At 43.6% G+C, this 72,089-nt stretch overlaps 1 protein-coding gene and 1 pseudogene across 9 annotated transcripts; one reads left to right on the forward strand and one right to left on the reverse strand.

Moving 5' to 3' along the window:
* Positions 1-5,758: 5,758 nt before the first annotated feature.
* Positions 5,759-32,692, reverse strand: LOC101050020 (translin-like). Of its 9 annotated transcripts, none has more exons than XR_012517790.1 (6): positions 32,457-32,692; positions 30,956-31,049; positions 26,762-26,877; positions 25,419-25,498; positions 7,323-7,379; positions 5,759-7,028 (listed from the first exon to the last, which is right to left on the reverse strand). XR_012517790.1 is itself a non-coding variant. In XM_074399827.1 (4 exons), the coding sequence occupies exons 1-3, from the start codon at positions 32,520-32,522 to the stop codon at positions 26,795-26,797; spliced, it is 243 nt and encodes an 80-aa protein (XP_074255928.1). In that variant the 5' UTR covers positions 32,523-32,692; the 3' UTR covers positions 11,064-25,498; positions 26,762-26,794. The 9 variants fall into 9 exon arrangements, 6 of the variants coding, with proteins under 6 accessions (XP_074255928.1, XP_074255926.1, XP_074255927.1 ...); XR_012517789.1 differs by having other exon boundaries at positions 7,323-10,647; XR_005582313.2 differs by lacking the exons at positions 5,759-7,028; positions 7,323-7,379 and adding an exon at positions 10,654-11,056.
* On the forward strand, positions 9,497-11,160 carry LOC101031378 (inositol-3-phosphate synthase 1-like; annotated as a pseudogene).
* Positions 32,693-72,089: the final 39,397 nt, after the last annotated feature.

Here is a 72,089-nt window from a genome sequence, read left to right on the forward strand (position 1 = left end):
AATACTCATAGAAGGAGGAAAAAGTGAATCAATTACTACACTGTCTGTTATTTGCCTCAATTCCCAAGGATAAATATTAGTTTCCAAAGTGATGAGATTATATCCTGATGAAGGTGTTGACTTGGAGCTTGGCTACAAGGCATAAAACTTTTGAAACCCATCTTTTAAAACTATTTTAAAGAACAGGCTTAATGGCCACATCCTGTAGTTTCTCTTCACAGCATATGTATTAAGAAAGAGTAAAATGTCTTTAAATAAAATCAATCGTCAAATAACAAGGCTCTTGCTTTTGCTCGTCTGTTTCAAAGTGCCAGGTTGAGTGTGCTCACTGTATCTCTCTGTGAATGTTAACACCGGAAATCCAGGACGTTTAATTCAATTGAACATTTATTGAGTGCTTGCTATACTAAAGAGACATATTGTATCTAAAACAAAGTTTGCACCAAGTCCACTGAGAAAGCAGCCTCTCCTCCATGTTTCGTAAATTTTCAGATAATTGGTTCTACTCCTTTTCCCACCTTCTCTCCTCATCTCAGCCTAGGCTAAATTGGTTTGACATTTCAGATTATTTCTAAGACTCTCCCTCTTCTGTGTTTGCAACCATGAAAGAGATTTATCTAGTGTTAAACAAGCTTGTCTAGTTCAGAGTTTATTTCCCCTTTCATTCCAACATTTGGTAGGATTCAATTAGTAGAACTAACCATTTCAACATTACTTTAGAACTTCTAAAATTATTTTCTGAGCCATGCTGTTTTATTATTTTTGCTGAATCTAACCATAGTGATCCCCATGCCAGTAATGAGCAAAGAAAAATAGAAAAGCACAACTTCTACCATTTACTAATGGATCTGAAGCAAAGTATATTGATGGAGGCTAATGCTAATAAATAAATACATTTACTGATATGCTAACAACACAAAGAAGAATTCTGTAGCCAGGGAATAAACCATTTTACACCTGAATTAGGATATTAAAATTTTGGAAGGAAAACCTTCCCGTAAACTACAAAAAGTTCAGGGAAAGTTACAGTGAAAACAGAATTGTCAGGATCCACTGCGTGACTAACATGGCACATGGAGATTGGAAACATCTGAGGCCACGAGCTCTGCTCTCACATTTCTCCTTTTTAGCACTAGCACGAGCTGATAATATGTGTTGACAAGGCTTCCAACAAGATCCAGACGTGTGATCGCCATGGCTGTGGACAGTACTCTGCTCAAAGGTATGGGGTTGCACAAACAACCATCCAACCCTTTGGTCCCTAACCTCTTTTTTTTTTTTTTTAGACAGAGTCTCACTCTGTTACCAAGTCAGTCGCCCAGGTTGGAATGCAATGGCGCCATCTGAGCTCACTGCAACCTCTGCCTCCTGGATTCAAGTGATTCTTCTGCCTCAGCCTCCTGAGTACCTGGGATTACAGGTGCTCACCACCACACATGGCTAATTTTTGTATTTTAAGTATAGATGAGAGTTTCATGATGTTGGTCAGGCTGGTCTCAAACTCCTGACCTCATAATCTTCCAGCCTCAGCCTCCCAAAGTGCTGGGATTATAGGTATGAGTTACCGCACCTGGCCCCAACCTCTTTTCTTAGTGTCCTTGCCCAATGTTGGCTGCCTCAAGGGCTCACAATTCTGACAATATGAAAAACCAGAGATGTAACCAGTTACACCACTGTCTTTGGAGCTGCTTCTAAGAACTCGGCTTCAAGTATGGGCTGTGAATTGGGATCCGAACATGGAAGAAGGAAAAGAGCAGGGAGCAAACACAATGTTTTCCTTCTGAATGTCTTCACACATTGACTCATCTCACCTGCTTTTTCCAAAGGGAAATCAAACCTGACTATACCATTTAGAGATGAGGAACTTGAACTGAGGTGCCAAAAGGTTAAGGGACCTGCCAAGCACAGTTGGAGATGGTGAAGTCTGGACCTGAACTCAGGTTTTTGGTTTCTCTTCCCATCAAACCACGGTGTTACTGGCCCAGGCTCTGGAGGTTGAATATTAGAGGCTGATCCTAAGCAGGCGAATGAGCACCTCTATTTCTTCCAGACAATGAGGGTCACACTTGTGAGTTTTCAGTTATACCCAGCATCACCTTGGGGTGCCACATTGATGAAATAGCCATGTGTCCATTCATTTCCATGATCTCCATCCTAACTAGAGGGGAACTCTCACATATACAGATACTACTTACAAGGCAACCTCAAATACTGAAACAGGACTAAGGGAAGAAAAATATGAGAAAACGGCCCCTTAATAGCCAAAATTCAGACTCAGCTCATACTGTAAAGTGTACCCACTTAACCGATACAGTAACGTCTTGGCTCTTGTCTTGAGCCTGCTCAGTGTTGCTTTTTATATAACTGTTGGAATCCTGGTGAAGCTGGTTGTTCAGGTGGCAGCCTATTAGAAGGGAGGAGAGGCTGGTGAGAGCAGGCATAGTGACAGCAGCGTGAAGCAAGAGCTGAGGGGTTGCTAAGACAAACTCAAGACACATCACAATCTGGAATTGTTTGGTTTGGGCTCCATGCATGTTAATAAACCCAGGAGGTATCACTCGTTGTATTAAAATACCATATGTAGTAAGTGCGGTTTACAATCACTTTTCTAGATCACTGAGAGAACAATAAGACTAGGGCAACATGTGATACTTTTATAATAGGTTCCCATAAAAAGACAGCTGTTTTCAAAGTGAGCTTGAGGAAGTCAAGATCCAGGTACCTAGAAAATGGACTTACATGGACTGCCTCATTCCCCCCAAACGCTATTTAAGTAATAGTAGGTAATATATTTGTTTAAGGCTTACTATGTACCAAGCACCATTTTAAATGCTTTCATCTTTGTAACATGGTTATTGGTACCTGTGGGGAGGGAGGTTAAAATTGGGCTAAACAGAGTGAGAAACACTGGGACATCCCAACAAGTTCTGGCAGCTTCAATCTTTGGTAGCTGCTCTGGGATCAGTGGGCTGATACCATGTTCCTGGGCCATAAAGTTCCCCAGGGCAGCTCCTCGGCTCATTCTTATTTACATCCTAGAAGTCAGAGGCCTCACCAGGGTGTGGACGTCTTGTGCTCTTGTGCTCTGCTGGATCTGCTGTGTTTGCACCATTCACTGGAATGATTATGGGCCAGGAGAAACCTTATCAAAACAAAAATGCTATCAATAATGCTGTTCAAATATCTGGAAGAGATAAGAGAGGTGGAGTCTACACCTACAGTGCCTACTGGAGATGTTGATGCTTATTTGATTTATGCAGGTCTCATAAGTAGAGGTTTTGTTCTTCTTTCAAAATGATAAAACCTAGAACAGAAAGGATATAGAGTATACCCAACTAGCTGATGCATTTTAAAAAAACTTTTTAGGTTCAGGGCTACATGTGCCCGTTTGTTATACAGGTAAACTGTATGTCACAGGGGTTTGGTGTACAGATTATTTTGCCATCCAGGTAATAAGCATAGTAGCAGATAGATATTTTTTTTATGATCCTCTCCTGCTGATGAACTTTCAAGGACTTTTCACCACTTTCCTGAAAACTTCTGCTTCATGCACACACTTCATGAAACCCTACAGCTGATTGGAGTCATTCCTTCCTGTGGCCCCTGTGGTTTTGCTTCACGATCTATAAACAAAGCCACTTTCAGCAATGCTACCCATAGTGGATAGATACTTCTACCTAATCAAATCCCACAAATCATAACTGCTGGCATTTCTGCAAGACTTGAATGTGAAATATTTTTGAAAGCTTCTAAATTTTAGGTAAAATAGGGTCTCTTGGTACTCCAGATACTGGCTTTGTTGTTTAATTGCATCAAGGTATAAAATATACACATAAAAGTGCACAACACATCCATGTACAACTCCATGAACACCATAAAGTCAAAACGTCTGTGTAACCAGCACCCAGATCAAGAAAAAGAACATCACCAGCACCCCAGAGATCCCTTGTGCTACCGTTTAGACATTATTCCCAGCAAGGTAATCACTATCCCAAGTTCTAACACCATACGTAACTTCCTCCTGTTTCTAAAAATGGTATAAATAAAATTAAACAGCACACCTTCTTTTTATGTGGTTTCTTTCATTCCATGTCATGATCGTGTAATGTATGTTTTTATATCTACATTCTTTGGGATACATGATATTCCATTATATATTTTCCATTATATATTTTCATCTCTGTATCCATTCTTCCTTAGATGTATTTTGGGTAGTTTCCAGTTTTAGGTGATTATAAAATCGCTGCTATGAACCTTCTTATACCTTTTAATGAACATATATATGCACTCTATTAGGAGTGAGTCCAGAGGAGCCCCACTTCACCAAGGCTGTGGGAAGTATCTTGTGAGGGAACCCACATCCTTGAGGAGCTATACAGTGGTTGTCCTCTGTGGGCCCAATGTCACAAGAGAAACTTCTGCTATGGAACTGGGTCCTCTGAAGTGGCACTTAACAGTCAATGCCAAGGTCACCGAGAGCAGAAAGTAATCAGATTTGTCTAAACCTCAGAGATTTGTGACATTGGCTAGTAGTCACTGCGACCCTAGAACTGAATAGATGAGCAGCCAACTAAAGCCTTATTGGACTTGTATGAATGGAAATACTCTAGGTCTGTTGAATAAAATGCGGACTTCAGTCATCACAATAAGGGGTTGCAATCCCCAATAAATTCCCAGGCTTGAGTCGGTTCACAGTCCTAGAGCCTCTTAAATAAAAAGGAGGCTTAGTCCTTTTGAGTAAGGGTCCTGCCATGCCTCAAAGATTTATAATGTAAACCTTACTTCTAGCTATCCCCAAAGGGACCTGTAATGGTTTAGCAGGATGATAGCACATTGGGGAAGAAATTATTAGGCTCTTCAGAGATTATTGGACACTTGCTCAAAACTGACACTAACTCCTGGAGATCTAAAAGGCCACTGTGGTTGACCAGACTAGAGGCTTATAGTCAGGTGGTCAATGTAGCTTTTCAGCAGGGTCCAGCTTATACTAAGCCCAGTACATCCTCAAATCTACCAAGAGGTTATTTCCCCAGTTCCAGAATGCAAAATTGGAATAGACTTTCTTCTTTTTTCAGGTTGCCTTGCCAATTCTTGGTCATTGGCTTTTCCAAATAAATTAAAGAATCTGTTGGCTAATTTTCACCAAAAATCCTGACAGGGCTTTGACTGAATCTGCAGTAAACATACAGATTATTGATAACTGATATTTTTAAAGTAGTGAGTCCTCCAATCAATTAACATATCATATCCTCCATTTACTTAGGTCTTCCTTCACTGTTATATTAATGCTTGTTGTAGTTGTCTGTGTAGAAGTCTTGCACATCTTTTGATCAATATATATTCATAAACCCTACCTGATGGAGTTTTAGCTCTTCTGCAGTGGAGCCATCCGATAGAAATATAATACAAGTCATACAGATAATTTTAAATTTTCTAGTGGCCATATTAAAGAAGTAAAAAGAAACATGGTATTTTAATATTTTATTTAACTCAGGTTTTCAAAATATTATATCAATATGTAATTATTGAGATCTTTTACATTTTTAAATACCAAGTCTTCAAAATCCATTGTATACTTTACCATTAAAGCACATCTCAATTCAGATTAACTACCTTTCAAGTGCTGAATAATCACATGTGGCTAGTGGCACCATATTGGACAGCATAATTCTACAGTCTTATTTTTATGCCCACTTGACCGGTGTGCAGTGCCATTCGTGTATTAAAGTCTCCTATTATTGGTGAGTTTCTATCTGTGTCTCCTGCGTCTTGTGGTCTCTGCTTTATATAGATGACCTGTGTTATTTACTGCATGCATAGTTGTAACTGCTGTATCTTCATTGTGACTTGTGGCATTTACCCTCTGACATTCTCTTCCTTTGTCTTGTTTCAGTGTCTTTTGGCCTGAATTCCAGTCTCTGGTAACAGGACGACAGCCCTCGCTTTCTTACTGCTTGGCACATCTTTGTCCAGCTCTTCATTTCATCATTTTCAATTGCTGTGTTTTATTCCATACAACATAAAACTGGGGTTTGCTTTTTAACCCAACAGGACATTTTTCATATATGAGATAAGCCCATTCATATGACTCATATATTTGTACTCAATACCAACATTTTCTTTTATAATTATTGTATTATACTCTGCTTCTCTACTTGGGTCTTTGCCTTTTTAGTTCTTTTGATAGTTAGCAAGGTTTGTATTTTTGTTCCTGTTATTTCCATTTCTCTTCATTTTAAAAGTCCAATCATTTATTAGAATATGTCTTCAAGGTAACATTGTTCAGGGTTCACTTTTTTTTTTTTTTTTTTTTTGAGGGAGTCTCAGTCTATCACCCAGGCTGGAGTGCCGTGGCATGACTTTGGCTCACTGCAACCTCCACCTCCTGGGTTCAAGCGATTCTCCTACCTCAGCTTCTTGAGCAGCTGATGTTACAAGTGCCGGCCACCATGCCCAGCTAATTTTTTTGTACTTTTAGTAGAGACAGTGTTTCACCATGTCAGCCCGGCTGCTCTCAAACTCCTAACCTCATATGATTTGCCCGCCTTCACCTCTCAAAAGTGCTGGGATTGTGGGCATGAGCCACCATGCCCAGACTTAAGGAATCATTCACCTTTTCTAACTAGCTAGTATTTTCCCACTATTATTCTTCAACGTCTTTATTAATGTTTCCTTTGAATCTATTCTTCCTTTGGCATCCTGTAATTTAGTCTTCCTTTGTAATATCATTCTGTCATTTTCATCTCTTCCTCTCCTGAGTTCATTCAACTTTATTTCTTTATTTCTTTTTTGTATATTTGTTACTTTTGAATTACAAATCCAAGGTTACTGAAGCCCAGATAAATAATTATACATTTTTTCTTTTAGGATTTTGTGTCAAAATGTTTTACATTAAGCCAATTGAGAATAAAGGTCCTATGAAGAGGGGAGAGAAACTTGGAACTCTACTGCCCTTGCAGAAAGTTTCTCCTGGCATACGATCGCATGTGCGCATTCAAAACTGTGACTTGAGTGATCCTGCTGCATACCTATAAATGGAAGGCAAATGGTCAGATCTTCAGAATAAAAAATCATCTTCCTAAAAACCCGGATGCATAGCCTGCTCTTCAAGAAATTGGTGTTCACAAAGGATTAAAGCTTGAAGGGATGGATACTCTATTTTCCATGACATGATTACTATATGTTGCATGCCTGTATCAAAACGTGTCATGTACCTCATCAATATATATACCTAAATACCCACACAAATTTTTAATTAAAAAAAAGAATTTGAGTTTAAATAGAAACATGATAAATGCAAGAAAGAAAACATTTTAACTCACTGTCAGTCTGATGTTCAAGTGAACTGCTTTCTTCAAGCTCTTTGATCTTTCTGTCACCTAGGGAATATGGGTGGTTTTGTTTTTTAGATTTCTCAGTCCTGAAGATATAAGATAAATCAACAAGGAAACTTAAGCTGGACCAGGCTACATTTTTGACACCTTTAAAACTGGCGAACTTTCTGCTTGAAAATAAAAAGCCTATGGTATAAGAACAGCAAGTGGTTTACAATGCTAGATTCAGCACACATTTAATACATATTCAATGAATAAGTTGAGTGTAGGTAGTGGACTCTCAGCAATATCCTTTGGTTTATCATATTGGCTGGAGGGAGAGCTGCTTTCATGGGTAATACAGGATTTGCGGGTATTTCCAGCCACACTCGCCCACATGGTTATGAACGATGGCAGTCCAAGAAAACATTCCAGATTTCAATGGGGCTGCACTTCATTCTAGAAGGACTAGAATGAGAATGAGGCTTACCTTCATCTGAAGTGTCTCATGGAACTGGGCCTCCAACTTCATCTAGCCATATGCATATTACAGCTGCTGATTTCTACACATTCTTGTATTATATCTATGTTATTCTGTCTTAGTTATATCGACAACAGGTACTAAGAGGAAACAAGACCATACAAATGTCCAAGGGACCAGAAATAATCCTGGCTCCTTAGAGTTGAGCCAGTCAGTAAGAAAAAAGTTGAACTAATCATTTCAAAAACTTTCTTCATGAATTTCTGCTTAACTTTGTTTGGAATGCAGAAAATGACAGCAGAATGACTACGTTCTTACGTGTAGATTGTTAAACATAATTAACCGAAGTGTATTATCAGAGAAATGGTTGCATTTGTGCATCAGGACATACCGTATGTATAAGAATGTTCATAATATCACTATTTTTCAGAGGAAAACCTTCAATGACCTAAAAGCCCACCACAGTGAAATGAATAAATCATGTCAAAGTTATAGAATGTCATAGTCGACAGCAGTCATGATAAATTAACTCCAGTCCAGGTAAACATAACAACCTGAACGAATCATAGCAATATAATTTTAAGTTTAAAAAGTCCAAAAGATCATATAACACGATATTCTTTTTATAACATTAAAAGAGTTAAAATTAAAATACAACACAATACCTTCAGTCTTTTCAATCTCTGTGTTTTATGATACAGCATAAAACTGGGGTTTGCATTTCAACCCAATAAGACATTTTTTAGTAGACCAGCCCATTCACATTAATAGATATGACTCATATATTTGTACCCAATATCTTTCCCTTTTTTACATAACACAATTGTATTATCATAAAAATATATAAAAATTTTATATGATATATAAATTTTATACAATTATATAAAAAGGGAAGCAAGAAAATAATGAACCCTAGTTAACGCATGACTAGCTAGGGAGGGCCACATAGAAAGATTTGTTACTATCAATGCTGTAGTTCTGCAGTTGGGAAGTAATTGTGTGGGTATTTATTATTATGAATAACATATCACAGGAGCAACAGGACTTGCATGTGGGTGGCCAGGAATGGAGTTAATGATGACTCTCGGATAGCTGAGAATCTATGTCACACAATCCGCACCTTCATATATCTATTAGGTTGGTGCAAAAGTAAGCACGGTTATTGCCATTACTTTCAGTGGCAAAGAATATCTAGCACTGTCTGATTTGAATAGGCATCTCCTCGGTACCAAGTAACTTTACGTTGTTTCCAGAAATTTGCTTGAAAAAAATAAATGCTGTACTCCATTGAGGACACCCAAAAAGCAAATAGCACATCAGCTCTTCAAGGCAATTTTAAAAGAAGCTCTAAAATATCTGCACAATAAAATCTATGCTTAGTTTTCCAGATAATCATCCTTCTAATTATTAGGAGGCAAAAACACAGGTGGATATGGATATTGCTTTAAAAACTAGACTCGTGACCTGGAATGGAGAAATTCTCAAGGTAGAGCAGGAACGCTGCCTTCCCCTCAGCATTCTCACATCTGCTCAACGGCAACGCAAACTTGGGGCCAAAGGACTTCTTTCTCAGGAAGAACTGGAATACAGCGCCCTCGAGTGCAACAAATCCGTGTGGGTTTTTTTCCCCTTTGTCTTTAAGGTTTAGATGTCAAACGTTCGGCTTAAGCATAAAAACACTATAGCCGCAGCGTCCGCTGCCGCTGCCTGAGCCAACTCTGAGCCGCTCGCTGCGATGGAGGCCGCCACCCAGGTCTTGTCAAGAGCCCCCGACCGTGGTCTACGGCCCCGAGGATATCGAGGCACAATAAGTACCTGACTACGCGCATCAGCCCCGAGGGCGGCATCCTCAAGGTGCACCCACGACCACGTGCTCCACCTTCCAGACCCCCCGCCCCCGCAGGTGCTCCGGCTCCGGGTCGGCTGGGGAGGGACAACAGCTGCACGCTCACCGCTGCGGTCCTGCCCAACCCACCGCGTCTGTCCTGGCCCACGCGCAGCGGCCGCAAGGGGGACAACTACTACGGCTCGCTGACTCAGGCGGGCACCGTGGGCCTGGGCTTGGACGCCGAGGCCCAGGAGGTGTTCGTGCCCTTCAGTGCGCTGCTGCCCATGGTGGCGCCCAACGACCTCGTGTTTGATGGCTGGGACATCTCGTCGCTGAACCTCGCCGAGGCGATGCGGGACGCAAAGGTGCTGGATTGGGAGCTGCAGGAGCAACTGTGGCCGCACATGGAAGCCCTGCGGCCTTGGCCTTCCGTCTACATCCCTGAGTTCATGGCGGATAACCTCATGCCAGGCTCATGCCCGCAGCAGCGGGAGCAGATCCGCAAGGACATCCCAGACTTCCGGTCTAGTGCGGGGCTGGACAAAGTCCTCGTGCTGTAGACGGACAACACAGAGGCTTCTGTGAGGTGGTTCCGGGCCTCAACGACACGGCCGAGAACCTGCTGCGCCCCACTGAGCTTGGCCTGCAGGTGATTCCCTCCACGCTCTTCGCCATCGCCAGCATCCTGGAGGGCTGCGCCTTCCTCAGTGGGTCCCCGAGAACACCCTGGTGCCCGGAGCTCTTGAGCTCGCGTGTCAGCGCTGGATTTTCGTGGGCGGTGACGTCAAGCCTGGCCAGACCAAAGTCAAGCCCGTGCTCGTGGACTTCCTCATCAGCTCTGGCCTCCAGACCATGTCCTTCGTGAGTTACAACCACCTGGGCAACAACGACGGGCAGAACCTGTCGGCGCCTTGCAGTTCCGCTCTAAGGAGGTGTCCGAGAGCAACGTGGTGGACGACATGCTGCAGAGCAACCCAGTGCTCTATACGCCCGGGTAGGAGCCCGACCACTGTGTGGTCAAATACCTGCCGTACAAGGGTGACAGGAAGCGCGCGCTGGGTGAGTAAACCTCGGAGCTAATGCTGGGCGGGACCAACACACTGGTGCTGCACTACATTTGCTGCTGGCCGCACCCATCACGCTAGACCTGGTGCTGCTGACCGAGCTGTGCCAGCGCATAAGCTTCTGCGCTGACGCTGACCCCGAGCCGGACCTTCCTCCCCGTGCTGTCCCTGCTGAGCTTCCTATTCAAGGCGCAGCGTGTTCTGCCGGGCAACCCGGTGATCAATGCGTTTTTCCGCCAACGCTGCTGCATCCAGAACATCCTCAGGGCCTGCGTGGGGCTCCCGCCACAGAACCACGTGCTCCTGGAGCGTAAGATGGAGCACCCAGGGCCCGACTTCAAGCAAGTCGGACCCGTGGCTGCCGCCTGCCCTGTGTCGAACAAGAAAGGACCGAAACCTGCTTCCACCACCGACAGCACCGGTGATACCAATGGGCACCAACAAGTGGAGGAACCCCAGATGCCCACCACCTGAGGTCCCTGTCACACAGTTTCCCAGCCCTTCCTCCCCGCTGCCCCCCAGGAACCCACCTCCGCAGGCCGCCCCAAAGACAATAAAGCCGCTGACACTCTCAAAAAAAAAAAAAAAATTACAAACGTTTGAATGACAGAGGAATAACAGTACAAAGAAACTTACTTTTCGTTAGTAACCATGATGATAACATATACATTAAAAATTGTGGTATCAGATATTCTGTCATGTTTGATAGCTACACATTAATGTGAATAAAATCAATATTTACTTTGAAAAGTGTTTTGAATTATCGGCAAGAGATAAATTTAACAGAAGAAAAAGGAGAGAAGTGGCCAATTTAAGAGGCCAGGTGACAAAGGGAAGAATCCTTGCATCCATTTGACAACATTTATCACACTCTGTGGCATATTACAGCAATCACACACGTGTTCCCTCTGCGCTATGTTATTCATAAGAATAAGTACCCATAGAAAATCGGCTTGCCTCCTGACTGACCTCTCCTAAATGCTGTACAATACTAATGAGGCCAGCAAGGATCACAAGGAAGGAAAAACAAAAAATAGGAGCATCCTGTTTTTGTGTTCCTTCAGTACAACCTGCAGTAAGACCTTTCCTCCACTCTCTCCATGTATCAATTTTTGCCCACAAAATTATACAGATTTCTCCAGCATCCTCTAACAAATGCAATTTTTTTTTTTTTTTTTTTTTTTTTTTTTTTTTTTTTTTTTTTGAGACGGAGTTTCGCTCTTGTTACCCAGGCTAGAGTGCAATGGCGAGATCTCGGCTCACTGCAACCTCCGCCTCCTGGGTTCAGGCAATTCTCCTGCCTCAGCCTCCTGAGTAGCTGGGATTACAGGCACACGCCACCATGCCCAGCTCATTTTTTGTATTTTTTTTAGTAGAGACGGGGTTTCACCATGTTGACCAGGATGGTCTCGATCTCTCGACCTCGTGATCCACCCGCCTCGGCCTCCCAAAGTGCTGGGATTACAGGCTTGAGCCACCGCGCCCGGCTGCAAACGTTTTTAACATCAAAAAGTTTGCTTACGGAACTCAAATATTCTTCAAAGATTAAAGTTTGAAATCCATCTAATGTCAAACTCCTTTATCTAGAATCCACTAGTTTTAAGTAAATAGTACTTTTAACATACTTCCAAAGGAAATAGAGACATTTTGATTAGATGAAACATTACAGTTACTCTATAAGTTCCTATCTTGTTTTGGCCTGTTGTCGTCCACTACTGTGTTTTACGCTTCCATTTACTTACACAGTGAGTCAGGCCTACCAGAGAAATGTACATGAGTTCAGGAACTTAGAGTACTCTGAGTTTTGCTCTAAGATTCATTATAGTGCTCAGTTCATGAGGTTCAGCTACTGGGCCACTAAAAAGCATGATTTAGAGCAGCAACTTCTCATTCTATGTAGAAGAGGCCAACGGTACTCATCATCTCTCCATGCTAGTCGGCAATGGGGAGAAACTCACTCCCAACCTCCCTTCTCTAGTCCCTCTCTGGTTTGCTCGATTAACCTCAGTGCAAATTCCACTGGCATTCTATCACCTGACCATTCTGGTACATAGACTCCCAAACTCTCCTAGAATATGTCATCATGGAGTGATCCCAAGTGAGACCAGAGGCTTATCCCTTCAGAATGCCCACCACTGCTCTGATCCCCAACTCCGACTCTGTTAAGCTATTGTTTTTGTTTGTCTTCGTATCTTAATCACCTTTTTTTTTTTTTTTTTTGTGCCGGAGTCTCTTTCTGTTGCCCAGGCTGGAGTGCAGTGACACGATCTCAGCTCACTGAAACCTCTGCTTCCCAGGTTCAAGCTACTCTCCTGTTTCAGCCTCCTCAGTAGCTGGGACTACAGGTGTCTGCCACCATGTCTAGCTAGTTCTGTGTATTTTTAGTAGAGATGGGGTTTCACCATACTGGCCAAGCTGGTCTCAAACTCCTGACCTTGTGATCCACCCACCTTGGCCTCCCAAAGTGATGAGATGTGAGCCACCACACCCAGTCCCTAATCAGGTTTTAAGTCTCCTATTATATGATGCTTTTGTATCCTCCTGAAATCTTAAAGTATAAATTATATGATCTGTAATTGTTATATCATCCGGTCCTCACAAAACTGTATTTTTTTTAAACAGTAAAATCAGCTCCACTGGCATTTATGGAGTAGTTACTAATGCAGCAATGCTATTCTGAGAGGGAGGAACACATAGGTAGACATGAGAAGCCTTAGAGCTTACAGTGAGAAATAACGTGGCCCAGTGGTGAGAATGTACACAAATATAGTCTCTCTAAATACAGGGATATAAAACTGCATTTTTAAAAACTGCCATTTACACATCACATTATATTCTAATTGCTTCATAGGTAAAAATACTTAAATGTTTTTCCTAATATCCCAAACTGGAAAGTGATGAACATATTTAATTCTCTCTCTTTTCATTTTACTTGATTTCTTAGACAATTCAGATACCGCGGGGGAACTTAGGGGAACAAGCTTGAAAACCAAAGTACTTCAGTAAAATTTATTGCGTGCTCACTATGTGCTAACTACTAGCGTCGCAGATTCTGGGGATAAAACAGTGAGCAAAACCCAGCAGTGATCTTGCACAGATGGAGTTCACAGTGCAATGGAACGAACCCGTAATAATCAGACCAGTCAATGATGACTTATCACAGGAATAGGTGCTGCACAGAAGAGCCAGGGTGCTGAGTGCACAGCACAGAGGGCACAACGTGGACCTGGCCTGTGACCAGGGAATGGACAGGGCGTCCAGGAGGGCTTCCATGCTCAAGGACACACAGCTAGAGGAAAAGCCTGAGGACCACAGAGAGTACGCCAGGCAGAGAGAGGTAGGGGCAAATTCCTTGTGACTAGAGGGTGCAGGACAGTTCCAAGGAACTGAGAGGAAGTGGGAACCAAAGGGCAAGGGACAGCTTGATGGGAAATGAGGCAAAAGAAGCAGGGAGGGAACCAGACTTGGCAGGACCTTGTGGGTTGTGTTAAGGATATATCTTCATCTCAAGACAACAAGCAGCCACAAAGGAGGTCTGCCTCTGTTGCTAATGACATTCTAAGACCACTTATGCAGAGCATCTGACGTAGTCCCAGATCCATAGCAGTAGGCAGCAAATGTTGATTCCCTCCCAGCTTTATCCAAATAGTGTACCAATTAACAATCAAAATGAGTATCTCTTGTATTTTCACATCAGTATCGTTGTGAAATGAATTGGTTTGTTAGAGTCTTAATGGAATGTCCATTATCTCTCATATACAAATACAATCAGCCTTTGATATCCAAAGGTTCTACCTCTGAAACCAAATGCAGATCAAAATGCAGAATTCAATGGATACGAAACCTACGGATAGAGGGATGATGTTTTCCATATATGTGTTCCAAAGAGCCAACTGCAGGACTTGAGTCTGTGCAACTTTTGATATCTGTGGGGGTCTGAGAACCAATTCACCATAGATACCAATGCGCAACTAGATATACAAAAAGTAATTGTAGTTTTATTCCCTAGAAATGAACATTCTGGAAATGAGATTAGGAAAACAATTTCATTTATAACAGCATCAACAAAACAAAATAATGGTAGTAACTCCAAGAAATGAAGCACCAGACATATTCTGAAAACAGTAAGGGAATTGGAAGACATTTCGGAGAACCTGAACAAACGGAAGCACAGCACGTGCTCTTTAACGTGGGAAGAACACAGCACTATCAAGACGGCAATACTTAAAATTCACTGAAAACCTTAATACACTCACGATGGCACTATTCCCTAAGTTGATCTACAGATTCAATTCAATTTCTATCACAGTTCAAGTTGCTTTTGTTCCCAGACACCAAGAAGCTGACTCTAAAATTCATACGGAAATAGAAAGGATGCAGAATAACCAAAGCCATTTTGTAAAAAGAAGAGCAAGGTAGTACTCCCACTTCTAGATTTCAAATTTTACTACAAATCAACAGTAATGAAGACTCTATGTACTGGCATGGAATAGACATGTAAGTCAATGGACCAGAACTGAGAATCCAGATGTCAATTGATTTTTGACAAGGGTGCCAAGATAATTTAATGGGAGAGTCTCTTTTATTGTTTTAACCAACACAATTTTATTTCATTAAGCATAAAGTTACATTCACATTTGTCTACACAGTCAGTAAGGAAACAAAAACTATCAGCTTTCTTGTTGTAGTACTAAATGTTCAGTGGCAGGCTCACTTAAAGGGACAGTCAACCCTGATGGGGACTCGAGATCAGTCACAACTACTTGGGAGGAGAACACAAAGACCACCAGCTTTCTTGCTGTGGTGCCGGATGTTCAGTGCCAGGGCCACTTAAAGGCAGAGTCAACCCTGACAGGGACTAGACATCAGTCACAACTACTCGGGAGGAGAACACAAAGACCACGAGCTTTCTTTCCGTCGTGCTGGATGTTCAGTGGCAGACTCATTTGAAGGTGGAGTCAACCCTGACGGGGACTCGAGATCAGTCACAAATAGGGGGAGAACACAAAGACCACCAGCTTATTGCTGTGGTGCCGAATGTTCAGTGCCAGGGTCACTTAAAAGGCAGAGTCAACCCCGACAGGGACTAGAGATCAGTCACAACTATTTGGGAAGAGAACACAAAGAACACCAGCTTTATGGCTGTAGTGCCAGATGTTCAGTGGCAGGCTTACTTCAGGCGGAGTCAACCCTGAAGGGGACACGACATCAGTCACAACTACTTGGGAGGAGAACACAAAGACTGCCAGCTTTCTTGTGGTGCCGGATGTTCAGCATCAGGCTCACTGGAGGTGGAATCAACCCTGACGGGGACTCCAGATCAGTCACAACTACTTGGGAGACACAAAGACTGCCAGCTTTATTTCTGTGATGCCAGGTGTTCAGTGGCAGGGTCACGTGAAGGCAGAGTCAACCCTGACGTGGACTCGAGATCAGTCACAACTACATGGGAGGAGAACACAAAGACCACCAGCTTTCGTGCTGTGCTGCCGGGTGTTCTGTGGCAGGCTCACTTGAAGGTGGAGTCATCCCTCACAGAGACTCAAGATCAGTCACAAGTACTTGGGAGGAGAAAACAAAGACCACCAGTTTCTTGTTGTGGTGCTGGATGTTTGGTGGCAGGCTCACATGAAGACAGAATCAACCCTGACGGGGACTCAAGATCAGTCAGAACTACTTGGGAGGAGAACACAAAGACCACAAGCTTTCTTGCTATGATGCCAGGTGTTCAGTGGCAGGCTCACTTGAAGCCAGAGTCAACCCTGATAGGGACTCAAGATCAGTCACAAATACTTGGGAGAACACAAAGACCACCAGCTTTATTGCTGTGGTGCCAGGTGTGCAGTGTCAGGCTCACATGAAGGTGGAATCAACCCTGATGGGGACTCCAGATCAGTCACAACTACTTGGAGGGGAATGCAAAGACCACCAGTTTCCTTCCTGTGGTGCCAGATGTTCAGTGGCAGGCTCACTTGATGGCAGAGTCATCCCTGATGGGGACTTGAGGTCAGTCACAAATACTTGGGAGGAGAATATAAAGACAACCTGGTTTCTTGCTGTTGGTCATTCATTGGGTGTGAGGCTCACTTGAAGGCAAAGTGAACCATGACGGGTACTTGAGATCTGTGGAAAGTACTTGGGAGGAGAACACAAGGATCGCCAGCTTTCTTGCTCTGGTGCCAGATGTTCAGTGGCAGGTTCATGTGAAGGCAGAATCAACCGTGACAGGGACTCAAGATCAGTCACAACTATTTGGGAGGACAACGCAAAGACCACCAGCTTTCTTGCTGTGGTGCTGGATGTTCGGTGGCAGGCTCACTTGAAGGTGGTGTCAACCCTGATGAGGACTCGAGATCAGTCACAACTGCATGGGAGAACACAAAGGCCGCCAGCTTTCTTGCTGGGGTGCCAGATGTTAAGTGGCAGGATCACTTGAAGGCAGAGTCATCCCTGACAGGGACTTGAGATCAGTCACAAATATTTGGAAGGAGAATATACAGACTGCCAGCTTTCTTGTTGTGGTGTCAGACGTTAATTGAGTGGCATGCATACTTGAAGGCAAAGTGAACCATGACGGCGACTCGAGATCTGTGCAAAGTACTTGGAAGGAGAACACAAAGACCACGAGCTTCCTTCCTGTGGTTCCAGATGCTCAGGAGCAGGCTCGCTTGAAGGTTAAATCAACCTGGACATGGACTCGAGGTCAGTCACAACTACTTGGGGGAACACAAAGACTGTGAGCTTTCCTGCTGTGGTCCCGGATGTTCAGTGGCAGGCTCACTTGAAGGCAGAATCAACCCTGATGGGGACTCAAGATCAGTCACAACTACTTTGGAGGAAAACACAAAGACCGCCAGCTTTATTGCTGGTGGTGTCGGATGTTCAATGGCAGGCTCATGTGAAGGTGGAATCAACCATGACGGGGACTCGAGATCAGTCACAACTACTTGGGAGGAAAATACAAAGACCGCCAGCTTATTGCTGTGCTGCCGGGTGTTCACTGGCAGGCTCACTTGAAGGTGCAGTAAACCCTAATGGGCCTAGAGATCAGTCACAACTACCTGGGAAGAGAACCCAAAGATTGCCAGCTTTCTTGCTGTGGTGCCGGATGTTCAGTGGCAGGCTCACTTGAAGTTGGATTCAACCCTGATGGGGACTCCAGATCAGTCACAACTACTTGGGAGGAGAACACAAGGATTGCCAACTTTCCTGCTGTGGTGCCAGATGTTCGGTGGCAGGCTGACTTGAAGGCAGAGTCAACTCTGATGGGGACTTGAAATCAATCACATCTACTTGGGAGGAGAACACAAAGACCGCCAGCTTTGTTGTTGTGATGTCAGATGTTCAGTGGCAGGCTCACTCTAAGCTGGAATCAATCTTGATGGAAACTCAAGGTCAGTCACAACTGCTTTGGAGGAGAACACAAGGACTGCCAGCTGTCTTGCTGTTTGGGATGTTCAATAGCAGGATAATCGGAAGGCAGAAGTATCTTGAAGGGAACTCGAGATCAATCAGAATGATTTTTGTTCAGTAGCAGGGTCATTAGAAGATGGAATCAACCCTGCAAGGAACTCGCCTTTTACCTTCAATATTTGGGGGTTGGGGGGAAAAAGCCAGGTCTTGGTGGAAGATTCGGAGGAAAACCTGTGGGTAGATAGGCATTCCTCACTGCAAATGGAGCATATGGTGGACCTGGGAAATCACTTGGTGGAAAATCATGTGGAGAAACTCCAAACAGGGTTCCCGGAGGAGGTGGGGGGAAAGGCGTTCCTCTTCTCGTATCGGTAACATTTGTGTAACACTCTCTGCCAAGTCCTGTGTTTGGAACACCAACTGCAGAAGGAGCTTTGTGTAAAAATTTGAATTTCCTCTCTGTGTCAGCTAATTTTTGTCTGTACTTAGCATTTTCCTTCCTTAATCCTTTGAGGTTAATTTCAGCACTCCGAGCTGCCAACCACTTGTCATGTGCTTTTTTCTTAAGGAGTAAAATCTGCTCTTGGTAAGAAAGAATCATTCTTTCCAACTCTTTTTCAAGATGTTGGGCTTGCTTTCTATACTTGTCCAGCTGGTCAGTGGTAGAGTTGATATTTTTGTCTTGTTTAGAAAGTTTCTCTTGTCTCTTTAACTGGCAATTTTCCTCTACAGTGAATGTTTTGTAATGTCTCAACTGATGTTGTGTAGAATTTTTGTATTTCTCTTCTTTTAACTCCCTTGTTAGATACAGTATTTCATCCCTCATTTCAGAAATGGACCTGTTCAGCTTTTCACAGGTTGTCTCCAAACTCTGTGCTTCTGCTGCCTCCTTCTCAAAGCTGACGTCCTGGAAAGACGACTCTCTTTCATAGTCTTCATAGCTTTTTTGTAGAAAACTAAGTTTTTCAAGTAGTTTGCATTTTTCTTTAATTTGCTTACTAAGCTCTACAGCAAGCTTCTTCTCTCTTCCTACATATTGCCGACTCCTGACTGATCTACAACTTCTCCACAGAAAAAGGGGAATAGCAACAAACCCAATAACACCTGCCCATATCACTAATTCCCATGGAAAACCAGTAGAATTTGATACCATACTTTCCAGCAGAGCCACCACAATCCTGTATAGCTTCTCCACGACCAGACCTAAGTAAGGCTGAGGAGTAGCTCCAGGCTCCTACAGAGCGCCAAGGCTGTTATGGTGGTCGCCGCGGCAACCCTGGCACTTGGAATCAGTAGCCTTCAGTCTGGAACTGGACCAGACCACTGCAGAACCCGCTGCAGGGGGCACTGTGGACAGGGGTGGGGGCGGTGGAGGGCACTGGAGAACAGGTAGCCTTCAGTCGGGAACCCGAATTGACATGCAGAAACTGGAGCAGACCACTGTGGAACCGGCTGCAGGGGGAGCTGGGGGGGATGAGGACACCTACAGGCCTCACAGGCCCACACTGCCCACACTGACCCCCATGTTACATTTTACATCCTAAGGTGGCGCAGGTCCGGGCCTGACCCCCACTTAACTGTTTTTTTGTTTTGTTTTGTTTTTTTTTTTTTGGTAATATCATGTTGTGTTAATTAGCTTCTTAATAATAAAAAGATTTGTCAAGGAGAGACTGCAAATTTATGATTCTTCAAAACTGCCTAGGCCATGATTGACATTTTGCTCTTCTATGTGAATTCTACTGTCAACATGTGAAGTTTCATTTAAAAAATCATTTTGGCTATTTTATGTTTTTAGAAAAGGGTCTCACTCTGTCACCCAGGCTAGAGTGCAGTGGTGCATAGCTCACTACAACCTCAAAACCCTGGACTCAAGAGCTCCTCCCACCTCAGCCTTCCAAGTAGCTAGGACTACAGGTGTGTGCCACCACACTCACACATTTTGGTATTTTGAGTTGATTATATTTACCGGTGATTTGGGACAAATTTCCTTTTTGTATCATGAAGAAAACATTTTTCTTCTTTAAGATTATCTTTTGTGTCCTTCACAAACATTTTGTAATTTTCTATGTTGATGTTTTGTGCATATTTTGTTTTTATTACTAGTTTAAGAGTAGCTTTTAAAAAAAATCACTGTTTTTTTTTTGACAGTCTTGCTTTGTCACCCAGGCTGGAGTGTGGTGGGTGCGATCTTGGCTCACTGCAACCTATGGCTCCCAAGTTTATCCGATTCTCATGTCTCAGCCTCTGAGTAGCTGGGATTACAGGCATATACCAACATGCCTGGCTAATTTGTGTATTTTTAGTAAAGACAGCATTTTGCCGTTTTGGCCAGGCTGCTCTTGAACTCCTGGCCTCAAGTGATCCGCCCACCTCGACTCCCCAGAGTTCTGGGATTATAGGCATGAGCCACTGCTCTCAGCCTAATCACATTTCTTAATTGGTCACTGAATGAAGGAACACCATTTGAATTTATATTAAGCAATGTTTGTTTTTTTTAAAAAAATCGCTATGTTTAGTTAAAACAAAACATCAGAATGCATTCTACAAAATAAGCATATTGTTTGATAAAACTCAAACAAGAGGTACAACGTAAAATGTAAAATTCATTAATTTGAATTTCAGGCATTTGAAGCCACCATTCTAAATTTGAAACTGTTTCATTAGTTTACATTCTTTTTATTAGTGAGAATAAACAGATATACTGTTACTGTCTTTAGATTTCTAAAACAATCATCATTTCCCTCCATTTTAAATAATTCAGTTATAGAATTACATATTACCATAGTAGTCTGAAGATTTTACTCTTGTTGCTGATGAGAAGTTTGATTAGATACCACTGACTTCCCTCTGTATACACTGTCTATTACTTCAGGAAGCATCTGAATGTTTTCCCTTTTTTATGATGCTCTGCAGTTTTACTTTGGTAGCTGACTTAATTTTATTATTATCAACACTTACAGCTAATTTCCCATCTAGAGACATTTCTTTCTTCATTTCTAGTAAACTCTGTGTCATTATCACTTTGAGTGTTACTTTTCTACTGTCTTTCTCTTCTTGGCCATTTGTCAACATTTATTAGCTAAAATCCTGTTAAGTCTATTCGTTTATCCTCCAAGTTTCACAAGTGTTCTCATGTTTTCTATATCTTACTGTCTCTAACTTATTAATTTCTTATGAATAAATTATCATATTTACGCATTCTCACTTTCATTAGCCTAAAGATTACTTTGTAATTTTAATTATATTCACCATATTTGTCATTTCCAAGATATTTGTTTCAATTTTAATAATTTTTTCTCTAACATATGTAATTTTGGCTCCTTGGATGTCCCCATTTCTTGTTCATTTTTTTCCCCCTTTGGCTCTTTGATAAACCCCAAGTAAATATCGTTTAGATTCTTCTTTCATTTTCATTTTCATTCACCTTCTGCTTGGTGGGAATTTTTAAGTTGCCTTTTTTAAGAATCCATGTGTTGTGGAAATTGAATTTTCACATTTTAAGGGGTTATTTTTTAACCTCTTTTTTGGTACTCACTTCTCTCTGCTCGATAAGACTGTCTCATTAAATTATCTTGGCACCCTTCTTTAACAAATCTTTTTAAACAAGTTGTGGTAGAAAAACTGAATATATATCTTTAAAATTAATTTGGACCGCTACTCTATACAAAAATTAACTCCAAATGGATCAAAGACCTAAACACAAGAGATAAAACTATAAAACTCCTAGAAGAAAACACAGGCATAAATCTTAATAAGTTTTCTTAACATTTGCTAAGAGAGCAGATTGTAAGTGGTCTTACCACAAAAAATGGTAATTGTGTGAGGACAGGAATACATTAAGTGGTTTCCCTGTAATATTCAGTTTACTCTGTATATGAATATCAAAACATCATGTCACACACATTAAATACATGCAATTTTAATTTAAAAAAATTTTAAAGAAAAATAAAAAATGAAGAGTTCTGATGGTAAATGTAGTGCCTGCTGTCTGTAAAAATACATATTTTTCCAGAGAAGACATACAAACAGCTAATGGGTATATGAAAGGGTGCTCAATATCACTAATCATCAGGAAAATGCAGATCGAAATCACAATGAGATATCACTTGTGAGGAAGGGTATTATCAGGAAAATAGCCAAATGGTAACAAGTTGTATTAGTCCATTTTCACGCTGCTGATAAAGACATACTTGAGACTGGGCAATTTACAAAAGAAAGAGGTTTAATGAACTCACAGTTTTCTGCATTGCTGGGGAGGCCTCACAATCATGGCAGGAGGTGAAAGACACATCTCACATGGCAGCAGACAAGAGAAGAGAGAGCTTGTGCAGGGAAACGTGCTTTTTAAAAACCATCAGATTTCATGACACTTACTCACTGTCATGAGAACAGTGTGGGAAAAAGCCACTCCCATGATTCAATTATCTCCCACTGGGTCCCTCCCACCATACATGGGAATTACGGGAGCTACAAGGTGAGATTTGGATGAAGACACAGAGCCAAACCATATCACGGGTGTTGGCGAGAACATTGAGAAATTGAAACCATTTTTACTGTGTTGTGGGAATGTAGAGTATGATGCACCCACGATGGAAAACAGTATAGAGGCTCCTTCAAAAATTAAAAAGACAACTACCTCGTGCTCTAGCAATCCTACTTCTGGGTGTATACATCCAAGAGAATTGAAATCAGGATCCTGAAGCACTATCTGCATTCCCATGTTCACCGTAGCATTCTTCACAATAGCGGAAACAAACTAAATGTCTGTCAACAGATGAATGGATAAAGAAAGTGGGGGCATATACATACCATGGAATATTATTCCACCCTAAAAAAAGAAGGAAATCCTTCCATTTGTAGTAACGTGAATGAACACAGAGGACATTAAGCTAAGTGAAATAACACAGTCACAGAAGGACAAACACTAGGTGATTCCACTTATATAAGACATTCAAAATAGTCAAACACCCAGAAGAGAAAAATAGAATTGTGATTACTGAGGGCTCGAATGAGTTGAAAATGGGCAACTGTTGTTCAATGGGTATAAAGCTTCATTCATGCAAGATGAAAAAGTTCTAGAGATCTGCCAGACAACATAGTATGTACAATTAAAATATGGCATTGTGTACTTACAAACATGTTAGGAAGATAGTTCTCATGTTGTGTGCTTTCCATACACAAAAATAATAAACAAAGACCACACACATAAAAGAATACAAGAAAAGTTTTTAAAGTTACGAATATGTTTATTACCTTGATTGTACTAAACATGTGTATGCATGTTCAAACTCAACAAAATACTTATCGAATACAGATTGAAGAGCAAAGAAAGCAATTCTAATTCCAGGCACAAGGCAATTGAGACAATAATTTTCATTTCTAAGTATTAAAGTCAACCTTCTACTAATGTGCAGAAACATAGAAACCCAGGGCAATATTTAAAATGAAGAAGTGAAAAAAAAGTATCTATAAAACTGACTGTGCATCTACAACTTAATTTTCTAAGAATAAATGCTGGTTTTACCAGTAACTTAAAGAAAAAGGTGGTAATTCAGGCAAATAAAAAGGAAGAAGCAAATTGAATAGACTTGATGACTGATTAGAAATACCAAGCTTCTTAACTTAAACACCTTATTTCTTTTTCTAAGTTAGAGCACGACTAAGGAAACGGCAAGCAGAGTCTTAAAAAATTATTAGCAAAATCCCTCTCAAATCAAAACGTTCCTCTCTCTCTCTTACTCATAGCATGCACACACAACCAGCACATTCTACTCACAGTGAGAAATAAATATGCTATCCAGATAAATTTTGTAATATTTGCTCCATGATTTTAAAAGAAGCATCAGGTTATAGTTAACGTCTATCTAACGTGTAATAGTCTAGGATTACAGGTGTAAGCCACAGCAACTGGCCCAACAGGTATGGTCCTAAAGACACCTCACACTTAACAACCAATACCGACAAGGTGCTTCAAGTTTCCTGGTCTGGTGTCTCCAAAAGTCAGACCAGTGGGACAGTCGGCAAACGAACCCCATTATCCACACTCCCCATCTTCCCCAGGTTTTCAATGCACACACACCCACTCCAATGACTCCATTTCTGCCTCCCCTGCAGGCAAGGCACCAGAATATTAAATAGAACTTGTGTGTACAGCCTCAAAGGAATTGCCTCAAAGTGGGAGGGCATACTCTTTCCCCATTTCCTCCTGTTGCCGGCTACAGTGAAGATGTGCATAAAGCAACAGTTCTGGAACATAAGAAAGAAGCTGAGGCTGGAAGAACCTCGGGCCAAAGATCAAGGAATCATCAGACCAGCCCTGGGCTGCTTTCCTGTGAAGCAAGGACAAGCAAACTTTTTCTTAAACAAGTCTGATCGTAAATATTTTCACCTCTGCAGACTGATACAGTCTCTATCACAACTACTCAATTTTTACTGACAGCTTTTTTCCTCTTTAGGCTTTTACAGGGCAATTTCCATAGACAGTGATTAACAGAATAAAGGATAAGAATAACTTATATAGATATATAAGTCTCCAAAACAATTACATTAATTAACACACACAGTCACCAAGAACAGACGTTTCGCCATTACCCTAAAAAGAAAAGGTGTTATCATCTTTTAAAAATTCACTGGCCAGGCACAGTGGCTCAAGCCTGTAATCCCAGCACTTTGGGAGGCCGAGGTGGGTGGATTACCCAAAGTCAACAGTTAGAGACCAGCCTGGCCAACACAGTGAAACCCCAGCTCTACTAAAAATACACACACACACACACACACACACACACACATACCCCGAAAAACAAAAACAAATTCCTAACTCAGGTCAGGCGCAGTGGCTCACGCCTGTAATTCCAGCACTTTGGGTGGACCCACCTGAGGTTGGAAGTTCCAGACCAGCCTCACCAACCTGCAGAAACCCTGTCTCTACTAAAAACAAAAAATTAGCTGGGCGTGGTGGCACATGCCTTTAATATCAGCCACTCAGGAGGCTGAGGCAGGAGAATCGCTTGAACCTGGGTGGCAGAGGTTGTCGTGAGCCAACATCGCACCAATGCACTCCAGCCTGGGCAACAAGAGCAAAACTCTGCCTCAAAAAATAAAAAAAAAATTCGTAACTCAGTCAGTATGTGCTCCTCATTTGATCTGGCTTTGCTTGATGCCTAGTAAACTGTAACACATACAGTGCCACTCAATGACTAACCGGTGACTGAGAGGTGGCTTAGAAAAGATTTAAGACTTCCTGAATTTTGGTACCCATTTAAAAAACTGACAGTGAAGCAGAAAGACCAAAAAAGCAAACAGCAAATTACTGAGCTTACCAGTTCACTGGCAAGAATCAGAACTCCTGAGAGATAATCTTCTACATCCAGATGAAATCCTTTCTCCCAATCTGGCTCAACTAAAAAACACATGAAAATAAACTCACGCTGTGAATGCAATTTAAGCCTCAGAATATAAAAATATACACATAATTTCTCCCAAATTAAGTGAAGGATGAATCTTTTAAAAACTGGCTTTTTAATATATTCACACCCTCGGCAACTAGACCGCACTGTGAATTTTTTGAGCTCTTAAGCAAAATTCAATTCAGTTTTCCCTCAAAAAGTAGTATTATCAAAATGCTGTCTATTTGTGTCAGAGAATATACTTCTTGTTATAAAGTGTATGATAAGGCATTTAAGAAAGGACTTATCAGGCCGGGCGTGGTGGCTCAAGCCTGTAATCCCAGCACTTTGGGAGGCCGAGGCGGGTGGATCACACGGTCAAGAGATTGAGACAATCCTGGTCAACATGGTGAAACCCCGTCTCTACTAAAAATACAAAAAATTAGCTGGGCATGGTGGCGCGTGCCTGCAATTCCAGCTACTCAGGAGGCTGAGGTAGGAGAATTGCCTGAACCCAGGAGGCGGAGGTTGCAGTGAGCCAAGATCGCGCCATTGCACTCCAGCCTGGGTAACAAGATCAAAACTCCGTCTCAAAAAAAAAAAAAAAAAAAAAGAAAGGACTTATCATATTTGCAACTAACTTTCAAATGTCTAGCAAAGACACAAAATGAGAAGATGAAGCAGATGTAGCAAAATGTTAACAAGTGGCAAATCTAAGCCTGTGTAAACAGGTCTTCATCCTACTATTCTGTCCACTTCTCTGTAGGCTTGGAACTTTAAAAAATCCAATTATAAAAACTGAAAGAAGCAAGTGCAAATGAGTTAGCCACTATTATTTTTAGCTTTTGTGTTTCCAAGTACAGTTGGCCCTCTGTGCTGACCAACTGCAGATTGAATATACTTGGGAAAAATAAATAAAAATGACAATACAAAAATTCAAAATACAGATTTTTGAAATCAATGCAGTATAACAACTATTTACACAGCACTCATACTGTATTAGACATTTTAGGTAATTAGAGATGATTTAAAGTATGTGGGAGGATGCGTGTAGGTTACATACAAACACTGTACCATTTTATATAAGGGACTTGAACATCCTCAGATTTTGGTATTGGGAGAGTCTGGATCCAGTCATCCTCTGATAACAAGCTACGACTGTAAGTGGTTTTTAGTTAGCTCTTACTTGTTTTAATAAACAAAGTACAACCACCCTTTCCACCAAAATCTAAGCAACCATGCCTGATTCTGCAGATCCCACTAATGAAGACACTTACTGCCAAGAATTTCTGTAACCGCCTCTCGAGTCACTAGCGTTTCTGTTTCCAAATACACAACAAATGCTGCCAAGAAGACCAAGCGCTGCAGCACAAACCTCCGGTGCTCATGAAATCTGCAGGAAAACAAGCACGCTTCACCTCCGAGGCTCCAGACCTTCAGAGACAGGCTTAACACAGTCATGTTCAAACAGTGCAGAAATAAGATCGTTTTTCAATAAAATCTTATGCAAACCCCCAATATATAAAGAGCAATATGACATTTACTATAAATTTTACAAGTTCAAATTTATAACAATTATTAAAGTTTAATCAGTGAGAAATACGGTCTAATTTTGATAAATATGAAAATTTACACCAGGTGTGGTGGCTCATGCCTGTAATCCCAGCACTTTGGGAAGCTGAGGCAGGTGGATCACCAGAGGTCTGGAGTTCAAGACCAGCCTGGCCAACATGGCAAAACCCCATCTCTACAAAAATAACAAAATTAGCCACATGTGGTGGCACCCACCCATAGTCCCAGCTACTCAGGAGGCTGAGGTGGGGGAATCACTTGAACCTGGGAGGCAGAGGTTGAAGTGACCCAAGATCATGCCACTGCACTCCAGCCTGGGTGACAGAGTGAAACTCCGCCTGAAAAAAAAAAAAAAAAAAAGAGAAATTACAACTGAAGATTACAGATGACAAGTGCAATCGTGCTAAGTTTAATCAGAAAGAACAATAATACTGCTCTGAGAAAAATAAAAATTCGCAACTGACGACTGAAGACAACTGTAGTCAACTTATTCCTACATTTTGATTTGAGTGCAGGATACCAAGAATATTCTGATTCACAAAATTACCATTCGCAATCACTAAATAAACGGACTTAAAAGTGATAGGATACCGAGCTGAAAAAAGAAGCCTGAAAAAAGAAGAGGACATTTTACAACCTGTGGATAGTTACACTGTGCCTCCTGATTTTCAAATGTGGGAATAAATTCAAAAAAAGTCTCAACACAATGCAGGTCATATAAACCCTTCTCAAGGCCAAATCTAGCCAGAAGGCAGCCTGTGTGTGACCTCCAGAGATGGTCTCTAAAGACCCTGCTAGTTCTACTGTCCAACCTCTCTCTGTGCTTCAGTTATGACAACAGCTGTTCCTGACCCTTTCAGCATCAGGGACTGGTTTCACAGAAGACAATTTTTCCACAGAAGGTGGGGCAGACGGTTTCAGGATGAAATTGCTCCACTTCAGATCATCAGGCATTAGATTCTCACAAGGAGCATGCAACCTAGATCTCTTGCATGCAGTCAGCATTAAGGTTCTCACTACTATGAGAATCATGCAGCCACCAATCTGACAGGAGGTGGAGCTCAGGCAGTAATGGGGAGCAATGGGGAGCAGCTGTGAATATAGATGAAGCTTCACTCACTCACCCACCGCTCACATCCTTCTGTGCACCCCAGTTCCTAACAGGCCACAGACCAGTACCAGTCCACAGCCTGGGAGCTAGGAACCCCTGCCATACAGCAAGAATCGACAAATTTTTTCTGTAAAGGGCCAAGCAGTAAATATTTTCGGCTTTGTGGGCCACTTTCACTGTTACATCTTCTTATCTGGGAGTTTTCTTTTTTTTTAACAACTCTTGAGAAAATAAATGCAATTTTTAGCTCCCAGAGGCAGCAGCCACTAGTGGTTTGTCAACCTCTGCCTTAAAGAGTATTCTCGCCGGGCGTGGTGGCTCACGCCTGTAGTCCCAGCACTCTGGGAGGCTGAGGCGGGTGGATCACGAGGTCAAGGGATCGAGACCATCCTGGTCATCATGGTGAAACCCCGTCTCTACTAAAAATACAAAAAAATCAGCTGGGCATGGTGGTGCGTGCCTGTAATCCCAGCTACTCAGGACGCTGAGGCAGGAGAATTGCCTGAACCCAGGAGTTGGAGGTTGCGGTGAGCAGAGATCACGCCATTGCACTCCGGACTGGGTAACAGGAGCAAAACTCCGTCTCAAAAAAAAAAAAAAAAAAAAAAAAAAAGACTATTCTCATGAGGTTATACTATCCACCCCTGAAAATACTCATCCTATTTACTGTTGATACATATGTCCTAAAATAACGTCTTTTTCTGTAAGAAAATTAAAATAAGTAGAAATTCTTGAGTCAGACGCAGTTTTTCCCAGTTTAACAACTATGAAACCAGGATACATTTCACAATCCATCTTTCACAGTTTTTTTTTCTGAGATGGAGTCTCACTCTGTTGCCCCAGCTGGAGTGCAATGACGCAACCTCTGCTCACTGCAACCTCTGCCTCCCAGCTTTGAGCGATTTTTCTACCTTAGCCTCCCAAGTGGCTGGGATTATAGGTGTGAGCCACCACACCCAGATAATTTTTGAATTTTTAGTAGAGACAGGGTTTCACCATGCTGACCAGGCTGGTCTCCAATTCGTGACCTCAGGTTCTGCTCCCCGCTTGGCTTCCCAAAGTGCTGGGATTATAGGTGTGAGCCACCTCGCCAGGCTCATGTTTCACGATTATGACTGGCAACATTTTCCTTCCCTACATAAAATAATGGCGTATCTTAAAATTAACAGTTTTGTAGATTCAACAAGAAGATGTGGCATAAAATATTAACTATATATGTCACTTGGCAGTGAAATTCAAGCTTCAAATAAAAACTCAACTCTACTTATATATACCGCTACCTAATCTCATTACCTCAATAGCGATAGTTCATCTAATTTCACAAGAAACTTATAAATACAGCAAAAAGATATTCTTTTGACCTTCATACCACATTTTTGCATTGCTTTTTCCCTGCAAAAGTAATAAATGTTCCTTAAGAAGATTTAGATAGTAAAAAGAAGAAAAAAAATCACGAATTTTTGTTATGACCATTATTAGTTTGGTTCTTCACTTTCTGTTACTCCTACACATTAGGATGTTTACCTAGTTGTAAGCAATCATTTGGTACATATAATTTTTCTCCTTTTTACTTAACATTATGAAATGCTATTTTTCTTACAAACTTGTAATACTGTTCAGCAGGAAACTTGGTCTTCATAGATGTTAGATGTGTTTTTACTGAACCAAAATGTTCTTGCGCTTTCAAATACCTCTTTGGAACTAATCACAAAAGATAACCAAATGTAATCATGAAAACCTTACCAAATTTCAAATACAGTTCTCACTTAATAATCTAAGTAATCTATCTGGAAATGAGTGAAATTTTTTAACCTCACAACTAATGTACACATCTCTGCTTTTCCACCTGGCTCTCAAAATATCATCCCTAGTTTCCCTACTAATGAGCTACACTGAAAAATAAACAAACAACTTGCTAAAAGGGAATATATTAGGAGACACATTGGTAATTGGCAAGTTGTCATAAATAACGTCATCCTTCAGGAGCTGCGCACCAGCCGCTATTCCTGGTCACTCCTGAGAGAATGCTTAACATCAGATTGCTCCTTCCTACCATATGTGGCAGAAAAAGGCCTTTACCAATTATTCACAATCAAGATGACCAACTCTATATCATCAAGAAAAATGACTTGCCTCTGGCATGTGTCAATGCATTATTACATCATTCTTGTATCTGAAAATATACTTCGGCTCTTTTAGCTGTGCTGGCTATGCCTTACAATGAAGGTTCCATGTATAAACTTGACATATTTGACTTTAATTCACAAGACTGACTGTAAACACATTGATTTGAGAACACTTTATACTGTTAATCTCACATTAAAAGGTATTTAATGCAAATCAACAGGAAGTTGGAAAAAAGTATTCAATCACTGAAAGGCTGGATACATTAGACACACACACACACACACACACACACACACACACACAGACACGCACACACACAAAAGGGCCAAATAAAAGTCACTAGATAACACAAAGGAGTTATAAACCCTTTTTCTGCTTACCCTGAGAAGACTGTGCTGGCAGAGAGCTGCACTTTTTTTTCTAAACAGGAAATGGGTTAAGCAATTGTAATTATCATCAGTAGAATGCTATCACAATATGGAAATCATCTCCACTTAAATCATATTATGTGGAAGTGGAAAAATCAAAATTACCAAATCACCTACTTCTTCAATTTGTATTCACCATAAAGCATGATGGATATTTTTCATTATAAAATGTCGTCTAGATAGAAACTAACGCTCTACATAAGAGATACTTGGATACAAAACAAAGAACTTACTGTCCTGAAACCCAGCACCCTGATGGACCCCTTGCAGTGGAGTCAAAATCTCTCGAACTGTTTGTTCTAAACTCTGTACAACTTTTCGGATTTCCTAGAGAGAAGTAAAAATAAAAATCAGATACTCAGCAGAATTATTGTCATACACTCACACCAAACACATTAGATAGTATATGTGATCTATCATAACCAAGTTAGAATCCTGACTTTTCCACTTATTTCCTCTGTAAGACTTCCAAAAGTCACTAAAAAGCCTTAGATTCCTCAGGTAGCCTTTAAAGGATAACAGCCACCCATTCACCAAGTATCCAACTGGGACATTATCAAATGGATGACGTGTGTCAACATAATTTGTAAAACGAAGAGTTAAATGCAATACAAGAGTAGGGTATTTCTAATTTTCTTTTCTTTTTCTTTTCTTTTTTCTTTTTTTGAGACGGAGTCCTGCTCTGTTGCCCAGGCTGGAGTGCAGTGGCATGATCTAAGATCACCACAACCTTCGCCTCCTGGGTTCAAGCGATTCTCCTGCCTCAGCTTCCGCAGTAGCTGGGATTACAGGTGTGCACCACCACACCCAGTTAATTTTCTTTTGTATTTTTAGTAGACATAGGGTTTTACCATGTTGCCCAGGCTAGTCTCGAACTCCTGACCTCAGGTGATCTGCCAGCCTCGGCCTCCCAAAGTGCTGGGATTACAGGCATGAGGCACCGCACCCGGCCTTCATTTTAAAAATACTCACTTAGCACACTTATGAGCGAGGCACTGTGTAAATACTTGGGGAACCAAGCATACAATCCCTTTCCTCTGGTGGTTTAACATATTAATGGGGAGAAGACATTTTTAAAATAATCAACATGACACAATTTTTTTTTTTTTTTAAAGTTGGTGTGCTACTAGAAAACATAACAGGAAATAGACCGTTTCGGTTGTGAGGTCAAGGTGATAATATGTGATAACAAGGAAAAGAACGGGAATGACGCAAATTCCGGTAAAGGCAAACAGGCAGAAAGCTAACTGGGGCATTAGAAGTAAAGAGCTAAAGTGAACGTCATACATAGAGAGAGAGGGCGTAAAATGAGATTGAAGAGAGACCATGTGGGCTACAGCAGAGTCTGATTTTTTGTCCTATGTGGGATAGGAAACCACAGGAGAGTTTGAAATAGATTACAGGTGCTTTTAAGACACCAACAACAAATACACGAAACCCGCATTCGCCGAAGACCAGGTACAATTCGAGCCTTCGGTATAAGCAAGTGCTGAAAAGAAGGAAAACTGACGCAAACGAGGCAGGTGATGCTGAGAAGCTGAGACCCGAACACGGAGAATCAGGACAGAGCGGTAGAATCAGGGGCGGGGAGTGCCCTAACCTAAAGCGGGAGGGGAAGCAACCCACCCTCGGAGGCGTCCCCACCGCCCCAGACTCAGCGACGGAGGAGGGCCGGGCGATGTGGCCCAGCTAGGCATGGAGAGGGAAAGGGAATGGGGAAGGGAGGGGGCTCGCCTCTCGGATGTCCTGCTCGGCAGCCAAAAAGCCCTGCAGCTCCACGAAGATCTCGCTCACAGACATGGCGCTGGCTGCACAACAATCAGCCAGTATGGCAAGGGCGGCCAGGGAAGTGGACTCCGGAGACAACCAGCGAAACCAACCGCAACACCCGCCGCAGCCGCCGCAGCCGCCGCTGGCGCCTCTGGCGCCGCGTACCCCAGGTCTTAAGCCACGGCCGTCGCCGGGGTCCTCGGAGGCCCGCGGCGCGCCGGAAGACTGGCTGCCCGGCGCACTGCCTGAGGCGCCGCCCGCTGCGTTCGGAATGGAGGCGGGCGTCCAGAGGGCAGAGGAGGGGGAGAGTGGGCGGGGCTCAGTCTGAGGCCTTCGGACAGGCACCGCCAGAAACAACCTGCGAAGGGGGCCTCGGAGCACGTGGGCCTGAGGGAGGGCGGGGACGGGCCGGGAGGTGGTGCGACCAAGCGGAGCTGTTGAGCTTAATTGTATGTATTTACTTCAGATACAGCAGCAGATGGGGGAAAATATTTCACAACGGAAGCGTATGCACAAAAAAGCAAGTGCAGAAGAATGTAGAGAAATTGCAGTCTTTGCGAGAAAGGGGGACAGTGAGTAGGGAATGGATTGGGAACAAAAATTTTTTTGTGTAAATCTTTTAATGTCTTCTCTGTATGGTTGTATTCCCTATTTTTAAATCAAACGGATTTTTCAAGCGTGTGTGATGGGATGTTTCTCTTTCCACTTACTTCTTTCCCTAATTCCCCTTCCATGCACTCTAACGGTTTCCTGCTTGTTCTTTAAGAGTTCCATACAGAAATGCTGTGTGTGTGTATGCTCTTGAACAGTTATTCCGTACACAAATACACTGTGTGTGTGTGTGTGTGTGTGTTTGTGTGATCTTATCATTTAGTTGATAAGAATTCATGCAATTGGAATGATTCTTATTAACTAAATAATACTTGATTGCTTGGTTTGTGCCTGACGTTATTCCTAACTCTTTACATGAAGGATCATATTTAATTTTCATTATATGTGAAGAATTTCATGGCCGTGAAGAAAACGGTAAGACCAATGGCACCTACTTTTTTTTTTTTTTTTTTTTTTTTTTTTAAATGAGATCAAGCGGGCAGGACGCGGGCGCAGGCTCCCCCGCACCTACAATTTTTAAAAATTATGTATCAAAACCACAGCCGGGCGCGATGGCTCACACCTGTAATTCCAGCACTTTGTGAGGCCAAGACGGGCAGTTCACAAGGTCTGGAGATCGAGACCATCCTGACCAACATGGTGAAATTCCCGCTCTACTGAAATACAGAAAGATTACCAGGCGTGCTGGTGCCTGCCGGTAGTCCCAGCTACTCAAGAGGCTGAGGCAGGCTGAGGCACTTGAACCCAGGAGGCGGAACTTGCAGTGAGCCGAGATCTGTGCCACTGCATGCCAGCCTGGAGGACAGAGCAAGACTCCGAATCAAAAAAAAAAAAAAAAAAAAAAAAATTATCAAAACCTTTCTTATCTCCTGTTGTCCCAAAACCCACTTGTCTGTCCTAAAGAATCCTCATGTTCTCATGCAGACATTTGTCCCCTCTGCCTTTTACCTACTGAGTTAGGCACATAAGCCACTAACTGATTTGTTTTTTGTGGTTTTTTTCTTTGTCTTTGTCTTTTTTCTTTTTGGTAGAGACAAAGTCTCACTATGTTGCTCAGGCTGGTCTTGAACTTCTGAGCTCAGGCAGTTCTCCCGCCTCAGCCGTTCAAAATGCTGGGATTACAAGTATAAATCACTGCGCCCCGGCATAAACCTCCAATTTTAACCATTTAGCAGGCTCGCTACTTCTTTTGCTAGCTCCAGCATACATGCAAATAAGCCATTTTGGGGAGTGTCCTATAAAAAGCTTAACTAGACCCTGTTAGTTGGCGGTGTTGTTGAGCTCTTATATGCTTATGCTGATTTTCTGTTGTGTCTTTTGTCAGTTTAATTTACAGGCCTTGGCTGGGCATGGCGGCTCATACCTATAATCCCACAACTTTGAGAGGCTAAGACAGGAGGATCACTTGAGCCCAAGAGTTCGAGACCAGCCTGGGCAGCCTAGACTCTCATCTCTACAAAAAATTTTTTGAAAATTGGCTGAACATAATAGCACATGTCTGTGGTCCCAGCTACTTCAGAGGCTGAGGTGGGAGGATCGCTTGAGCTCAGGAAGCCATGGATGCAGTGAGCTGTGATCCTACCACTGCACTCAAGCCTGAGTGACAGAGTGAGATCCTGCCTCAAAAAAAAAAACAATTTTTTGGAGGCCCCATAAACTGAACAAAATATAATAAAGAGAAAGCTTTTCCTCCCCAATACTAGCTTCATAAAGAACTGGAAAGTGTTCCCTTCTGTTCCATTATCTGGAAGAGATTATGCAGAATTGTTGTTTATCCCTTAAATAGTTGGTAGAATTCTCCAGTGAAGCCTTCTCCAGTGAAAGCTTCTTTGGAGATTTCTTTTGGGAAATGTTATTGCAGATTTAGTTTCCTAATAGTCATAGTGCTACTCGAAGCTTCCTTTTCTTTAAGAGGTGGGGTCTCGGGCCAACGCGATGGCTCAAGCCTGTAACCCCAGCACTGTGGGAGGCCAAGGCAGGCAGATCACGAGATCAAGAGATTGAGACCATCCTGACCAACATGGTGAAACCCCGTCTCTGCTAAAAATACAAAAATTAGCTGGGCATGGCGGCACACACCTGTAGTCCCAGCTACTCAAGAGGCTGAGACCGGAGAATCACTTAAACGCAGGTGGCTGAAGTTACAGTGAGCTGAGATTGTACCACTGCCCTCCAGGATGGTGTCAGAGTGAGACTCCATTTCAGAAAAAAAAAAGAGAGAGCAATAGGGTCTTGCTCTGTCAGCAGGTGATTCTTCTGCCTCAGCCTCCCCAGTAGCTGGGACTATAGGTACATGCCAACACACCCGGCTAATTTTTTGGTTTTTGGTAGAGATGGGGTCTGGCTATGTTGCCCAGGCTACAAAGTATCTATTAATATTGTGTGAACTGTGGTAACTTGTGTTTTTTAAAAGAATTGGTTCACCTAGGTCTAAGTCAAATGGACTTGAATAGAGTTGTTTATAGTATTTCCTTAGATTCTTTCGTTGTCTTCAGGCTCCATAGTGCCGCCCTATATTTCATTCCTGGTAGGAAAAATTTATTCATTTTCTCTTTGTTTTCCTTTTTTTTTTTTTTTGAGACAGAGTCTCACTCCAATGCCAGGCACTAGACTGAAGTGCAATGGCGCGATCTCGACTCACCGCAACCTCCACCTCCCAGGTTCAAGCAATTCTCCTGCCTCAGCCTCCCAAGTAGCTGGGATTACAGGCACGCGCCACCACGCCCAGCTAATTTTTGTATTTTTAGTAGAGATGGGGTTTCACAATGTTGGACAGGATGGTATCGATCTCTTGACCTCGTGATCTCCCTGCCTCGGCCTCCCAGAGCGCTGGGATTACAGGCATGAGCCACCGCGCCTGGCCTGTTTTTCTTTGTCAGTTAATCTTGCTGGAAGTTTATCCATTTTACTGATCTCTTAAAATAACTAGTTCTCTGTTTAATTTTCTTTCCTTTTTTTTTTTTTTGACGTGGAGTCTCACTCCATTGCCCAGGCTGGGAGTGCAGTGATGTGAGCTTGGTTCACTGCAACCTCCTGGGTTCGACAGATTCTGCTTCCTCAGCCTCCTGAGTGGCTGGGATTATAGGCAACGCACCGCTGCGCCAGCTGATTTTTGTATTTTTAGTAGAGACGGGGTTTCACCATATTGCCCAGTCTGGTCTTCAGCTCCTGACCTCAGATGACACACCCTCCTCAGCCTCCCAAAGTGCTGGGATTACAGGTGTGAGCCACCGCACTCGGCCTCTATTGTGTTTCCATTTCATCAATTTCTGCTCATTATTTTCTTCTTTCTGCTTGTTTTGGTTTTGTTTTGCTCATCTAGGTTCTTGAGGTGGAACTTAGATTATTAAAATTCTCACACTTTTTTTTCTCTCTCTCTCTCCCACTTTTGTAATGGACGCATTTTCATATTGTCACTTTCCCTCTGGGCACTGCTCTTGGCTGTGTACCACAAATTTTTGGTATGTTGTATTTTTATTTTTATTTAGTTCAATTGTTTTTTAAATTTCTCTTGTGACTTCCTCTCTAATAGATTATCTGGAAGTATATGGTTTAATTTTCAAGTGTTTGGAGATTTTTCTGTTACTGTGTTATTGGTTTCTAGTTTGAGTCTATTATAGTCAGAGAACAAGCTATGATTCAATTCTCTTAAATGTGTTAAGATTTGGTTTCACTGGTTTAGAATAGGGTCTCTCTTAGTATTTATTCCATGGGCATCTGAAAGGATCTGCTGTTGGGTGCAGTGTCAATTAGGGTATTTTAGCCGATGGTGGTGTTAAGTTCTTCTATGCCCTGCTGATTTGTCTAGTTGTTATATTAATTTTTAAAGAATTTTTTACAGATTCAATCATTTCACCTGTGAACAAATAGTTTTATTTCTTCTTTCCCAATCTGTATACTTCTTGTTTCCTTTTCCTGTCTGAATGCACTGTATAGGACTTCCGGTAAGATACCGGATAGGAATAGAAAGAGGGGACGTCCTTGCTTTCTTCCCAACCTCACCCTTAACTATGATGTGAACTATAGGGTTTTGTTCTTTGTTTGCTTGTTTTTAGGGAAAGGGTCTTACTTTGTCACCCAAGCTGAAGTACACTGGTATGATCAGAGCTGACTGCAGCCTTGAACTCCTGAGCTCAAGTGATCCTCCTGCCTCTACCTTTAGAGTAGCTGGGACTACAGGTGTACACCACCATGATTTGAGAATTTTTTAAAATTTTTTTGTAGACATGAGGTCTGGTCATGTTGCTCAGGCTGGTCTTGAACTCTTGTCCTCAAGGGATGCTCCTGCCTAGGCCTCCCAAAGTGCTGGGATTATAGGCATAAGCCACTGAGCCTCGCCTTTGTTTTGGTTTTAGTTTTTTAGGAGACAACGTCTTGCTCTGTCACCTAGGCTGGAGTGCAAAGACATGATCACAGCTCATTGCAGCCCTAACTCACTGGGCTCAAGCAATCTTCCCACCTCAGCCTCCCGAGTAGCTGGGACTATGGGTGTGTGTCATCCTGCTTAGCTAAATTTTTTTTTTGGAGAGATGGGGTCTCACTGTGTTACCCAGTCTTGTCCTGAACTCCTGGGCTCAAGCAATTCTCCTGCCTTGGCCTCCCAAAGTGGTGGGATTATAAGCATGAGCTACTGCATTTGGCCTTATTCTATCAATTGTTAATAGAAGGATCTCTGACTATAATTATGGATTTCTTTTTTTTTTTTTTTTAACAGTCCAGAGGTCTTTTATTTGTTTATTTTTTTAACACCTATTATGCCATGAATTCATAGGGAATAGGTTCCAGCAGCTCAGGCTCCTTCCCATTGGTTCTCACAAAGTGTTCTTCTCTGGGTGGAACAGGCTGGCACTTCAGTTGGACCCAGGTACCTTTCTCTTTGGCTTCTTTCTTTTTCTGATCATTTTCCTTCACACATTTTAGGAAGCTATCTCGGCTCTTAGAGTGCTTGATGTGCTCAATACGCACATTAATTCTCTTGGCAAGAATCTTGCCCTTAACTTGTTTGTTTACAACAATGCCAACAGCATGCTGGTTAACATTGTAGACCCTTCCAGTTTTGCCATGATAACATTTGTGGGGCATTCCTTTTTGAACAGTACCCATTCCCTTGATGTCTACAATATCACCTTTCTTATTGATTCGCATATACGTGGCCAAAGGAACAGCTCTATGTTTTCTAAAAGGCCCTGAGAACATGTATCGAGTGCCTCTCCTCTTTCCCTTTGTGTTCGTCACTTTGGCGAATTACTGGAAGATGGCAGTTCCAGCCGAAAGGCTATGGATTTCTTTATTTCCCCTCTCAGTTCTACGACTTTTTGTTTCACGTATTTGCAAGTCTATTTCTTGCTGCGTGCACATTTAGGATTACTGTGTGTTCTTAGTGCGTAGACTTTTTATGATTACATAACGTTCCTCTCTGTCACTCACTTTTTTCTACTGAAGTCTATTTTATCTGATATTTTTATAGCCACTCTTAATTTCCTTTTACTATTTGCATTATATATCTTTAACCATTTTTAAATTTCAACCTGCCTACATAATTGCCTCCATCTTTATATTTGAAGTGAATTTCTTCCAGATAGGATATAGTTGGGTCTTTTTTTAATAAAATTCATTCACCCAATATCTCTCTTTTCTTTTCTTTTTTTTTTTTTTTTTTTAATTTTACATTCTGGGGTGCATGTGCAAATCATGCAGGTTTGTTACACAGGTATACACGTGCCATGTTGGTTTGCTGCATCCATCCCCCTGTCATCTACATTAGGTATTTCTCCTAATGTTATCCCTCCGGAATCCCCTCACACCCTGATATCCCTCCCCTAGCTCTCCCACCCCCCCGACAGGCCCCAGTGTGTGATGTTCCCCTCCCTGTATCCATGTGTTCTCATTGTTCAACACCCACTTATGAGTGAGAACCTCTGGTGATCGGTTTTTCTGTTCTTGTGTCAGTTTGCTGAGAATGGTGGTTTCCAGCTTCATTCATGTCCCTTCAAAGGAGATGAACTCATCCTTTTTATGGCTGCATAGTATTCCATGGCGTATATGTGCCACATTTTCTTTATCCAGTCTATCATTGATGGGCATTTGGGTTGGTTCCAAGTCTTTGCTATTGTAAACAGTGCCAAAATAAACATACATCTGCACGTGTCTTTATAATAGAATGATTTGTAATCCTTTGGATATATACCCAGTAATGGGATTGCTGGGTCAAATGGTATTTCTATTTCTAGATCTTTGAGGAATCGCCACACTGTCTTCCACAATGGTTGCACTAATTTACACTTCCACCAACAGTGTAAAAGCATTCCTATTTCTCCACATCATCTCCAGCATCTATTGTCTCCTGATCACCATTCTAACTGGTGTGAGATGGTATCTCAATGTGGTTTTGATTTCCATTTCTCTAATGACAGTGATGAGGAGCTTTTTTAAATATGTTTGTTGGCTGCATAAATGTCTTCTTTTGAAAAGTGTCTGCTCATATCCTTTGCCCACTTTTTGATGGGGTTCTTTGTTTTTTTCTTGTAAATTTGTTTATGTTCTTTGTAGATTCTGGTTATTAGTGCCTTGTCAGATGCGTAGATTGCAGAAGATTTTTCCCATTCTGTTGCTTGGTGGTTCAGTCTAATGACAGTTTCTTTTCCTGTGCAGAAGCTCTTAAGTTTAATCAAGCCCAGTTGGTCTATTTTGGCTTTTGTTGCCATTGCTTTTGGTGTTTGAGTCATGAACTCCTTGCCTATGTCTATGTTCTGAATGGTTTTGTCCAGGCTTTCTTCTAGAGTTTTTATAGTGTTAGGTCTTATGTTTAGATCTTTAATCTATCTGGAGTTAAGTTTTGTATAAGGTATAAGGAAGGGATCCCCTTTCAGCTTTCTGCATATGGCTAGCCAGTTTTCCCAACACCATTTATTAAATAGGGAATGCTTTCCTCATTGCTTACTTTTGTCAGATTTGTCAAAGATCAGATGGTTGTAGATATGTGGCATTATTTCTGAGGCCTCTGTTTTGTTCCATTGGTCTGTATCTCTGTTTTGGTGCCAATACCATGCTGTTTTGATTTCTGTAGCCTTGTTGTATAGTTTGAAGTCAGGTAGTGTGATGCCTCCAGCTTTGTTTTTTTTTGTTTTTTATTTTTGCTTAGGATTGTCCTGGCTATGTGGGCTCTTTCTTAGTTCCATATGAAGTTTAGGGTGGTTTCCGTGAAGAAAGTCAATGGTAGCTTGATGGGGATAGCACTGAATCTATAAATAACTTTGGGCAGTATGTTTTCATGCTATTGATTCTTCCTAACCGTGAACATGGAATGTTTTTCCATCTGTTTGTGTCCTCTGATTTCCTTGAGCAGTGGTTTGTAGTTCTCCTTGAAGAGGTCCTTCCCGTCCCTTGTTAGTTGTATTCCTAGGTATTTTATTCTCTTTGTAGCAATTGTGAATGGGAGTTCACTCCTGATTTGGCTCTCTGTTTGACTGTTATTGGTGTATAGGAATGCTTGTGATTTCTGCATATTGATTGTGTATTCTGAGACTTTGCTGAAGATGCTTATCAGCTTAAGGAAATTTTGGGTTGACACAATGGGGTCTTGTAAATATACAATCATGTCCTCTGCAAATAGAGACAATCTGACTCCCTGTTTTCCTAATTGAATACCCTTTATTTCTTTTTCTTGTCTGATTGCCTTGGCCAGGACTTCCAATACTATGCAGAAATCACAGTGCTCATGACAGTGCAATCCAGCTCACAGATTGGGGCTTCCAGCTGTGGGCTGCTGCACTGTCACATCTCCTCTGAGGGAGCACTGGCCAATATGGTGAAATCCTGTCTCTACTAAAACTACAAAAATTAGCTGGGCATGGTGGTGCTGCACCTGTAGTCTCAACTACTTGGGAGGCTAAGTCAGGAGAATCACTTGAACCCAGGAGGAGGTTACAGTGAGCTGAGATTTCGCCACTGCTCCCCAGCCTGGGTGACAGAGTGACTTTGTCTTAAAAAAAAAAAGGAGGGGGGAGGGGGGGTTAGATTGTAAATGTCATTAAAATTTTTCAACAGTCTAATGTTTGAACATTTCAGTGTGCCATTGATTGAAATAAAACAGACAAACCAAAACGTCCACCTTCACAGATAATTTAAGACATACTGAAATAGACAACATAAAATTTAAGAAATCAAGGAATTCATAAATGGTACTAATGATAAAACAACATAGGTATGAAAATTGCAACTCATTAATTTTCAAGAGAGTAGAAGAATCAGTTGAAATAAATCAAGAAAATGGGCAAAACAGTGAACAGTTACTTTGCATAAGGATTTTCAATACCCTGTCAGTGCTATCTTCAGGAAAATGAGCATGAAGCCAAAGCAAGCCCATCAGCAAGGGTTAAAGACGTCCCGCAATCCTAAAGAGCAAGTACGCTGACCACGCGCTCTCCAGAACGCTATGATTGACGAGGGAGCCACTCAAGACCTCTAAAACCCACTTGAGCCCCGGGCAGCATCCACCCATGCTAAACCTTCGCGCGCCCCCAGCAGCGATGCACGCCTAGTCCTGAGCACCAACAAGGATGCGCACGCAGGACCTGAGTGGCGAGGCGGGGACGTTCGCAACGCGCCACTGGCGGTGGCTGCGCAGTGAGAACAGGCAAACGCCCCGCACCGGCACGGTGGACGGAAAATGGAGCGCACAGGTGCCGCGGGGGAGTCACTGCGGTGAGGATGGCTTGCACACCTCTTCCGGCACCCGTGGGCGCAACTCGCCGGTGGGGCGCACCTGGGTCCCCTCCGGCTTCCGCGGGATATCTGCAGGGCGACTTCCTCCAGATTCAGTGAACGTCCTGCTGAGGGAGCCTTTCCCAAGCAAAAGGCCAGCCCCTGCGTGCCTCCCAGATGTCGTGGAGTAGGGGCAGGGTCCCCGAAAGGGCCTTGTGGTGGGAGGAGCCCTAGGGGTCACTGAATGAGGCAGAGTCTGGCGGGAGTCCGAGGCCTAGGGGTCCCGAGGACCTGGGGAGCCCTGCTGTCCGCCTGGTGCGGTAACTCTCTACCTATGCAGGTCTGGTCGGAGCTGGAAGCGTGGGTTCTGTTGCTGGGAAGATTCCCCTCTGATTGGAGAGGGGCTGCACAACCCTGGACCCCGCGGGAGTACAGGACCTGCAAAGGCAGGGACTCCGACCATGTGCCAAGGGCATCCCGGGGGCCAGGCTGCTGGCTTGGCTGCCCTGGTCATCGCTGTGGTTACTGCCGTTGCTCCTGCAGAGCAAGCGGCCCCGGTTCTTGAACCACACCTGCTCTTGATGCTCCTGCAAGTTGAGTGTGACCTCCTGGGCTCGGCTCCTCGGGGGCTGTTACCTGCTCTTCTCAAAGCTTGTCCCAGCTCCCGCTGTGGTCCCTTGCTGTAGACTGTGCTCCTGCCGCCACCTCCTGGATGGTGGGAATAACTAGGTTCTGGCATCCTCATGTCCGCACACACGAGGCTCTGCCCACAAGCGCTGGGATTTAAATCCCACCCTCCACGCTGTGCACATCCAGGCCCACCCTGCGGTGCCCACCCCGCGGTTCCCACTCCTCCCCAGGAGTCTTGGAATCATCGATTAATCCCTTCATTATTGACCAGCGGCTGCAGGCAAGCCCCGTGCCGTCCTGTATCACTTTAACGTGACCTCTTGAGTCTTTGTTTTCTTCCTCACTTTCTGGTACAATAAGTGACTTGTATCCAGTCTCATGTTGTATATTTTTTTGGTCCTAGACTTAGAATCAGCCAAATTCATTGGTAAATGTTATCTACAGAGTTCAGCCGTGAAAGTATGCTCATTGTTACCGGGTTTTCATTGCTTTTTATTTTTTTTCAGTGAACAGAACTAGAAAATACGTGTTTTTTAAAGAGGAAAACACAATGTGAGTTCATACTGCAATTTCCAGTTCCATTTTAAGATTACAGGATTTTTACTTAAACTTCCTTGATTTTATGCTATGTGACTTTTATGCTGAAAATTATGGTTTCTAATGATGGAAACATAGTAAATTAATAAAAGTATCACTACTACCATATGACTACTGAATGCACTGTATGATTTCTTTCCTTTTTTTGTTGTCCATGGCATGTCTCTCCCTTGGGATGTATAGTCAAAACGCTGTGTTTTAAAGCCACTTTAAGTAATTGCTTTCTTTATGTGGTTATGCCACACACTTTATATGCAGGAAGCCTCATTCATTTCAGTTTACTTTCAAATTTTAAGGGAGCATTTGTTTTTCTTTTGTGACTTAATTTTTAAAAATCACATAAAACATTTATAATCCTCCCAAACTCTCTATTTATCCAGTTTCAGCCACAGAAATCCTGTTTCTATAACATCTTGTTTACCCTGTTTCTTTTTCTTCCCAATAGATAACCATTAAAACAGTTTGATTTTGGGTTTATCTGTCATTTTCTTTTGATACTAGCAAATAATATCTATCTATTCACTGTGAACTGAATTATGTTTCCCCAAAATTCATATGTTAAAGTGCTAAGCCCCAGTGTGTTGGTATTAGGATGTGGGGCTTTAGGAAGGTGATTGGGGTTAGATGAGGTCATGAGGGTGGGGCCCTCATGCTGGATTAGTGTCCTTCTAAGAAGAGATACAAGAAAGCCTGCTTACTCTCCCTCTTCAACATGCGAGGACGCAGTGAGAAGGCTGCTGTCTGCAAGCCAGGGAGAGAGCCCTCATCTGGGAATGGAATCCATTGGCAGCTTGATCTTGGACTTTTAGCTTCTGAACTATGAGCAATAAATTCCTGTTGTTTAAGCCACCCAGTGCATGGTGTTTTGTTGCGGTAGCCCCAGTTGATGAATGCTTTACCATCTAACTACCTATCTGTCATCTATTTCCCCATCACTTACCTAAAATCTACCATATTATAAATATTACTCTGCTTTTTTCCTTTGCTTATTTATTTCCCCCCATATCAGTACATAGAGACAATTTTCATTCCTAATTACAGCTGCTCCATATTCCGTTGTGTGGCATAGTTTATTTAATCAGTTGGTCCTGTGTACTGTTTTAAACCTTTAAGACTTTTCTTACCATTTGAGTCATTTAAATAATTTTTTACAATGAAGAATTCAAGTAAATAAAAAAAAATCCTCCCACAGTTTATTTTTAGAACTTATAACTTTTGTTTATCAGAAGTCCTTAAATGAGGCATTTAAAAAAATTCCAAGAGCCCACATTCATGATGAGCGTGCATGAGGCAACTGCAGTTGCAATCAGATGAGAATGCTCCCTGCCGGCTCTTCACGTGTGACCCCAGGCCTCCTCAAGCCCCTCACTGCTGTGGGGATTGTTTCCTGGGCATCAGCTCTCTGCCCAGCCTTGCACCGATAATCTCACATGGTGCAAGTTTACTGCTGAGCCAAATATGGGTCCTGTAGAAGGTGCAAAGTTTTCTGAAGCAGTTAAATGTGACTTTGGTGAAATCCTCTGTGCAATAGGCACGTTATAATGGAACAACTTGGGCTGGGTGCTGTGGTTCATGCCTGTAATCTCAGCACTTTGGGAGGCTGGGGCAGGAGGATCACTTGATGTCAGGAGTTTGAGACCAGCCTGGCCAACACGGTGAAACCCTGAATCTACTAGAAATACAAAAATTAGCCTGGTATGGTGGTGTGTACCTGTAGTCCCAGCTACTCAGGGGCTGAGGCAGGAGAATTGCTTGAACCCGGGATGAGGAGGTTGCAGTGAGCTGAGATCATGCCACTGTACTCCAGCCTGGGCAGCAGAGTGAGACTCCATCTCAAAAAAAAAAAAAAAAAAAAAAAAAAGAATGGAGCAATTTGCATATCAAAACCATGAGGCCTGGGTAGAGCATGATTATACCAGACAAATTGAACATGAAGCCAGGAACACTTGGTCACACTCAATACTGTCTGCACATGCTCTTTCCCTGCTCATTCTAAGAATTAAATTTGATCAACTCATGAGCTCTAACTTGGATTTCAAAGGAAATACAGACAGTAGAGGGACAAATTAAATGGCAATGTGAAGAAAGAATCAGACAAATCCAGAAGGTGGGGGCATTCTACATGAAAACTGGCCCAATGTCTTCACCAGGTCAATATTGCAGAAGGTAGCTAGGGCCGGGAGAATGTTCCAGATCAGCACCGTCCAGTAGAATTTTCTGTGGTGACAGAAATATTCTATCATATAAGTGCTACCAGTAAGCTCTGGAAGTGTGGCCGTGAATCTGATGAGCTGCATTTTAAATGCTATTTATTTATTATTTGTTGATTATCAATGACTTTAGACAGTGGCATGTGGAAAGCATCTACCATGTCAGAAAGTGGATTTTCTACATTAAAAAGGCCTAGGCCGGGCATGGTGGCTCATGCCTGTAATCCCAGCACTTTGGGAGGCCAAGGCTGGCAGATCACATGAGGTCAAGAGTTCGAGACCAGCCTGACCAACATCGTGAAACTCCATCTCTTCTACTAATTAGCCAGGTGTGGTGGTGGGGGCCTGTAATCCCAGCTACTCAGGAAGCTGGGGCTGGAGAATCACCTGAACCCGAGAGGCAGAGGTTGCAGTGAGTCTAGATCACATCACGGCACTCCAGTCTGGACAAGAGCGAGACTCCTTCTAAAAAGAAAAAAAAGGCCTAGAAGTCATAGCAACTCCATTCAATTAGAGGTTCTTGATTGGATCTGTGTTTGAACAAACCAATGGTATGATTCTGTAGACTAACGGGGAAATTTAAATGTGATTTGGGTATTAGATGATATTAGGGAAATTTTTTGCTCATTCTCTTACGTGTGATAATGGCAGTGTATTTATGTAGGTAAATGTCATTTTTTTGAAACGATTCACATTGAAAAGTCACAACACCTGTAATTTACCTTAAAATACTTCAGGCAAAAAAAGCAAATGGAGAAAAATGTTAACAACTATGAAATCTAGGTTCATTCTCTTTTTTTGTTCTGCTTGAAGTTTTTTTAATAATAAAAAGGAAAACCCCAAACAGAAGTTAAGGATCATTGTAATTACAAACTGGGTTTTATTGAACAAAAGATGAAATGTTTTATAATTTTTTATTTTATTTTTTAAAATAAAGTCTAAATATAAGCTTTTCTCCCCGCAGTTGCGTATGGATTACAGTTCCTGCTTTAAGCAGACTTACGTTTAGTGGCCTACTTTTTTGGTGCCAGTATCTTTGGATAACACGGAGCCTGTATTCCTGGGTAAAGTGCTTACAAACTTTACAACAAAGAATTCTAAGAGATTCCTTTTTAAATAAGAGTAAAAACATTCCTTTTGAAAGCAGAGCCAAGGCTGAAGATCTAAATTTGGGCGTTTCATATTTCCCTGCAGACTGGCGCTGCTGGCCCCTTTCCCTGGTGACTCACTCGTGCCATCTCCCATCACAGATACTGGGTTCCACTGGGTCATCTAGCAGGGCTCTTGGATTTCCTGTCTCCCAGAGAGGATAACCCTGGACTCACAGGAGGTAGTAAGGATTAAGTGAGCTGGTGGTGTCAGCCCCACAGCAGCCTCAGGCTGGGTCCTGAGTAGCCATTGATGGAGGTGTCTCCATTGCAGAGAGAGGCTGGGTGTGCCACACCTCCAGAGCTTCCTTTGGCTGTCAGGTTCACTGTGCAGGCCCTTTGCAAACGAAAGCCACTGGAGGAATTTCCAAGAGGAGATTAACTAGGGGTTCAGGGGTCTGGACAACCGGGGTGGTGGGTGAGGTGGCGGGCGGTACCTCTGTGAGAAGCCAGTTGGTGAGCATAGAGAAGAGAATGGAGTACTGGAAGATATTATTTTGTTGCATAAATCCTTTAACTTTTAAGCAATATTGCAATTCCCTGGAGCTGTATTTTGTGCAAAGAAATGAGCCCGGCTTTATCCTCCTCAGTGCTCTCAGCCACTGCTGAAGTCCATAGCCTTGAATGAACCTGCACCTAGAAGCTGTTTTAAAATGCAGTGACCGTGTTTATGCAGGTGACTCCCCGTTTCTCTTCATCTCCAGCCCAGCTCCTCCTCTGAGCATTAAATCTCAGTATGCCGCTGCTTACACAGTGACTAACATGGATTTTGCAAAGGCCACCTCCAATCTGGCCCACCGTCCAAAATGCAAAGCTTGAGACGCCCACCACACTTGCCCCTCCTTAAATGAAAGGCGTCATTTTCCAGGCAGAAGCCTATGGCATCGTGATCTCCTTCCTCCTTCTCTTCCCTCCCAGAGCCAGTCACGGCTAAATCTGATCAGTTTCTCCTCTACTGCCAGACTGTGTCCATTCTCGTTTCATTTTCACCCCCCACTATATTCTAAACACTCGGCTCTTCATCTGTCACCCTCTACTTGACATTTCTTCAACAGCTGCTTGCTGTTGGGATCCTTAACAGGGCCCAAACCTTACCTGATCTGATCCTTGCCCATTTCTCCTGCCTTATCTTGTCTCTTTCTCTGCTCTGTGACTCTGGTTCAACCGTGAAAAATGGACTTGGCCAGAAAGGGGATTGTCTAGCAACTGGTCTGTGGGACACAGATATCAGTAGAAGAGAAAGTTTGTTCTGGTTTCTCATCACAACTCTACCACCTGAAAAGCAGAGGGACACCATTAATGGGATCGTTGGGTCTTGACAACCTGAGCCGGCTCCTTTAGCTGCCAGTTACCTCACTTTTCTGGTTTGCGGAACTCCTGCCTGTGTGTGTGGTTGGTGGATTAGGGCGGATGCATGGGTTGACCCGGGTGAGAGTGTGACGTGTTTGAAGGCTGCTGGCTTTCTATTGTTCCTTGAACCTGGATAGCAGTTGCATGGCATGGTAGATCAATCTTGAAATCCTGGCTCCCCCGTTTAGTAGTTCTACAACGTTGGGCGGGTTTGGAACTTTCCTGACTTTCAGTTTCTTCATCTATAAAATAGACACAATCTTACCTGCTCTGCCTTCTCCCAAGGGACTGCTTTGGGGTTCAGATAACTCATTCAGCCATCATGTATGGTGACCACACAGGTTACTGTCCAAACTGGGCCAGTTTTGAGAGGGTCAGGGTATGCTCTTCATAATCACACCGAAAGTCACCCTCCATAGGGAGGACCGTCTCTACACCTTGGACTTTGCTTACAGGTCATCGCCTGGGTGGAGGTGAGCAGGGTTGCCATTTATCCTGAAGGCGGTGTCAAGTGTATTGTGAGGGAATATGTACTTTTGGTCCTCATGGAGATTATTTCAACTCCTCAGATAATCCAAGATATACAGTGGATTGGTTTCTAGAAGCTACTAAATTACATACTTTAGTCCTGCTGAGATGGAACAACCCCCTCTTCCTTTTAAGGACCTGCAAACTCACAAGCATGGAAATAAGGAAAATCCCAAAATCCCTGTAAGAGAAATTACAGGCATCTAGGTAGCCCCAGAGGTAATTAAGTAACTTGTTAAACAAGAATAGTAGCTTAAGAATAATAACCAAGGGAGTTAAAGCTCCAGAGATGTTTGTTTTCCCTAAAGAAACTAAAGATAATGTCTTAACATACGTCCCCGAATTGCCTTTCAGAGGCTTGGACCCCCCTGAGGATCCCCACTGAATGGACCAGCTGGCAGAGAGACCCCAGATGAGGGAGAAACAAACCAAAGTTCATCTATTGTCTTTTGTTCTAAGTTTCTTCCCGAGGGGCTTCCAGAAAGTCACTCTCCCTGGCAAGTTAAGATTTTTCTATTGACCCCCTAATTTAAAAAAAAAATTTATTTTAAGTTCTGGGATACATGAGCAGAACGTGCAGGTTCGTTACATAGGTATACATGTGCCATGGTGGTGTGCTGCACCTATCAACCCGTCATCTAAGTTTTAAGCCCCACATACATTAGGTTATTTGTCCTAATGCTCTCCCTCCCCTTAAAGCCCACCCCTGACAGGCCCTGGTGTGTGATGCTCCCCTCCCCGTGTCCATGTGTTCTCATCCTTGAACTCCCACTTATGAGTGAGAACATGCAGTGTTTGGTTTTCTGTTTCTGTGTTAGTTTGCTGAGAATGATGGTTTCCAGCTTCATCCATGTCCCTGCAAAGGACATGAACTCATCCTTTTTTATGGCTGCATAGTATTCCATGGTGTATATGTGCCACATTTTCTTTATCCAGTCTATCATTGTGGGGCATTTGGGTTGGTTCCAAGTCTTTGCTATTGTAAATAGTGCTGCAGTAAACATATGTGTGCATGTGTCTTTAAAGTAGAATGATTTACAATCCTTTGGGTATATATTCAGTGTCCCGACCTGCAGGACAACAACAGGAGCCCGAAGGGAGGGAGTGGGGATGGATGGGCAGGAGACGCGAAGAATGGAGACAAGGCAGGAGTCTGATCAAGTCTCGTTTATTGTTGCTGAGCTCACAGCTTAAATAGGCCAGACAGGGGGGCGGCGCAAAGGAAGCTTGCAGTTGGGAAATTCCGGCCAGGTGTGCCAGGTGCCACTACCAGCCTCGTGCCGTCCACGGGCTGGACCTGAATCATCAGGACTTGAGCCTCCCACAAGCGGCACCTGGGCTCTCTTGGCCCCAGGATTTGGCCTGTGCTGCTGCCCACAATTCAGTAATGAGTTTGCTACTGACTGCCTAATTTTTAAAGAAAGCTTCTCTTCCTTAACCAATTGCAAATCAGATTCTTGAATCTACCCATGATCTGTGAGCCCCCATTGAAGATGTCCTGTCCTTTTAAGCTTACATAAATGTGTAACCCAGGCGCCCCCAAAGTTTTTACACAGGGGGCCAGTTCACTGTCCCTCAGACCATTGGAGGGCTGCCACATACTGTGCTCCTCTCACTGACCACCAATCAAAGAGGTGCCCCTTCCTGAAGTGCGGCGGGGGGGCCGGATAAATGGCCTCAGGGGGCCTCATGCGGCCCACAGGCCGTAGTTTGGGGACGCCTGGTGTAACCTCTGTGTATTGATTTAGGATTTTGCCTGTAGCTTGTTTTCCTGAAACTTACCCTTCCTTTAAAAAGCCTGACCTGCGAGACATCCAGGAGGTCAGATCTTGAGCAGTTAGCTGCCTGGGCCTTCTCGCTTGGTGCTCTGCAGTCACCCTCTTTCTACCATGGCAGAAAGCTTTTGTCGTGAGTATCTGGTTTGCTGTGCAGGAAGAGTGACCCCCAGTTTGGTTCTATAACATTGCCATTGTGTCTGGCAGATTAGAAATAGTAGTTCTTTGAAGGAAAACCTTCAAAGCAGGGACAAAGGCTGCATCAGCGACCGAAGACACTGCATAAACTCTCAGTCACCAGCTTGGACCCTGGTCCATTCTGTTCTCTTTAATCTTTTTTGGGGGCTTTGGTGGGGTGGGGTAAGAAGTTTCCATTAAAAACCAGAAAACCTGATAGACGAATTCTAAAAGAGTTCTTTGTCTTCTCCACTTCTTTCTGCCTCTGTCCCTCAGTTTTCCTCGGTCTCTTTTTCTTTGCCTCTGTCCCTGGACTCATCTTCTCTCCCAAGGCCATCTTAAGAACCTCGGTGCGGGTCCATTTGTCATGCGTCTTGCAGTGGGACAGCAGGAAATGGCTTGGTGGGACCCACCCTCCATCTGAGGTTGAACCATCCGCTACTGTGGCTCTGGGACCAGGTGGGATACAGTGACGTGAGTGAGGCACTCTCCTGGGGGCAAAAATTTTAAAGGCACCAAAAATACTCGTCAATATTTTAATGCAATATTTAAAAAGTAGTTAATGTGAAATTTCCACAGTGAGCAAAACATCAAAAATCTAAATAAGAACAGGATCACTGCCAGTGATATTGCAACCTGAGGGAAAAAGAAAAAATTTGTAATATCAATTCTGTCTTTACTTAGGATTTGGATATTTTGTTTATCATGGGTTTTTGGGGGGATTAAATCTGCCACAAGGAAGCTGTAGAGCTGAGTCACCGTGGGAACTGCCATCCCGCAGGGGTCGGATGTGCTTCCACAAAAGGGCTGGGCCCAAGAAAGACCCATCCATTCACTGCAAGCTACAAGGTGCAGGGGCAGAGGCGGCCCAGATGCAATTCCCACGGCGCTGCGGAGGGGAGAAGGCTGACCCTGAGGATGAGGGCGACAGAGGAGGATGGGCGACAGAGGAGGATGCCTGGTGTAACCTCTGTGTATTGATTTAGGATTTTGCCTGTAGCTTCTGTTTTCCTGAAACTTACTCTTGGCGCGGGCCCTCTTCTGGGCAGGGAGCCCTGCTGGACGCCCGCCTGGGGGCCTGGAGACTCGCTCAGGGCCGCGTGAGAGAAGAGGCTACCGCCCACGCGTGAAGAAACCGGGGCGTCGCTTTGTGCACGTGGACCATGGCAGTCTCCAGGCGCTCTGGCTGTGGCCCCTTCAGAAGCACCTGCCAAGCCCCCTGCAGCTCTGGGCATCCTGAGAGCCAGGGCCCGGAAGGAGCCTCCGCAGGGGAGGCTGGGCGTGGGAACACGCCGGTAGCGCCCTCCGCGGGTAGAGAGCAGAACTGTCCTCTCGCACCTGCACCTGCACCCGCTCTCGCACCTGCACGCTCTCGCTCAGCAACGAAACCCCGCGCGGGCACGTCCGCAGGGCTGAGGCTGGTAGCGAATTCCCTCCCGCTCTAGGGTCTCTCCTCCCGGGCCTTTCCCTCTGGAGCCCTCCTAGGTAGGGGGGCCAACCAGAGGTCCCAGGACCAAGCAGCTGCTCTAGTTTCCCCTGGGCCTGCTCTCCTTGTACCCCTCCCTCTGCCTCCCACCCTCGGCCTGTGCCCTAAGGCTGCTAGCGCGGGGCCCTCTTGTCCAGTCTCAGCTCTGTGTTGAAGGGGGTTCACGCAGCCCCTGTCATGTTTGTGGCTCAGTCCAACGCTCTGCCCTGGAGGGTCTGCAGAACCCCTTTGTTGGCGCAGAGGAGCCCACACTCACCTCCCCTCACCCAGGGTCCCCCTGTCCTGGGAGGGCCACCCCACAGACTCTTATCCCTCCCTCTAGACTCCCACACATAGAGGCATAGGACAGTCCCACACCAGCACGGCCCTGCTGTGCCCACTTGGGTGCAAGGATTTTATTTGGGAGGTGACCCCAAAGGAAGCAGGAGAGAGGCAATGGGGCAGAGGGCGACAGGAAAGGAGGCAACACCAATCTAAGGTAGGACTTTGAGGTCACCACTGTGGGCAATGGAACCACGTCCAGGGATTGTTCCCTGAAAGGGCAGGCGCTTTCCACCAGGTCCGGTCCACCACTGGTTGGGGGTGGGACGCAGGAGGCATCAAGGACTTGGGGAAGGCGCAGAGACACACAGCAGCTCCTGCTCTTTCCTTGGGTCTCAGCCTCCTCCGCCTGGCTGAGACCCCGGGTGCCCGTCCTGCACTTGGAGCTTCTGGGTTGTTTCCACACCTGAGCACCTGTGGACAGGATCCACCGCAGTTCTGGGCTGGCACACAGATTGACCTGCACCAGGCCCGCAGCAACTGCCTTTCAGATAAAAGCGTAACTCACAGAGGACAAACGCTTTTGTTCTCTTACGCCAACTCTTACCGGTCAGTAGTGACTACGTCGAGGAATGTGTTAGGTGAGATTCTGAGGCTGGATTTAGACACGGCAGAGAAGAGTGTCTCTCAGGGAGGGCCATGGTGGTGGCAGCACTCATGTCCCCACTGACATTTCTCAGAGTTAGACTTTCTATAAAGGGAGGCAGTTTTGTAGACACTAAAATATCTCAGGACTTGTCTAAGGAATCAGCGCAGTCTAGTGAATACGTTTGGAATGTAGGTTTTTGTGACGAAGGGAAGAAACCCCTTATAATTGTGACTGCTTATTAGATTCTAGAAACTGTGCTAGGTATTTAACATGTTTTCTCATTTAATCTCCATGGCATCCCCAGAAATTCATGTTATTTCTATTTTTCTTGATGACTAAGTTGAGACTCAGAGATGTTGGGTAAGATGTTACCCAAGACACAGAGTTATGAAGCCTGTGTTCTCATTACTTCACTATTCCTCACCGGCAAATCTCTGCAAGTGTAAGCAGGAGAGCAGTCAGCAGTCTGGGCATACGTGGAGGGTTTATTCTGTTGCACCTAATGACATAAACGTGGGCAGAGAGACCCAAACACTACAAGTGCTGAGAGAAAAGAGAAATCAGGCTGAGCTGGTGATCAGAGAAGGCTTCCTAGAGGAAGCAGGGCATAAGGAGAGCCTAGGAAGGAGAAAAATGTTGGCATTTGGGTAGGAAGAATGTAGGGGATGGACATATTGGGAGGGGCACAGCCCTGGTCAGGGGGAGATAGCACTGGGAATCGGACGGGCATGTTGGTGACCAGTGTGGAGGAGCTGAGACTCAAAGCACAGATGGGTTGGGGACCTGCAGAACCAGAGTTGGTAGTGAGAGCAGGCACAGAGGCAGCGTGGTGGCTGCAGGGTTTAGAGGCACTCATCAGGGAGCACCACCTGCAGACAGGAGATGAAAGGATAGGAGCCTCGGCAAGGGCTCTTGTGAAGGGTGTGGTGGGCTGGGATGTGTTTTTACCCTCACACACATGCCTGCCTCCCTGAGCTCTCCTGTGTAAGGGAGCTGTGACCTTGCACGGGCCGGGTGAACTCTAGAGGCTGATGCTTCTTGAGCTGCAAGGGTGGGAGTTACTTTCAGCTCTCTGCATTCATTGTTAATCGAGAAGGATGATAACCAGGGCTGTTGCTTACATCAGATGATAGTCAATAAATCCCATGAGGGAGCCTGCAGTGTGGCCAGCAGGGTAAGCCACCAGCCAATAGGGGCTCCACAGCAAGCTCAACCTGCCACTTTAATTTTGTACTTCTGTACAGTGATTTCTTGAAGTCTTCTTAAGTGACTGCCTAAACCCTTAGTCACAGAAAGTATTTCAGCTACCAGCAGCCAAAATACCAACTTGAGCAGCTTTTTTGGGAGGAGACAATTGATTTGCCTAGGTGTCAGGCTTAGTTCTCTAGTTCTCACATCTGTTCTGTGTGAGCCTTTTGACTCTGTTTTCTTCTAGTCATGCTGGGAACCACCCTCAGGTTAGGAGCGTGTCTATGCCTCACGATGTCCAGAGGAAGAGAAGCCACTCCATCCATCCATCCATCCATCCATCCACCCACACATCCATCCTTTCATCCATCAATCCATCCATACATCCATCCATCCACCCACTCATCTATGCATCCAACCATCCATCCACCCCCATCCACTCACCTGTCCAACCAACCATCCATCCATCCATCCACCCACCCATCCACTCACCTATCCGTCCATCCATCCACCCAACCACCCATCCACTCACCCATCCATCCATCCGTCCATCCGTCCATCTGTCCATCCATCCATCCATCTGTCCATCCATCCATCCATCCACCCATCCATCTATCCATCCAATGTTTATTGTGTACCTACTGTGCACCTGAGATTGTTCCAGGTGTCAGGGTTAATGGGACTAAAGTGAGCAAGGTAAGTGCAGACGCCTTCCCCATGAAGCCTGGATTGTGGCAGGAGAGGCAGACAGTCAGTGGTAGGTGTAGTGAGTCTGTCTATTATGATATGCTAGAAAGTGATTAGGTACTGCCAAGAAAAAGAAGGTGCAAGATCCAATGTGGTAATCAAGGTAGGCCTGGTTGGGAAGCTATCTGGAGGAAAAGCTCCCAGACAGAGAAAGGGGCTGTGAGGCTGCCATGAATCTCTCTCTCTCTCTCTCTCTCTCTCTCTCTCTCTCTCTCTCTCTCTGTGTGTGTGTGTGTGTGTGTGTAGGGGGTGTTGTTGGCAAGGGATGCTGGGAGATGTGATGGCCTAGCCTCAGCTTGCCTGGAACCAAGGCTGGACAAGGTCAAGTGAGAAGAGGTCCTCTCAGCTGTGGGGCTCTGTGACTCCTCCATCCCATGCTTCTCTGTTTTTTTCTCTGTCTCTTTCTTTGTCTCTGTCTGCATCCCTCTTATTCTCTCTCTGTCTCCATCTTTCTTGTAGGGTAGGCAAACTTTAACCTCTACCCTTTCAGAATTTTTCAGCTGGGCTTGAGAATTAAACTGGCATAAGACAGATCCACAGGAGAAAAGCATGCAAATTTATTCAATACAAATTTTACATGGCATAGAAGCCCTCAGAAGAAAATGAAGATGTGTAGACACTGTTAGAGGTGAGCGCTTACGTTGGAATCAGACAGAGAGTGGTAAGTTATGAAAATGTGAGCAGCCAAAGTCTTGGGCAAGGGGAGATCCCTGGTGGAGAACTGGCTGGGAGGGTGAGGGTTAGTCTAGCAAGCTTTGCTTCTGCAGATTTCCCTCAGCGTCAATTTCCTATCCCTGATGATAAGAATGAAACTGTACTTCTGAGGTGACATTTTCACACAAGAATTTTATCTCTTGCTTTTAAGAAACCGAAAGAAGGCCAGAGTGACGCTCGTGCACCTGCTGTTTTCCAAGTATTTTTGGCACTGGTGAACCGAGTTCTTTCCCCACTTTTTATCCATCACACAGAAAGACCCTCCAGCTGGAAAAGGCAATCAGGCTTTATTCTCTGGTCAGGCCATGGAGAAGGTGTGCACCTGTGCTCAGTGCACCTTCAAGAAGGTGTGGGTTTTTTAGGGACTGGGTGTGAGGTGGCAGAGGAATGGTAGTATGTGTAGGGTAGGACTCCAGACACGCAGGCGCAATTCGTAAATGTGTATCTTCCTACAACTCACGTATACTCAGTGGCTGAGATACTGTTTTAGGGGAGAAAATTTTAGCGGACAACTTTACCATAGTGATATGGCAATGATGTGAAGGCAACTAGGGGTCACCACTTCCAGTGTGCGTGTTTCAGGAGTTCTTATCTTTCTTTAATACAGCTGGCCCAGGTTGAAGAAGCTCTGGGGCCATTCTGGCCGTTTGGTTTCTTTAAGTAGCTGTGCCTGTCAATAATGGGACTAAAGGAAACAGTAAGAAAAATGCCTTTCTCTATTATTTCATCAGGGCTGTCCTGGTATCACCTTTAACTCAAAATATCAATATGCTGGGGTGACATATTTTGGGGTAGCGTGTTCTTTTTTTTTTTTTTTTTTGAGACAGGGTCTTTCTCTGTTGCCCAGGCTGGACTGCAGTGGTGTGATCATGGCTCACTGCAGCCTCAACCTCCTGGGCTGAAGCTGTCCTCCTGCCTCAGCCTCCCACGTAGCTGGGACCACAGGCACACACCACCACGCCTGGCTAATTTGTGATGGCACGTCCTTAACTCTTTCACTCTCTTTGCTTTTCCATCTCTCTGCTACTGTCTCTCTGCCACTCTGTTTCTCTGTCTCTTTGTATCTCTTTTCTGTCACTTGGTCTCTGTCTCTGTCTCTGTCTCTTAGTCTCTCCCCATCTCTTTCTCTCTTAGCCATCTCTCTCAGTCTCTGTCTCTCTGTTTCTCTGTCTCTCAGCCTCTCAGTCTCTGTCTTTCTGTCTCTCTGTCTCTCAGTCTCTGTCTCTCTGTCTCTCAGCCTGTATCTCAGTCTCTGTCTCTCTGTCTCTCAGCCTCTCTGTCTCTCAGTCTCTGTTTCTCAGTCTCTCTCTCTGTCTCTCAGTCTCTCAGTCTCTCTGCCTCTCAGTCTCTGTCCCTTGGTCTCTGTCTCTCAATCTCTCTCTGTCTTTCAGTCTCTCTGTCTTTCTGTCTCTCAGTCTGTCTGTCTTTCAGTCTCTTTCTCTCTCTCAGTCTCTTTCTGTCTCTCAGTCTCTGTCTCTCAGTCTCTCAGTCTCTTTCTGTCTCTCTGTCTCTCAGTCTCCCTGTCTCTCGGTCTCTCTCTCTGCATGCATCCCTCTCAACCTCTCTTTCGCTCTGTATCTGTCTCTTTCTCTCCCACAAGCACACACTGGCTTTCTCTGCTCCTCCACACACATGGGGACACATGGCTGCCCAGCCGGGACACGACTCACTTCCTAGGACATGTTTAGCAGTAGCAGAATAGAGCGCTCAAGCTGGGTAGACTAATGTTTGACAGTGAGAAAAACTGGGGAAATATGCTGCCTGGATTTAGACCCCCAGCCTAGCACTTCCTAGCTGTACAGCTCCGCACGTGTTATCTACTAATAACTTCTCTGACCAAGTGGCAAGAGCAAGAATACTGACCTTGAAGAGGTTTTGTGACGATTAAATCATAACAGTAATTTAAAACAGAACCCTGCAGTGGTGAGTGCTCTGATAATGTTCACAAATCTCACTCTTCACCTTCTTGTCATTGTCGTTGCCATCTCCCAAGTTCCAATGTCAGTTTCTGACAGTCAGAGACTGAGCGGCCCAGGTGATGTTGGGCTGCACATTTGGTATATTCGGTGCAATTGGCTAAGCAAAAGCCAGCACTGGAGAGCCACCATGGCCCACCCACGAGCATGGGCGTGGAGCGGGGAGGCAGGTGGGCCTCTGGAAAGGCAGGGATGGGTTGAGCAGCTATCCAAAGATGTCTCTGAGATCCAGGGTCTCCAATCATCCCAGTTTACCTGGGACTGAAGGTTTCCCTGGAAATGAGACTTTCAGTGCCAAAATAAAGAAGGTCCTGGGAAACTGGGAAGATTGATCACTCTATAAATCAACACCGATTTTGATGACTTCCAGATGGGGTCAGTGTGTCTGGCGAAATGTTGATGAAAGCCCTTTAAAATTCTTGGAGGAGGGTGAAAGGTGGATGAGGTCATTTTGCAAGTCTTTTGCAATATGTCCTGGTTGCTTCTATCTAGAAAGATTTGGGTCCACCACCCCTCTTCTCTGCCACTCCCCAGCCCTGGCCTTGCCAGCTGCTGGCATTGGTTAGTTTTCCAATACTTCTGTAACTGGCAAAAGGGTCTGGCTGCTCACCGCTTATAAAAAGGAGCCAATGTAACAAGAGTGAGGTGTGATAACAAAGAGAGTGAGTTTTATTACCCATACTAGCAAGGAGGAGAGTGAGGGAAATTCTTTCCAAAAATGTTCTCTCTTCAGTTTGTGGAGGGAATGCAGTGGTTTTAAGGAGAGGTTTGAAGTGAGAGGCGGGGCAGGGGAGCCAGGAGGTGCCAGGTGGTGTGACCCACTTCCATGGCTCATCTTGAATTATTGTTTTATTTGGTGAAGGGGCTGGTGTCATCATGGCTGGAGGTGTCTGGTCCATATCAGGATCTGGCCCCTGAAGCTTCTATGGGAATATATGAGCAGATAAGTGAGTATGGTGTGTGTTTAACAAGCATCTAGGTAAATAAATGTGCACAAGACAGAGGAGTAGAGAATAAGGAGACAAGAGGAGTGGAGGTTCATAGCACATTCCCAGGCTGTATTTCAGGATGAAAGGTAAGGCATATGCAGTTTTTCTCAAAGTTATATCTTGAGACTGGGGAGAGGCGGAGAAAAGGGAAAAGGAAAAGTTGTAAAACATGGTTTGAGGCTAAGCTGCATAGTTACACTTGCAGTGTGTCAGCTGTCTCCCAACGCCAGTGTCATGACGAAGAAGGTCTTTCCCACCTCCTAAAACCTGTCCTTCCACCGACCTGCCTCAGCACATGAAACGTGATTATTTTCTTCTTTGGTTTAACACACTCAAGGCTGAATTAAGATTCAGGTGTTTTATGGAAGGCAGAGTGCATTAAGCTGTTATGGCTCATTAGGGTCTTAGCCTGGATGACTTCATTGAATGAGTCAGTCCCTGAGCAGTGCTACGGTCTGGGGCACAGGAGATTGACGCTTGGAAGAGAGAGGGGAAAACTGCAGCAAGAGGCTGACCCAGCCAGAAGAGCAGGGCCCTGGCAGTACCAAGGCAGGAGTGGGGAAGGGGGCAACCTCAGTGCAGAGAAGGCAGGGGGAGAAGGCAAGTACTGTCTCCCCCAGTCAGCTGTCCAGTCTATGCTCAGCTAGAAGTGCTTGCTTCTTCTCTACCCAGGGGAAACTGGTTGAGAACTTGGACAACTTTTCGAAGAGTTAGGAAGAAAAGATTGGGGCTGAGAATGGCCTGAACCTGGAGACTGGTGTGGAACTTCCTGAATCATCTCCGAGAAAAACTGGCTTTCAGGAGTTGCTTCTTTTCTGGCCCTGGGTTTGTTGTTGTTGTTGTTTCCATATATGGTGGGCAGGGGACACTGGGATGTGAAGAGGGGAGTTATGTGATACATTCACTCATTCACCCACTCCCTTACTTGCCCACTGATGGAGCTATTTTTAAGCAAAATGACATTTAAAAAATAAGCTTAAAAGACTGACCAAGAAAAAATGAGAGATGACTCAAATTACTAAAATCAGAAATGAATATGGGGATATTAATACCCATTCTACAGAAAAAAAAGGATTATAAGAGAGTACTATGAGCAATTGTATGCCAACAAATTGGATAATCTAGAGGAAATGAACAAATTTCTAGAAATGTAAGACCTACCAAGACTGAATTACAAAAGAATAAAAAATCTGAAAAGACCTATAACTAGTAAGAAGATTGAATCGCTAATCAAAAATCTCCTGATAAAGAAAAGTTGTGGATCTGATGGTTTCACTATCCAGAATTTAATAATGTCTATTATTTTCAAACTTTCTCAACAAATTGAAGAGGAAGGAACACTTCCTAACTCATTTTGTGAGGCCAGCATTGCCTAGGTACCAAAGCCAGACAAAGCTATGAACATTGATGCAAAAATCCCTAATAAAATACTAGAAAACTGAATTCAGCAGCATATTGAAAAGATTATACACTAAGACCAAATGTGATTCATACCCAGAATGTAAGGATGGTTCAACCTGTGAAAACTGATCGACGTCAAACACCACGTTAATGCAGTGAAGGAAAAGAAATGACATGGCCATCTCAGTTGATGCTGAAGCAGCATTTAACAGAATTAAACACTTAACAATGAAAAGAAGCAACACTCTAAGAATAGAAGGAAACCATCTCAACATAAGAAAAGCTGAGTAAGAAAACTGCACCAAGAGGCAACATGCTCAGTAGTAAGAGTGAAACTTTTCTTCTAAGATAAGTAACAAGACAAGAATGACCACTTTTGCCACTTCTTTTTAACAAGCAAAAATCAACTGCATTTCTGTATACTCACAATGAACAATCTGAAAAGGAAATTAAGAAAAAAATCTTACCTGCAGTATTATCAAAAGCATAAAATAACTTATCCAAGGATGTAAAAGACTTGTACAATAAAAACTATAAAACATTGCTGGAAGAAATTAAAAAGACAAAAATAAATAGAAAGGCATTCCATGTTTGTGGATTGGAAGACTTAATATTGTTAAGATGTCAATACTATTCAAAGTGATCTACAAATTCAGTGCAATCCTCATAAAAATCCCAACAAACATTTTTGCAGAAATAGCAAAATATATCCTGAAATTCATATGGAATCTCAAGAAAAAATAAATATCCAAAACTATCTTGAAAAAGAAGCAGAACATAGGAGGACCCACACTTCTTGATTTCAAAACTTACTAAAAGCTACAGTAACCAGAATTGTAGTACTGAATAAATATAGGGCTAGATCAATGAAACAGAATAGAGAGGTCAGGAATAAATCCTTGCATAAATGGTCAAATTAGTTTCTACAAGGATGCCAAAACCATTGACTAGGTAGTAGACAATCTTTTCAACAAATGGTGCTGGGAAAACTGGATATTCACATGCAAAAGAACGGAGTTGGACCCTTATCTAACCCCATATAAAAAAATTAACTCAAAATAGATCAAAGAGCTAAATGTAAGAGTTATAACTAGGAAACTCTTAGGAGAAAACATAGGGGAAAATCTTCATGAAATTGGATTTAGCAATTATTTCTTGGATATAACACTAAATGTATAGGCAATAAAAATAGACAAATTAGATCTCATAAAATTTTGAAAATTTGTGCATCAAGGACACAATCAACAGACTAAAAAGTCAATATATAGAATGATAGGAAATATTTACAAATCACATATCTAATAAGGGATTAATATTCTGGATATGTAGAAGCCTCCTAAAACTTCACAGCAAGCTGAAAAAAAAAATCCCAGTTCAAAAATGAGCAAAAGATTTTGTTACGAAAGAACTCCATCTCGGCTGACACGGTGGCTTACACCTGTAATCTCAGCACTTTGGGAGGCTGAGGTGGGTGGATCCCTGAGGTCGGGAGTTCAAGACCAGCCTCACCAACATGAAGAAATCCCGTCTCTACTAAAAATACAAAATTAGCTAGGCATGGTGGCACATGCCTGTAATCCCAGCTACTTGGGAAGCTGAGGCAGGAGAATCCTTAAACCCAGGAGACAGAGGTTGCAGTGAGCAATGTCTAGAGAGAGGCGAGAGGAGGGAGTGAAACAGATATCTGTACACCCACGTTCATAGCGCATCATTCACAACAGTCAAAGATGGAAGCATCCCAGGTGTCCACCGACAGATGAATGGATAAACAAAACGCAGCATGTGTCTGCAGCGAATATGAACCTTGAGGACATTGTGTTGAGTGAAAGAAACCAGGTACAAAATACTGTACGATTGCACTTACAGGACCCTAGAATAGGCAAATTCACACTGATGGAAGGTAGAATGCTGGGTGCCAGGGACTTGGAGGAAGCAGGGAGGGGGATTAGTGTTTTGTGGGTGTAGAGTTTCAGTTTGGAAAGAGGCAAAGAGTTCTGGAGACAGCAGGTGGGGATGTTTGCTTAATGCCACTTCAACACGGTGAGAGTGGCAAACTTCTTGGTATGCACATTTTACTACATGCACAAGTCGAGACGTTCCATCTGGTCGGCATTCCCTGTGGGTGGAGGGGAGGGACTGGCTGACCCCTTAGCCTCCAGAGCCTCACTCCTGTTCCGGGACTGTCCTCATCTGGCCCTGCAAGGCCCAGTGCTGATGAGGGAAAGGCCGCTCTCTGCTGGCCGAGCTCCTGAGCAGGCGTATCTAAGGCAGCCCCTCCAGTGCCAGCCCTGCTTCCAGCTGCTCTCCAGAAGCCCCTCATTTAAGGAAAGTGCTTCCTGCTGTCCTCTCCAACCCCGCTGGCAGCCCGGTTGAGCACCAGGACCTGGCACTCTCGTTGGCCCCGGCAGCCAGGGCTGGTACAGCCGCAGGCCCGGCCTCACAGCCCGGCTTTCCTGGCAGCCGGGGGCCTCTGCGGCCAGGGGGCCAGCTCCAGGTCCAGGAATAGGGCGGGCAGGTGGCGCGGGGGCGCGGCCTTGGCAGGCAGCGCTCTGCAGTGCCCGCTCTGCTCCGCCAGGGGGAGATAGAGCCCCGCGTTTGGCTCTGCGGCCTGCGCGGCAGTGGCGGGAACGCTGCCTCCGGGCTGGGGTCGGGAAGGGGGCCCTGGGCCTGAGCAGGTCCCCCCAGCCCCGTCCCGTCCCTGCAGGGCTCCCAGGCCCGGACCTGCGTTGTGCGTGGCCCTGGCCAAAGCTGTTGTTCGGGGTATCTGTTAATATTTGCTATGAAACAAAGCCACCCCAAACTCAAGTGATTTAAAACAACCGTTTTGTTCTCGCACATTTCGCAGAGTCCTTCTGACCCACGTGGTGTCTGCTGGGGCTGCTGCGTCCGCGGCTGGGCTGGCTGGCACCCCACGGGGCTGGCACTCCTGGGGCTGGCACTCCTGGGGCTGGCACTGCTGGGGCTGGCACTCCTGGGGCTGGCACTCCTGGGGCTGGCACTCCTCGGGGCTAGTCCTCCTCAGGGCTGGTCCTCCACGGGCTGGCCCCTTTTCCTCCTTTTTTGGGAAACGTACTTAGTCCTCAGGTCTTCTGCAGCTCACGGGGACTGGCAGGGTCCTTCCCCAGGATTTTTCTCCTGTAGGCAGTGGAAAGACTGTCTCTTCCCATGTCGCCTTCCGGGAAGACTGTGACTCTAGCCTGCCAGCAGAATGGCTCACGGGGGGATGGGTGAGTCCTGGCTTCGGTTGTGTGGGGTGCCGTCAACCCCACTCCCACCCCATTGCTTCTCAGTTACATGAGTGAGCACATCCCGTTATGATGGAACAAGTCCGTGTGGGGTTTCTGTCATTCTCAGTCAAGAGTCCTGACCAGAACAGGAGGCAATCATTATAACAAACATAAACCTAGTCAACTAATTCACGTGTAGAAGTTTTTTGATTTTTTTTTTTTTTCATGTAGGGAATTCTTTTGGCATTGAGGAGCAGGATGTACAACTTGACCCTGTGAGAAATGGGGAGTCTGGGGGGAGTTCCTCAGGCCTTCTTTCCTCCTCTGTCCCTTTGGGGTCTCAGTATCACCTCAGATCCCTCTGGGTTTCTGCTGCATTCTGTTTCCCGCTGTAGACTGGCTGCTTGTGGCTTGTTGGATGCTCTGGTGCCTAAGCTCATCTGTGGCTGGGACAGCCTTGGTGCCCACGACGGTCCTGATCCTCAAGGTCTGCGTCTCAGCCACACCTGCACTGTCTCCTGGTGTGGTGTGCTAATTACAAGGACTGGGAGGAAAGCAAAAACGCATGTCTAGTCCCGGGCTGATCATCTGCGGACAGAGGCATGAGGTCATTTGTACAGTCGTGGTTTCATATACCTCCTCTTCAGCAAAGGCCATGGGTGAAGCATTTTCTTTTAGTGGATATAGTACGGAGGCAGCCATGGCATGCCTGGTGCAGAGTGGCTGGCACTGGATGTCCCAGATTCCGCTATGGTCAGAAGTCCCATGGCCTCCAGTGGTCTGAATCATTCTGCTCTGCTTCCGCATGCAGTGAGGGAGACTCTCACCATCCAGTTCCTGTCTCGCATTTGTGTTCTAATGACTGAAATCCTCCCCTGCATGCCACTCTTCCACACTTCCACCACCATGACTGAGTGAATTCTCCCCAGAAAGTGCCACGTTCTGTGGCTCTGCCCTCCTCCTGCTCTCTCTGACCCAGCACTTTTTCTCTCTTTGATAGCCAGAAAGATCCAGTTCAGTTGTCCACTTCCAATGATAACCTTTCTTGATTCCAAAACTTTCCTTTCTCTGCTCCTCAGTCTCTCCTTGCTCCCTCTGGTAGAGTATTCATTACACGGAATCATAATAACCTTTTTCATCTGTCTGTCTTCCACAGTAGGCAGTAATTTAGCATGATGTAATGGGAAGACTTTGGCATAAAAAAATCCTGAGTTCAAATTATCACTCAATTATACTACACATTAGCTGTATGTCTATGATGACTGAGTCAACCTTTTTGAGTGTTAATTCCTAATTTGCAAAATGCAGACAATAATGGTACCCACCTCATAAGTAAATTGTGAATATTGAATGAGGTAAATGTATAAAGTGAATTGCATTGTGCCTTTATTGAAGGCAGGGACAATGCTTAACTCATCTTTGGTTCCTCAGTGCCAAGCACAGGGACTCTCATATAGGAGACTTTGTACAACTTTGTTGAATGAATGAATGAATGAATGAATGTTTAATTCAAAGAATAAAGAAGCTCTAAGGATGGACTGTTGGATACTGGGATACAAGGGAATCCTTTTAGGCATATACTAAAAGAGATTGGGAGGTCTCTGTTAGTGAGAATTAATGATGTGTAAGACACTTCGTCTCCTGACCTTTCCTAGGTCCATGGAGGTCTATGGTTGCCAACAATGATCACAAAGCAGTTGATAGGATCAGACTTATCTGTATTAGTTGTCTTTTGCTGCATAACGATAGTACCACAAACTTCATAGTTCAAAATATCACCCATTTATTATCTCATAGTTTTTATGGGTTAGGATTCTGTGCACTCTTTAACTGGATCTCTGCAAGACTGCAATCAAGGTATTGGCCATGGCTGAGGTCTCTTCGGTTCTCTGAAAGCTGTTGGACTGAGAGTCCTGGTTATGCATTGGCTGTGGTCAGAGATTATCCTCTAGTTTCCTGTTACATGGCCCTCCCCATAGGCAGCTTATAGCATCACAGTTTGCTTCTTCCAAGTCAGCAGGGAAAAGGGAGAGACTGCAATAGAATAGGTACTACTATCTTATGTCATATACCCATATTCAGAAATCAGGTATGCATATACATGTAAGCCCGGTCACCTTTGGCATATTCTATATGGTCACAGATCCTTCCCACACACAAGGGGAGGAGACCACACAAAAGCATAAACATCAGGAGTCAGAAAAAACAGGAGACCATCTTAGAATCAGTCTATCATATCATCTCACATTAAACAACTATAAAATTGAACAAAATATTTGAAGCAACTATTTTTGGACACAGAACAGAGGACAGCATTGAACTGGATGCCCTGAGAAGAGCACAGGAGGTGAGCTCCACATTGACCCTGATTTCCTGCGTGGGACAATTTTTAAGCCATAGCTTAGGAAAATAGAGCTTAAGTAGAAAGTGGTCTTCCCGAGCAGAGGAAATAGAGATAGAAATTTGGGGCAGCCAGGTGGCTGGAATTTTAGGGGTAGGGTGCAAAAGAAAAGGGAATCTTAGAAAAGAAGCCCTAGAAATCCCTAAGAGCTTGGCCAAATCCCAATTTGCTCATATTTAGCAAAAGACTGAGAAGGCAGTAACAGCTGCTGGGGGACTGTGGCAGATTGAATTTTGTAGAGATGGTCAAACAATATCTGTTATCCCACATGCTCTTTAAAAATATGACTTTGGCATGCTCCGATCAAGAAGTGGAGTCTGTTTCTCTCCTATTGCGTCTTGATAGACAGTCACTGCTTTGTAGAGCAATGACAAGTCAACTCTACCCTGCATAAATTTCTGATCCACAGAAGCTGAGAGTATAATAAGATGGTTTTTGAAGTTGCCAAGTTTTGGGAGTAATTTGTTACACAACAGTAACCAGAAGATGAAATTAGAGCTGAGCAGAGTTTTCCAAAGTTGCAAAGTGCTGGGGAGATATTGGAGTTCTGACCCCAGCTGAGCCACCTTGTTGAAAGATACTGGACATCTAATATGAGCTCCAGAAAGACAACATCTAAGGTATAAAGATAACATCCCTGGAGAAAAACACTGTAATAAACCTGAGATAGACCTTCCCTGCCAGTAACTTGACTACCTAGCAGAACAAAACTTAGCACTATCTGGAGGTAGATAACCCAGAATTTCTACAAATATCATTGATCATATCCAGCATGCAATAAAAAATAACCAAACATAAAAAAAAAAAAACAGGAAAACGTGACTGATTGTAATGAGAATGAATTTGTAGAAGTAGACTCACAGGTGACTCCAAGATTGAAATTAAAAATAAGAATCACTTTAATGAGTAATTTAAAAAATTATAGAAAAGGTGGACAAAATGGTAAACAAAGAGAAACTTTTATTTAAAAAATGGAAACAAAAATTCTAAAACTGAAAATTATCCTTCTTGAAATTAAGAATTCATTGAGTTGACAATATTATACTGGATAGTTGAAGAAAGAATCAGTGAATTAAAAGACTGATCAATAGAAATTATACAAACTGAAGAATAAAAAGAAAAGATAAAGTAAAACCCAAACATAACAGCCATCACGTACAGAGTGCCTAAGCTGATTAATGTCAAGCCATCTAACATATGAACAACTGGAGCATCAGAAATAGAAGAAAGAGAAAAAATATTTGAAAATATAATAATTGAAAATTTCCACTATTGAAGTAGAATATCAACTACAGATCCCAGAAACTCAGCAAATATCAAGCAGGAAAAATATTTAAACACAACATAGTCTAACTGCTGAAAACCAAAGGTAAAGACAAAATCTTAAAAGCAATTGGGCTATGTGTGTATTACATCCAGGGTAATAAGAAGAATGAGGGTTGACATCTCATTAGAAAAAATGAAGTAACACAATGAAATGGCATTTAAAAAAATGTTAAAATAAAACAGAAATCCAGCGAAAATGTCCTCCAAAAATAGGCATCATACTATCTAACTTCAAACTATACTACAAGCTTACAGTAACCAAAACAGCATGGTACTGGTACCAAAACAGATATATAGACCAATGGAACAGAACATAGGCCTCAGAAATAACAGCACACATCTACAACCACCTGATATTTGACAAACATGACAAAAACAAGGAACGGGGAAAGGATTCCCTATTTCATAAATGGCATTGGGGAAAACTGGCTACCATATGAAGAAAATTGAAGCTGGACCCCTTCCTTACACTTTATAAAAAATTAACTCAAGATGGATTAAAGACTTAAACATAAGACCTAAAACCATAAAAACCTTAGAATAAAACCTAGGCAGTATCATTCAGGACACAGGCATGGGCAAAGACTAAAACACCAAAAGCAATGGCAAAAACAGCCAAAATTGACAAATGGGATCTAATTAAACTAAAGAGCTTCTGCACAGCAAAGGAAACTATTATCAGAGGGAACAGGCAACCTATGGATGGGAGAAATTTTTTGCAATCTACCCATCTGACAAAAGGCTAATATCCAGAATCTACAAAGAACTTAAACAAATTTACAAGAAAAAAAAAAAAAAAAAAAAAACAGCAAAAAGTGGGCAAAGGATATGAACAGGCACTTCTCAAAAGACAACATTTATGCAGCCAACAAACATATGCAAAAAAGCTAATCATCACCTGTCATTAGAGAAGTGCAAATCAAATGAGATACCATCTCATACCAGTTAGAATGGCAATCATTAAAAAGTCAGGAAACAACAGATGCTGGAGAGAATGTGGAGAAATAGAAATGCTTTTACACTGTTGGTGGGAGTGTAAATTAGTTCAACCAATGTGGAAGACTGTGTGATGATTCCTCAAGGATCTAAAACTAGAAATACTGTTTGACCTAGCAATCCTATTACTGGGTATATATCCATAGATATATATATCATTCTATTATAAAGACACATGCACAGGTATGCTTATTGTGGCACTGTTCACAATAGCAAAGACTTGGAACCAAACCAAATGCCCATCAATGATAGACTGGATAGGGAAAATGTGGCACATACATGCCATGGAATACTATGCAGCCATAAAAAAGGATGAGTTCATGTCTTTTGCAGGGACATGGAGGAAGCTGGAAACCATCATTCTCAGCAAATTAATGCAAGAACAGAAAGCCAAATACTGCATGCTCTTACACATAAGTGGGAGTTGAATAAAGAGAAGACATGGGCACAGGGAGGGGAACATCACATACTGGGGCCTGTTGGGGCCTAGGGGAGGATAGCATTAGGAAAAATACCTAACATAGATCCAGCGAGGTGAAAATGAGTAGATACTGGTTGGGAGAGGCCTTCGTCTCCTTTCCCAATGTTTTAAACAAAACAGCAGAACAACTTGTGGCTCTCAGAATTGTGTTACACAAATGCCAAAGAAAGTTCCTTGGGCTAAATGTGAAGTATTCCAGTTTAACTGGAAAAAAAATAGCCCTGGAAATTGTAATATGTGGATAAATACAAAAGGACATTACAATTTTTTTTCTTAAAAAACTATTGATTATTTAAAACAACCATAAAAATATGCAATGAAATTAATAATATATTAGAAGTAAAATATATGGCAACCAAAGCACAAAGGGAATAATGGGGACGATTGATATTACACTGTTATAAAGTGTTTATATTTGATAAGCATGCTATAATAGTACTCCAAGTCAGGTTGTGATAAATTGAGGACGCTTACTGTAATCCCTGGAGAAGCAATTTAAATTACAAAAAGTTACAATTAAAAAAGCACAGTGGCTCACACCTGTAATCCCAACACTTTGGGAGGCCAAGGTGGGTCGGTCACTTGAGGTCAGGAGTTAGAGAACAGCCTGGCCAATATGGTGAAACCCTGTCTCTACTAAAAATACAAAAATTAGCCAGGCATGGTGGTACATGCTTGTAATTCCAGCTCCTGGGGAGGTTGAGACAGGAGATTCACTTGAACCTCAAAGGCGGAGGTTTCAGCAAGCCAAGATTGTGCCCCTGCACTCCAGGCTGGGCAACCAGAGTGACATTGCATATCAAACAAACAAACAAAAACAAAAACAAAAAACAAACAAAAAAAGAAAAGCAAATAAAGTAGATAAAATGAAAGATATAAAACTATTTGGTTAATCCAAAAGAAAATAGGAAAAATGGGACATAGAAACAAAGTACCAAAGAACAGATAGAACAAATAGAGAATAAAAGCAAGATAACCGTAAAAGTAATTACATTCAGTAAAATGAACTATAAACTTGCATGAATTATCTATTGCTGAAAAACAAATTACCCTAAAACATAGAGGCTTAAAATAACAAAGTTTTTAATTTCAGTTTCAGTAGGTTAGCAATTTGGAACAGACCTAGCTGCGTTGTTCTGGCTCAGGATTTATTAAGAAATGCCAGTCAGGATGTCAGCAGAAGCTTTAGAGAACTGGGGCTTCATGGGAGCTGGAGGATCTGTCCCTAGATGGTTCACTGACATGGACAGTGTCAGGAGACCTCTGCCTCTCAAGTGCCTCTCCAACGGTTGCTTAAATGTTTTTATGACATGGCATCTAACTGCCCAGATGGAGCAGTCCAATGGACAGAGGAGAGAGCCACAGTGCCTTTCAGGATCTAGTCTCTAAATTCATAGACCATCACTTAAGCTTTATTTTGTGTCTTGGAAGGGAGTCACTAAGTCTAGCCTGCACTCAACGGAAGAAAATTGGGCTCCATCTATTGAAGGGAGTGATATATATATATATATATATATATATATATATATATATATATATATATATATAAAATGTGGGTGGGCAGGGCCAAGATGGCCAACTAGAAGCAGAGGTGATCGGAGTTTCCCATCAAGAAGAACCATAACTAGTGTGTGAATCCTGCACCAGCAACCCAGGTATCAAGATTCTCTCATCAGAACGGACTAGACGGCTGGCATGACCCATGGAGAGGAAGGAAGAGCAGTGTGGGGCAGTGACCTATCTGAGAGCCAAATGAGGCAGGGGAGCACTGACCCCTAGCCAAGGGAGGTAGTCAGTGAGCATGCTACCCAGCTGCGGAAACTGTGCTTTTTCCATGGAACTGTGCAACCCATGGATCGGAAGATCCCACTCCCAAACCCATGCCACCAGAGCCTAGAGTCCCAACCCCAGGGCCATGCAGATTCTTAACAGTCTCTCAGGTAGAATCTGTTTAAGCCTGCCAAGCTCCTCAGGGGAGGGGAGACCAGACCCACAGCTGCAGCTGCCTGCTGTCTGAGCCATTTGAACTCCTTGAGGGAGGGACAGCAGCCAGCAATGGATCTCATAACTGCTTAACACGCCGAACTCCCTGGGCAGGGGAAGGGTGGCATCCATCTCTATAGCTCCAGGCTGCACTTTTCCCCTGCTAGAGCCAGGGAGGTTGGATAGCTTGGTCCTAAGAGGTGCCCCCCACAGCCCAACACGTTGGCTGTGGCACACTGTGGCCAGAGCATCTCTTTAGGCCTGTCCCTGAGCCATCCTTTCTCAATGGGTGGGGCCTCCCTGCAGGAACTTCAGCAACTCCAGCCAGAGGCTCAGGAAGAGAACCCTGATCTCCCTGGGCCTGAGCCCCTAGGAGAAGGGGTGGCCACAGTCCCTGCAGACCAGCAGACTTACCCTCTCCAGATGGTAGTTCTGAGGAATTTGGACAGCCCAGACAAATGGATTTTCCCTCAGCAAAGCACACCTACTCCACCAAGGGAGAGTCAAAGTGCTTCTTTAAATGAGTCCTGTTCCCCATACCACCCAACTGGGTAAGACCCTCCCAACAGGGGTTGTCAGACACCTTAAACTGGAGCAGTCCTACTGGCATCAGGTTGGTGCACTCGAGGTCAGAGATCCCAGAAGAAGTAGAAGATACCCAGCTTTGCTGTTCTCCAGCCTCCCCACGGGACATCTCCAGGTGCAAACTGGATAAATAGGGCCTGAAGTGAGCCCCCAGCACCCTGCAGCAGCCCTACAGAAGAGGGACTTGACCATGGAAATAAAGACAAACAAATAGAAAGCAGTAACATCATCAACAACAAAAAAGTCCCCACCAAACTCCATCCAAGGTCAGCAGCTTCAAAGATTGAACCTAGACAAACTCATGAAGATGAGAAAGAAGCAATGAAAAAACACGGAAAAACGAAAACGCCAGAGTGCCTCTTCTTCCCCAAATGATGGCAATGTCTCTCCAGCAAGAGCACAGAACTGAACAGAGGAAAAGATGGACAAATTGACAGAAGTAGGCTTCAAAAAATAAGTAATAAAAAAACTCTGCTGAGCTAAAGGATCGTGTTCTAACTCAATTCAAAGAAGCTAAGAACCTTGATAAAAGGTTAGAGGAGCTGCTAACTAGAATATCCAGTGTAGAGAGGAACATAAATGACCTGATGGAGCTGAAAAACACAGCATGAAAACTTTGTAAAGTATAAATAAGTATCAATACCTGAATTGACCAAGTGGAAGAAAGGATATGAGTTTGAAGACCACCTTGCTGAAATAAGGCATGCAGACAAGAACAGAAAGAAAAAAAAAATGAAAAGGAATGAACAAAACTTCCAAGAGATATGGAACTATGTACGGCTGAACCTACAATTGATTGGAGTACCTGAAGTAGACAGGGAGAATGGAAACAAATTGAGAAACATATTCAGGATATTATTCAGGAGAAATTCTCCAATTTAGCAAAACTGACCAACATGCAAATTCAGTAAATACAGAGAACACCACTGAGATCCTTCATGAGAAAATCAACCCTGAGACACATAATCATTAGATTCTCCAAAGTTGAAATGAAGAAAAAAATGTTAAGGGCAGCCAGAGAGAAAGTCCAGGTCACTTACAAAGGGAAGCTCATCAGACTAATAGCAGACCTCTCAGCAGAAACCCTACAAACCAGAAGAGATTGGGGGCCAATATTCAACATCATTGAAGAAAAGGATGTTCAACACAGAATTTCATATCCAGCCAAACTAAATTTTATAAGTGAAGGAGAAATAAAATTCTTTCCAGACAACCAAATGTTGAGGGATTTTATCACCACCAGGCCTGTCTTGCAACAGCTCCTGAAGAGAACACTAAATACGGAAAGGAAAAACCAGTACCAGCCACTGCAAAAACATACCAAGTTTTTACAACCAATGACACTATGAAGAAACTGCATCAACTGTTGTGCTAAATAATCAGATAGCATCATGATGACAGGATCAAATTCATACATAACAATACTAACCCTAAGTGTAAATGGGCTAAATAGCCCA

This window comes from Saimiri boliviensis, chromosome 5, assembly GCF_048565385.1.
Source record: "Saimiri boliviensis isolate mSaiBol1 chromosome 5, mSaiBol1.pri, whole genome shotgun sequence".
Taxonomy (NCBI): Eukaryota; Metazoa; Chordata; class Mammalia; order Primates; family Cebidae; genus Saimiri; species Saimiri boliviensis.

What these genes read in the sequence shown, in the direction of transcription:
- LOC101050020 (XM_074399825.1), bottom strand. Translation starts at nt 19,252, where the DNA reads ATGGTATCAAATTCTACTGGTTTTCCATGGGAATTAGTGATATGGGCA.